Source organism: Brienomyrus brachyistius, chromosome 6 (genome assembly GCF_023856365.1).
Source record: "Brienomyrus brachyistius isolate T26 chromosome 6, BBRACH_0.4, whole genome shotgun sequence".
Taxonomy (NCBI): domain Eukaryota; kingdom Metazoa; phylum Chordata; class Actinopteri; order Osteoglossiformes; family Mormyridae; genus Brienomyrus; species Brienomyrus brachyistius.
The window spans coordinates 25,978,412-26,050,500 of record NC_064538.1 but is presented as its reverse complement, the minus strand read 5'-3'; the positions used below and the strand labels follow the sequence as shown (position 1 = coordinate 26,050,500).

The window sequence follows — 72,089 nt, the reverse complement described above, 5'->3', positions numbered from 1 at the left end:
TCATGCTGAGGTTAATTAAAGTTACCAAATTTCCCATAGATGTGCATGTGTGAGTGAGCCCTGCCATGGGTTGGTGCCCCATCCTGGATTGTTCCCTGCCTTGTGCCACTATTCTCTAGACCATTGTATCTAGGTTCCATCCAAGAACAGGAGTGGCATGAGCATAAGCTTTATATATAAATTATAGATAGAACATAAAATAAAACTTAAGTTGTCTTTCCACTATAAAGGCCCAGAATGCCCTCATTCTTTTTCAGAGAGAACATTGATTCTGAAACATGTAGTTCACTTTTGGGAATAAAGCAAAGGAAGTATTAGAAATATTAAAAGGCTTCTATTCTACGTTCCAGAGGTACCCCAGAAAATTGTCCTTCAACCTAAAAGATATGAGTATTTAATTCATTTTGCCCTGATTAGTCAAAGGTCATAAAGATGGACAGAATATATGTACAAGAGCATCAGCAAATTTAAAAAAGGATGATCTTTGTTGTCTTCTGTTTTGCGAGACTCAGAGATGTTGAACTGCCCATCTGTTTTGCTTTTTTGTGCTCTACTAGCTTCTTTCCACAATGGTCTCCCCTTCATAGTCATTGGGCTCTATTCTGTTTTGATTGACATGTCCTTGCAAAGTCAATTAAATTTTCTCAAGCTCCTACTGGTGCAAACCTGTTACAAACCCAGACTGAACCTCCTGTGAACCAGTGCTGAGCCATGCCAAGGCCGGGCCAATTATCACCATGGAATAAAGTTCAAAAGAAGGATTTTCCAGATGAAGGGCTTCAACGGTCCTGTAAAAAGTCAGCATAAAACACGGATTGTTCCTTTGTCTTTCTGAACCTTCTCTAAGCGTTTCCTTTTCAATATGAAGATTACAGTTTTATGTGGTGTGCATGCATTTCATTTAGCTCCAAATATTATGCTGGAAGCCCAAAATAATATTACATTAGAGGCATTATGATGCTTATCTGAGTTAAAGTACAAGTACAAACACTGAAGACATATATAGATACAAAGCATTCTGCTTAAGTAATAGCTTTTAATGGACTGGCATCCCATCCTGGATGTTTCTCTGTTTTCTGCCCTGTGGTGCCTGGGATAGGCTCGGTCTCCCCCAGCAACCAAGTACTAGATAAATGGGTGAAGGATGGATATATGGAAAAAAAGCAGAGAGGAGTTAAAATACACACCATGAATCTCAATCTCCTTCAGAATAAGGGCTGCACAATTTAATTATGTTTTGAGCCTTGTGAATTAAACAGAATTTAACAAACAACACTGGTGACATTGCGTACAGGAAATAGCAGCATTTTAGTTTTTTTTGTTTAGTTTTTTTTCATAGTGCCAAATCCCTTATGCTGACTAACATTCAGGTCAGACCCAGGACTGAATGTACACTTCCTGGTCTGGTTCGCATGCTCAGAAACAATCTTTGTGGTTATTTGAGGAAATGTCAATCATACAGTACAGCAAAAATGGAAGCCAAGCAACAAAAAAGAAACCAAAACACTGAAAGCGATAGCATTAGTCTGTTAATAGTGAGCGTTCAGTCCTGACCATAATGATAAAAGTGGTAGCGAATGCATGCTTTCCTTCCTGATGCCTGGCAGTTTAATTATAGAAGTGTTGTGAGTCGGGCCTACTTCCAAAGAATTGCAGGAACTGTAGATATGTAGCAAATGTGAGGAATTATGAAATACCTGGGATGACACTTTAACCCTGTATTTCCTCATCTCTTTTGCGGGTGGATTTATGCTGAAATGTATGATGGGAAGGAATAAATAATGATTCAATTTTTACTTCAGCAGACAATAGTGCAGAAACAGTTTGCCAGAGGCTTCGTTTTTATTCTTACTGTCATATTATAAACAATCTCTGTGTTTTTTCATTGGCTCACAAACGCAGTCCACAGTCAGAAAACTGAAAATTATACATTCTAACTCTGAAATGTATTCCTAATCAGCCTCAAAAGCTTAAAAATCCCCTTTCATCTTACAAATCTTTATTCATTTACTTTGTGTTATTTTTTTTGCTATTATATGCTCTTATGATGCGAGTTTCCCTGCTTCTCTTGTGTCAGCAGTTATCAACTGTTGTCCCTGACTAAACATCTGGAGACTAACAAAGGTAAAATATCTCTAATGAGCTGAAGGGGCCCTGTGATGCCTACAGCTAGCATGGATTAGTAGGCAACTCACAGACATGCAAACACAACCCTCTAAAACAATCCTTCTTTTTCAGTCTGTTTTTATGTATTTCCCTCATTGCTCCACTTACCTGGGTCACTAGCCTGGGTGCTGGAGTGTAGAAAGATCTTTTATAGAGATTTGTTGTTGGAAAAAAAACAACTAATATAATTGTGTTATTTTATAATTAGAAAACATTAATCTCTAAGTACTAGCCAGTTTATCATAATTGGTGAAAAATCAATATATCCACCTTCATCATTGCTCACCTTTTAGGTGTCCGAATACTGTAAATTCATACAGTAATGTGGCCAAAAACCCTGATGTTTTAAAACTGGCTTAGTTTTACGTATAACAGAAGGAGAACCGGCTGGCCGAATGTACAGCAAACAGAACACAAAAGAAGAAACAGATTCAAACGACACTCATAAAAGATGCATTTTTGTGGATAACTGGAACTGGATGACAGAAATAATAATAAAAAACAATAAGGTTCCATAGCACTTCGTGCTTTGGACCCTTAATAAATGAACACATAATTCTATACAGTGAATCTCAATTACATCTGATAGGTCAGAAGGTATAAATGTTTTTTTTAACGACCTGATTCTGATTTTTTGCTTGATTGTTTTTCCTGGACAAAAAACACCGAAGCAATAAAAACTACATATTACAGCTGCCTAAGAAAAGCAGAAATGGACATAAACGCAGCAGTGGCAGTGACAAGACGGTATTAGGGACGGGTCAGTGCTTGGGTCACTTATACCTCCTGCCAAGTTGCCTTTTTCTGTCTGGTCATATTTCATTAACAAAATGAAAAGTAGGACAGGTGGGTCAGTAAGGGGAAAGGAAATGACACTTAGCCAAGGTCTCCAAGAACAAGTTGATCCGTGACCTGCACGCGTATTTATTTCCTAGCTCTAGCGGTGCGTTCCTGGCTGCAGCAGAGGTTTGGCCTGTCTATTTAGTCCCATTCTGTTTCCTTTTTTTATCTTTCTGCAGGTTCAAACGACCACCATGTGCATCTCCGTTAGCCTGAGCGGCTCTGTGGTGCTCGGCTGCCTCTTCGCTCCAAAAATCCACATCATCTTGTTCCAGCCTCAGAAAAACGTGACCACACTGAGAGTCACCACCACTCGCTTTAGTGCCAGCGGCGCGGGACACGGATCCGGCTACTCGCATGGTATCTAACCATTACCACTTCGTTTCATTTATGTTGCTCTCACATCTTAATGCACGACTGGTGAACAGATACACTAATTAGACACGTTAACCTCGTTATGGTGATAACGACACAGAGTGAATATCGGAAAAGGATTTTTTACTGAAGGTTAATAGCAAAGTTAAAGTAGAAATGGAGAACTGTTAACTAAAAAGTCTATACATAACCAACATAGCCTGAATTGTTTACAGTAATATTTACCTAGTGACTTTTTTTGTCTTTCAGTTTTGCTCAATGGGATTGCACCCATTAGAATCATGTATTTTTATTTACATATAAACGTACTAACACAGCTTTTATAGGAAGAGCATTTTAAATTCCCTCTCTTTAACTACATGGAAAATGTATCATTTAAGAACTTCATCTATTCAATGCACTTTCCAATGCTGCTCTTTTTCCATGCCCCAGCTTCAGCTTCCAACTACGTGCCAACTGTGTGTAATGGTCGAGAGGTGGTAGACTCCAAGACGTCCTCCTTGTAAAGAATAACAGCTAAACATCGTTTGGATGGGTCTACATAGCATAGAGCCCGCTGAAAAGCTGATGGAAGTCTGGGCCTCTTTTCAAAGCTCTCTTATGCCAGCAAAGTACATTTTTCTAGTGAAAGCTTGAAAGCACATAACTTTAAACTGAGGAATCAGTAAAACATCTCCATTTTGGTAGGAAGAAAACAAATAAGCTAAATCAGAAATTTATATTTTAAAAAAGTAACATTATACTGCACTGCAGTGTTTTTGTCCCATACTAAACATTTTAGGAGCACAGGTTCTGTGATTTCCAAATAATTTATATATGGAGCATTGATGAATTGAATAGGGTGTAAGAAACCTTAATGAACATGGGCAGATGATGCAAATATCTGTGTATCCTATAAATACCAAATAGTCTCTCAGTTCTGTTTATTACCTTATTGCTAATATAATGAAATCATAAGATGAAAAACACCATTCAGTATACCCCTTCATTTTTACAAAAGTAACATTTTATTTGACATGCAGTAAATGATAGTAAGTTTGTTCAATGTAGACTAATATAAGAACAATGTTTTTAACGTTAGATTTTGGTGAACCAGTTTGTGTTTTCTTGTAATTTATGTAAATAAAATGTGTTTTTTATTATTAAAAATGTGATGCTATAACCTACATTTGATCTCAGTCACTGTCTAACACAATAAGCAAGAAATATGATTTCAGGTGTGATGCACGTTTTTCCGTTATGGATAATACTCTTAATAATAGTAGGTTTGGTTTGATCTCTTTGATCAAGCTTGACATCTGAGGGCTGCGTATATTACAACTGATGAAATTCCCCACAGTGTAAAACATTGCATTAGAAATTTTTTATGTGGAAGGTCAATCTGTTAAAATCTAAGCATAATTACTTGTAAAGAGAAATGATTGGCTTCCTGAATCCTGCTAAGTAGCCTATGAAGAGAATTCCTCCCACATAACAGATGCCGAAAAACTCCGTCCATCCATCTCCAAAACAGCAGAGATGATGGAAACGGTCTTTTTGCTGTAATACAGGTGGTTTTGATATTAAACCAGGATCCCCCCACAAATAAAAACACACATAACTAAAAACTAAAGAGTCTACCCTGAAAGAATTTCCCCTCCAGGATACTTATAGCTATGTACTGTATGATCATACCCACATTATTTCAAATACTGCTAGTGACTGAGGATTGGGGTGGTGATTTCAAACCCATTTCTTGTCTCATTCATTCTGCACCATGTTCTAAAATAACACAAAAATTACAGGGTGACAAAATTTTAATTTGGACTTTTAAGTCACAGTCAGCATAATGAAACCGTTTTTTTTTTTTTTTTTTTATGACAGATACCAAAAGGCTGATTACAAAGCTGATTAAAATACCGTCCATCCATCCATTTTCCAAACCGCTTATCCTACTGGGTCGCAGGGGGTCCAGAGCCTATCCCAGACAATGGGCACAAGGCAGGGAATAACCCAGGATGGGGGGCCAGCCCATCGCGGGGCACACCTACAGGCAATTTAGTAACTCCAATTAGCCTCAGCATGTTTTTGGACTGTGGGGGGAAACCGGAGTACCCGGAGGAAACCCCACGACGACATGGGGAGAACATGCAAACTCCACACACATGTGACCCAGGTGGAGACTCGAACCCGAGTCTCAGAGGTGTGAAGCAACAGTGCTAACCACCGCACCACCATGCCGCCCCTAAAATACCACTAAAACAAACAAAAAAATCTTACCCAGCATGTCAAATACTTCTGATGTGTTAATGCCATCTGCTGTATAAATGAAGTCACTGCAGTTTAACTGTCAAGCTTAAAAAAAAATCAAGCCTCACCGTTTGTTCCAGGAGCTGTGGTACCTGGTTTGGATGTATTATTTACCTATTATTGGCTATTTGGTGAGCATCTAGAACAAAATTTAAAAAGGCACTGGAATATTCAGACTTTCACATGGAAATATAGGGCTTTGCAGAACTATGATAGCTTACTTTGAATCTAATGCCCAGTTCTGGATATGTATCAAACTCTTTTCTAATATCTGAAAGTACAACACCTTTATCAACATCCAGATCAAAAAAGCCACTTAAATGTTCATAAGTTTCTCATGCTGAGAATGAATTCACTTACATGCCAAAACTACTGGATGATTCTATCTTTATGATTGTGGGCATGTGTGTGTTGCTTGTTCTGGATTCCCCCCATGGTCCAAAAACATGCTGTGATTAACTGGAGCTGCCCAATTGTATATGAAGGTAACCCATCCTGGGTTGTTCCCTGCCTTGCACCCATAGGCTCCAGACCCCCCTGTGACCCTGAACAGGACAAGATGTTACAGAACAGTAGGGAAGAACTTTAGAAAACTACCATTTCAGCTTCAGTGCACAGGAAAGTAAAGCAGATGTTGCACCTTGGGACACAAGAGAGTCAGCACTGATATTGATTTTGGACATTTATTGTGAGCTGTGAAGAAAGCAGAACTGAGACTTGTATGGATAAGGCATAAGATAAGGCACCTCCTCCATCCCACAAATGTAAATTTGGTTAATATGAAGGGATATAAAAAAATCTCCTGGTTGTCTTTATTGCACAAATATTGTTTTATTTATTTTGCGCTCTTAAAAGTAATCTAGATGCTGTGATCAAAAAGCAGGAAGTGAGAAAGAGATTTCATCAAGGTTGTTTTGCCACCTGAATATATATATATATATTATATATTTATATATTTTATATATATATAAAATGAGGTGTTGATTAACTGTCAGTCTTCCTGGAAAGCAGCCAGAATACAGAACTGCAAAAACTGAGAATGTTGCCAGTAGTTACTGGGTGGCCAATAACCTGTCTGTGAAGAACAATGCGTTTCCGTGGGGTGGTAGACAGGAAGAGCTAATTAAAACAGCATTTAAAGCTGAAGACACCTAAGATAACTGTGTCTGTTCCTCAAGGGTGTTGCCATCAAAATCTGCACCCTTGTTTCCATGGTAACCATTGCCTGGTTCACTGTACTCCGGGGCCTCTTACCCAAATCACGGAGCTTGAGACCAGGAAACAACTGATCCCTTTCCAGCCAGACAACAATCTTGCTTGGAATGAAACAGACAGACTGCTTTTTAAGAGCAGGATGCAGTTAATTAAGCCCTTAACATGATTTTAATTAGCCAATAGCCTTACATAAGGGACATTTTTGCAACAGATTAATCACATGGAAGGGACACCTCATTATGAGATATTTTTATTTTGAGGAAATCATTAACAAGAAATGTTAAATGATGCATTTCTGAACAAACTGATGTGTCATTAAAAACCCATCCGGTAATCAGTTCTATCCAATTGTAGTCTTTAACAAAAACAATTTTTGGTATTTGGAAGATAATTACATAAAAGACACTCACATGCACATTGCTTGGTTCTTAGGCTACATACTCACCTGATGAATAACAATAAACTTACCTGATTTTACAGGTGTCACGCATATAACCACCAGCCCTGTGACCAATAGTAAACCTATGCCTTCATAATTATTGGTCTAATCACGTTTTAAGGTTAATGTATGATCTTGATGAACTTGTTGATAAACCTGCATGAGTGAGGAATGAACTGAATTTCATTTGGCAGCTTTCAGTTTACTGGCCATTGTGATTTTAGGGGTATATGCATTGTTTCAATGATTTTACGATTGTCTTAGAACCTTGGTTATATATTTTTTTCCTTTGTTTATTCCTGTCATAATGTCCACTGTCTGAGGTCTCTGCCTTAACTATGTGACAGACCTTCTGCAGCTGGTCAGAAAGTTCCTTTTCAAGAACATACATATTACAGTGTATATCTGGATATCCACTGACGAAATACTAACTCAGTGCCTCTTCTATCAGAATACTGTCTCAGATTGCAAGGGATTGCTCTGTTAGGAGAACCACATGTTTTGACAATGAATTGAATTATGAGATGATATTGATAAGTATGCAAGGGAGACATGATATGTTGAAATTGGCAGTTATAAATTTTGGTGGACAGCCATTAATTGTGGAGTTCTGCAAGGATCTATCCTATGGGCACTCTCATTCAATCTCCATATGCTTCCTTTAGGTTAAATTCTGCAAAATAATAATATAGGTTATCATAGTTATACTCAGCGGATGACAGAGATATACTTGGCTCTGTCACCCAGTGGTTTTGGCCCCATCGATTCCCTATGTCAGTGCCTTGAGCAACTTCCTTTCTGAAGGCAGTACAATTTCCTCCTGTTCAACAAAAAGCAAACTGAGGTGATTGTTTTCCGGAAGAGAGAAGAGTGAGTAAAGTATAGGTGCCAACCTAGTCTAAGGTCATATTGACTTCTTTTTATTATTTGAAATTGCCGTTACTTTAATTGTATTTTACTTGTTTTTAATTTTCGTTTAATGGTTGTTTTTATTTGCTCTTATTCTATGGAAAGCACTCTGACTGACTTCTGTGTATGGAAACATGCTGTATAAATAAACTTGCTTTGCTTTGCCGTGAAAATGGTTCACTTTGGATAACTGTGGATCAGCTCACCTCGTATTATTACCCAAAGCCCTGGTATTTAATAATCGTCAGTCATTAAAAGAAGAAATACAGCAAAAATATAATATTTGAACATTTTTGCAAGGAGTCAGTGGATGTCTGAGAATGTCCACAGTGGAAAGCTCTGCTCTGCCAGATCAAAATGGTCAGAGCTTGAAATGGTCAAAATGGTCAGAGCTATATTTGTGACACTGGCAAACTTTGAAAGCCATATTTCAGGACTAGAGTGGTGCTGGAGTGATGAATCTATTCAAAATATAATAATGTATAGGAGTTATTTCCTTTGTATGATAAAGCACTAGGCTTTCCTTTTAAAATATTTTTGTGCTGAAAAACTGGAAAGTGAACATGGTCAGTATTATATTGTCTGTCAAGGGATGATGGCCATTTACAGGTGATATATATATATATATGTACATATGTGTGTATATGCACATTCACACACACACACACACACACGCACATGTAGGATATACCTATCCTTATGGGGCCCGCTCATTCACTTGTATGGGAAAAATGCTAACGGTAACTATGACAACCCTAACCCTCACCCTGCCCTAACCATAACCATAAGTAATCAAGCAAAATACAAGCGTTTTTGCATTTTTAGTCACTGTCACTGATTTTTATAAAATAGTTTTCCCTTATGGGGAAAATGGATATTTATCACGTTATGGGGACATTGTGTCCCCATAAGGATAGGTATACCCGCTCGCGCACACACACACACACACACATTTTTAACTTTTTGAAGGAAACAATCGGAAAATCAGAATTTGGGCACATAATTTACATTTCTTTTGCACAGGTGATTTTAATATTGACTCAACTTATGGATTGTAGTATACTTTCAACAGTAACTACATATTTTCTGGGACAGTTTAAAGATGATTTGTAATACAGATCATTTGATAAAAAATGTTATATCTGCTCAGCCATTGCTCAGTTACACTATGAGATACTTGTGCATGACTGTGAGTTTTCAGTCTGTCACTCTCAGTATTTCATATCTTTACACCTTATATTAGAGTGAAAAGTTCAGGTAGGTGGGGATTGGATGAGCAGCATATAACTGGTACTAATTCAGAATTTACAGTGAAAATTTACTTAAAGATTGATATATCACAGCCATTCATTTTTCATAAGATTGCCTCATGGGTGGTTCAACATAACATCTCAGTTACTTTGGGAAATCCTACTGCATTTGTTTCTTATGTGACAGCAGTCAATATTTATTCGAAATCATGGTGTTCTTGCACAGCCTAAGGAGAATTTCAATGAGCCCCGAAACTACAGGGAATACATTTTAATGAGCCATCTGTTTGTCAAGTTTATGCTTAATGAAATGCTTGCATATATTTAAATGATATTCAGCTGTACACCATAGCATGACACCATATTTAGAATGTAGTTCATTTTTCTATCAGGAGGTGTCACCCTCCAATGGCTAACTACTTCTGGGCTTTAGAACTGTAACCAGCTTCATTTGAATGCACTGCACTGTGATGGCAATTTGACATTTCTATCCGACTCCACTTAAACTTGCACAGAGAAACTCAGATACCTTCCAAAGTATACAAGATACCCCCAGAGATCATGGGTATGCTCATCTATGTCTAACAATGAAACACATCACAGTGAAGCACAGCAATTGCAACTGAACAACTAGGTACAAATTAATATCTTGCTTATTTTTTTAGCAACATTATTCCAGTGAGAATTGAAATATTCTGCCAAAAGTCTGTAAAGTGAAGAATAAGTTACTACAATAAAAGAAACTGAAAAAAATATTAAGCAGATTAAATTACACATAAAACATATTTTCTAAAACATATCTTTCATATATGTTTTCCAAAAGGTCTTATTAAATATGTCTTTGTAAACCAGTTTTAATATTCCCGTTTCTAAGCAACTGTATATTAATACAATGTACTAAAACACAGAGATTCGTTCCCCTTAAATAAGATACAGTATAATAGTTAATGAAATATGGTTACTCAAAAGCAAAAATATAATCTCATACCAAATTTTGCACATATGGTGGACTGGCTAAATGTCTGTGTTTGGTAGGATGATAGGACCCAGCAGACCCTCCTGTACATTGTCAAAGTGCATGAGTGTATTTGCAGAGAAAAGCAAAGGAAGGGCTCTCATGTGTGACACTCATTTGCTATGTAGTGAGAGAGAAAGAGAGTAAGAGAGAGAGAGAGAGAGAGAGAGAGAGGGGGAAAGGGCACAAGGTTGTCAAAGCCTCATGTGCTTCTGCTACTGGTGACTGACACCGCTGCCACTCTGACCTGACTCAGAAAGGTGATCTGTGTCCATAAACAGGGCCTGGGCACACAGAAGGCTGGTATCCCAGGGCAGCAAGGAGATTCCTTCTATCTGTTTAGGGAGAGATCTGGCTGGAGAACATGCACACAAACTTGCCTCTCCATGACGTGTGGACTGTGGAAAGGGTTTATCTGCTTGCACTGTGTCTCATGGGGAGTGTGACGATGGGAAGGGCAGGGAGGGGGGTTGAAGAGCTTGTCTGTCAAACTTACGTGTAGCTCATTGTAATGTAGTGCCTTGGGCAATTACGTCAAGGAGTTTCATTTTCATTGACGAAAAAGAAACTTTCTCACACACTTTCCTTGTCAGTTCCATTAATTTAACATTACATGTGTCCTTTAGTAGTGAAACTGGACAAATCAAAGAGCTCAGCTCTGGATTCCAAGTGCCCTGCATTTCAGGTAAGATTTTTCTTTGGTTTTTGTTTTAAACAACTGATTGTTAATTCAAGTAGATTACAATGTTTTCATATTTAAGAATATTAATGTGAACTAAATGAACCAAAAATGCATGAATGTCAAGTTTGTAAACACAAATAGATTAGATAACCTGTTTAAAAAATAAATTCAACTGACATATGCTGTCTGAGCCTTTGCTTTGAAAGGCAGAGATTTGCCAGGTCAGATGGTGTAATGATTTACAGTACAAATATTAAAGGTAAATATTTACAGTATTGACAGTTCTCACTAAGCAAAACACTCTAGTACTAGCACACATGACAATAAAATTTAATTTGCTCATGGATTGACAAATGATAAAATATGTAATATTATATAAACAATATAAATAAAAATATTATATAAATTATATATTTAATGTTCACTGCCATATGGATCATGTGATCAGATTATGACACAGACATGGCAAAACAGGCAAATAAGCTTTACTGACCTGGCAAAACATTTTATCCTTATTTTGATCTCCTTTATGGAAACAAACGGCAAAGCATTTACATATTATTGTCTTAGATAACATAACAGCATGTTAACAACATCATTAATTAAACACTACTTGTGTATATTTACTTGCATATTGCAATAAGAAAAATGCAGAATCCACAATTAAATTCTGATGTCTTGAATTACACTGTCAGAAAAAAAGTATGACTTTGTATATTTGAGGGTACAATTACTTGTAACTTGGGCTGCACCTTCAAGGGTCTGCCAATTGTACCAGAGCTGCAGATAAATGTACCTTTTCAAGTACAGAAATGGACTCTGAGGAACAATTTTGTTCCATTTGGGGAACCTTAATGGTGTTTGTACCTTGGGGAACAAAACTGTACCAGGGCTGTACAGTATATTTTTTCTGACAGTGTAGTTGAAGTCATAAGACAATAATAGATATAATCTGCAAATTGCATCCCAAGGTACTTTTCTGTGAGCACAGATGAATGTTATTGGACATGGTCAGCTACAAGCTATCTTTAATTTTTTGCCATCCTCTGTATTCAAAAGAAAATAGTTTAGAATAGCTTCTTGATGTTTTCCTTTGATTTGTTTCATACATGAATATTTTTCTCTCATCTGGAAGGCAGAAGTAATATGAGATTTGAAAAGTAGCTGTTTTAACTGAAGTTGAATTGCCAATTCTTTTGAAATACTTTTCGCTTCTTCATCTCTTCATCTTCTGTGCTTTTATCAGGTTTTATATATTTAAGAAACCAAGATGTAAGAAGGTCTATTTGAAGTTTTAATGTTAAGAATGGTTAAATGGTATTCTGTAATGATACTGAAATGCTATGCCAGGTGTAACCGGTCAGTCCCTGCCTGTACTCTGCGTTGTGTTAAGGGTTTTATCAGGTGTGTGTGGGGTGCAGGAGGAAGGGATATTACAGACGCCATCGTCGTTCCCGAATTTTTTTATTGAACCTGTTGGGAACAATAAGGAATGGGGTAAACTTCGTATGCTCTGGCCCTCTCGCTCTCTCTGCACAAAGTAAAACAATGTACATACTTATGTATAGATATGTTTTATATCCCCTACTTATGATGAATAATGAATCAAACATAATATATAATATATGGGGCATAATTATACAATTGATTTACTAACTCGGGGGACCCTGCCACTAGATCCTCACCTCTTCCCGCGTGTGCAGTACACCAAAGGGAAGAGGAAATGAGGTCAGGACCCTTATAAAGGGGAAAAGACAGAGGGAGGGGCGATGCAGGACAAGAGCATCATGGGAGGTTTAAAGGATATTGTACCCATCAGGTTAAACAGAACAAGGAAAACAGAATCTTGTATAATTATACATTAAAAGTAAAATAACAACCTGTTACACAGGCAGCATAGGGCACCCCCAGACAGGATTACAGCCCATCACTGGGCACATACATGCAGACACTCACACATTGCGAGTAATTTCAAGACACAAATCAGCCACCTGCATGTCTTTGAACTGCACATGAAAACCAATAGCATTCAAATGGAACACATGTAACACAGAGAGCACGGCATACCTCATATGAAGAGCAGAGGTGGGGTTTCAACCCAGAACCCGGGAATCAAGACGCAACAGTGCTTAACAACTGATGATATTTGATAACAAAATAATATGAATACACTGTTACATTCCATCCAGAATAGTGTTTACAATCTCAGACCATTTTTTTCCCCATGTGTGACCTTCGAATTTTTTTTTTTTCATCTGTTAAGTACATGTGTCAGTTTTAAGGATATGGCAGCTCACTGAATGTGAATAAGAATCAAAGCAAAGGAAATGAGGGCAATATTGTGCTTTTTCCTCTGGCATTCGTCCAGGGTAGTTCAGTTTTATTAACAAACAGTAAATGTCAAGAGCTATCCTCTCACAGAGTGATATTTGGGGGGGAAACACAAATATCATTCGGAACATTGACAGAGAAATTCAGAGAAACACAGTTCTGGGAAACTTCAGCGAGTCCTGTCACAGGACCAAAGCTCTTCAGTATTTATTGTTTTTTTGTCTTTCCCTTATCTTCAGTACACATAAGAAATGATTGGACAGGGGAGGGGTGTAGGGTGATATAATGGTTAGCATGTGGTTCGTCATGGTGTGTAGGTCTGTCCGCTTTCTCCGCTCAGTACACTATCCCTGCATCTTCAAAGTGATGATATTACATCTTGTCCTTCTAGTAACACTCCATACCGCAAGACATAATCCATTGTAACTACAATTTTTAACTTCAAATTGCCTGTTTAAATCCATCCATCCATCCATTTTCCAAACCGCTTATCCTACTGGGTCGCGGGGGCTCCGGAGCCTATCCCAGAAGCAATGGGCATGAGGCAGGGAACAACCCAGGATGGGGGGGCAGCCCATCCCTGTTTAAATTAAGATATTAATTCATTGATCTACACTGACATATATTTTAACGATAGAATGGTTTTAGAGGTGCATAAAGTTTAAATTATCATTAATTTGTTTTTTAAACCCTGTTATTATGCCTTTTCATTCAACTCACATGAAAATCAAGAAGTACTTTCTGATGAGTTCTAACACTAGTACTGTAAACTGTAGATTCTGTATGGCTACCATTGTATTTATCTTTGTCATTACTTAATATTCACATAACCTCATAATAATAATAATGATAATAATAATAAATGAAGTCATAAGTTTTTGTTTTAGATATAATAATACACCTGTATAATTAGTATAAAAATTTCTACTTTGCTAAACTAATTTTACATATAAATGCCCCTGCTTGGATGTCTTCAATGGTGTTTTTATTCATTGGTTCGACTCAAATCAAAGACTAAATCAATGAGTAACTCTCCGCAGCTGTGCTAAAATAAGAGAATTCAAATGGACTTGAAATAGATGGTGGGACACTCACTCTTGAATTATGGCTATTGATCCTACTCTTTTGTAGATAAACATCTCTGTAAACACACAGTGGTCTGAAAAGCTGCCAAAGCTTTATGGAAATATACTACTTTTGGAATTCCAAACACCTATTTATGTTTTCATTGCTATTAGTAACTAAAATGAATGTCTTTATATATTATGTGTTTTCTACCATACTGTCTAAGACACAGGTGTCAAACTGCAGTCCTGGAGGGCTGGAGCCCTGCACATTTTCTGGTTTCCCCTCTTTTTACAATCCTGATTCAATTCCTTGTGCTAATTACTACACTACCAATCATTTGTAGTGGAACAAGGAAAGAACTAAGCAATACAGGGCTCCGACCCCCCAGGACTGGAGTTTGACACCCCTGGGCTAAGCACTGCTAAAACAGTTAGTGAGGCACTATTGATGTATAGGATCCAGAGATATATCTACGTTTTGAGATACTGTAGGAATCTTGCTCCTAAGTTGCAAAGAACTAAAAGCAGATTTATTAGGCAGAGTACAATTTTGGTCAACAATGTGAGGTACAGTGATCTATTAGAACATTAAATATACAGTGAAAACTGCTTATAGTGATCCTGTCTGTCAGTATCAAATTGATCACTAGAAGCGGATGATCATTATAACCGACTTTTTTTTCTTCTTTAGGCAGATTTCCATCTAATTGACATTTGTAGATTTATTACATGAATACAAGGCAATAGAGCGGACAGCGCCAGTATTTTATTAATTTTATTAACTCTTTCAAAATACAGTATAGCTGTTTAAAAGCATTCCAAAATTAGTAATGTAAAAATGAAGTCAACGAACTGTATAATTCAAATACACTATAATACAGTGCTGTATATAAAATACACCTGTTAGTGCTGCATCTCTTTGGTAGCTTTGATGAGTCTGTATTTTTCATTGAGCGAAAATGACTTTCTTTTTCCTGTCCTCCTTGTGCACGCAGCAGGTAGCTAGCCAGAAGCAGACAGGTTACGACAAGGCAAAGTAGGGCTATCGAAGTAAAGAAAAATAATACTGTAGTGTTGTCATGTATAAAAACCCCAAAATGAACATTGCATGACGTCATCACTATAGGTGGTTTCCACTGCATTGGCCTTTCTCTAAATGAATTGCAGCTTTGTTAGAATGCAGCCACTTATTGAGATATGTTGGATAGTAAAATTAGACCAGTAAGACTTATCCATCCATTTTCCAAACCGCTTATCCTATTGGGTTGCGGGGGGTCCGGAGCCTATCCCGGAAACAATGGGCACAAGGCAGGGAACAACCCAGGATGGGGGGGCAGCCCATCGCAGGGCACACTCACACACCATTCACTCACGCATGCACTCCTATGGGCAATTTAGCGACTCCAATTAGCCTCAGCATGTTTTTGGACTGCGGGGGGAAACCGGAGTACCCGGAGGAAACCCCACAACGACAGTAAGACTTATGTTATTAAAAAAATATTTTGACAATTTGTTTTGTTAACAGGTGAATCCCTAAGAGAGAAAGAGAGAAAGTCATGAATTTCAACAAAAAAGAAAGCCGAAGAATGAAATAGCATATTCTGGACTTACAACATGGAAGAATCAGGTCTGATGTTGGATCCGACAACAAACTACTCATTATGGAATTACACAGGACTCTGGAAATCCATTCACACAACGCCCAGCATGCACCTTCCAAGAGGACAGATTGTCCTAAAAGACCTAATAGGAATTCTCTTAATGGTGAGCTTGAACATTGTAGCTCTCCTCGCCAACACTGCTGTGATAGTAGTCATCATCAAGGTTCCACACCTGAGGAAATTTGCTTTTGTTGGCCACCTGTGTATCGTGGACCTGCTCAGTGCCGTGCTGTTGATGCCGCTGGGAATTGTGCGCAGTTCACCCTTCTTCAGCTTTGTGGATTTCACCAGGCAGGAGTGCCAGGTGAACATTTGCATGAATGTGTTCCTCATCTGTGCCTCCATCCTCACTATCACCACCATCAGTATTGAGAGATACTATTACATTGTCCACCCAATGAGGTATGAAGTAAAAATGACACTGGGTCTAGCTGTCACTGTTATAATCTTCATATGGGTGATGTCTGTCATACTGGCTCTCACAGCCCTCTTTGGTTGGCCAGTACACGGGTTCCAGGGTTACATAAGTGCAGCCCACTGCTTCTTGTACTGGAGCCAGAGCAGTTACAGGAAGATGTATGCCATCATCTTCAGCTTGGTGTGCTTCTGCCTCCCAGCTGTGGTGATCTTCACTGTTTACTGTAATGTGTATAAGGTGGCTCGAGTGGCAGCTTGTCAACGCAGCTCCCTGCCCACCTGGGTAGTCAATCCGAAGCATCGCTCAGACTCCATCAACAGCCAGACAACTATCATCACCACACGAAACATTCCCCGCAGATTGACCCGGGAAAGGATCTTTGGGGGTAGCAAAGCAGCCATTACCCTCATCATCATCGTGGGCCAGTTTCTACTTTGTTGGTTGCCTTACTTCTCCTTGCACTTGCATCTGTCTCTCAGCGCACCGGTCTTGAGGTTCGGAGAGCTGGGGGTGATAATCACCTGGTTGGCCTACTCCTCCTTTGCTGTCAATCCCTTCTTCTATGGACTCCTTAACCGACAGATCCGAGAGGAGCTTCTCAAGCTGTGGAGGTGCTACAGCACGCAGCCCATGGAGCATGTGGCGTCTAGCCACGAAGGCTCTGTTCAGGAAAACTTTCTGCAGTTCCTACAAAGGACTAGTTGCACTGTAGAGACTCGATCCAGCTGCATCATATCCAGTCCCCGGAACACGTTGGACCAAACCATGCCGAGCTTCAGGATACCAGGGCAGATTCCAGAGGACATCAACTAAATATCATACTGTCTTTACAGTCAGTCAGTCAGTCATGACTTTACCCTAAGCTATTTAGCTTATAAGGAGAATGTTATTGCTTTCCCCCAGGTCAAGTCAAAATGTCATAGTCACAATACATCAGTCAAATTTGTAAGTTGCAGAAAAAGCAGGAAGCAATATATATAATGAATATAATTGTATATTTGCGTACTTTGTATTTCATATGAGGCTTGCTGTGCTAAATTCCTGACCTTGGGACAAAATTACTTCAATGGGTCCCTTTAACAAGCTGAAGCAGCCAAACTAGCCTATTGGGGAATCCTAACAAAGAGGTTGCCATCAACAATATGGATCACTTAAACTTGGGTTTCCCAAACCTTTGCTGTCCGCAGACCCGTTTATGAAGTACAAGAATATCATGGACTAACAAAATTGGTTAGTGGTGGGCGGGGGGCAGCTGACAACAAAACAGGGTCGGGATTGGTGATGACAGATCAGCCAGACTTAATAAATGTGACTGTTTCTAATTTTTTTTAGATGCAGTTTTTTTTAGAATGTGACAAAAAGTATGTGGCTTAAAAATGTGTACTTTTAATTAATTTTTGGAAATTAACCAACCGCTTCCCAAATCCCCCAGCGTTCTGGAGAACACAGGTTGGGAACACCGACCTAAAATCATTCTGAAATGGTACTACGACAGACTTAGCACGTTTTCTGGTTTATACACTTCTATCAGTTATGAAATAGTTGTTGTCTATTATGTGAGTGTATATATAATCACATCCATGAATATGTGATGGATCTGGTTTAAGAATTTAGGTTTATAAAATATATAAATATAGAAAAAATGTATTTGTTTTACATTTTGGAGTCTGAAATATTTTAAAATAAACTGAAATATGATATGATTCTGCCTCTCTGAGATTTAAACCAAATGACAAAGGGATTGTGGTATCTACATTGTGTAAGCAAAGAATCACATGGAAATTTTACTGACATTTTTCACAGCAAAAGCTGCAATTTTCTAAATCTAAATCAGCTGCAATGTTGCAGAAATAAAACTCACTCATGTTTCAGAAAGAAAAGGGAGAAAAATACTATTTAAGTTTGTATTTGCAGCCTTAACCTGAACTACATTATATTCCTTGGGGTTATGATTTGCTTATTATTTCCTGTGGAAGAATTTAGCACAAAATATAAAATATGTTATATAATAAAGTAAGGATTCTTTATGCTTAATTAACTATAACTGAATAGATGACTGAAGACTGTAACATGTCACCTCATCTGCACGGAACGAACTGAAGGCTCATATTCAATGTTTGGACAGTCGGATTAAACCCAGATAAGACCCAGGAAAGAAAATCCAATTTGCTGAAAATCGAATATTTTGAGCCAATTTGAAATGCTTTAACTAAGCGAGACTCCTTTTAATAACTAAAGCAGAAACACATGAAAATACTCATAAATAAAGCAAACATGGCATGTTAATTTTGTATCCTCATGATGTCTGCTTTAGTTGCCATGGAAACATGTGGACACAAGAAGCGTGTCTGCATAAAAACATGATGCTAATCACTTAGTTCTTTGGTTTTCGAAACAGAATTAGGAAATCTACCAGTATGACCAATGTGTGATATGCTTGGGGAAAAAAAATCACCAGTGGTCACCTGCTCATTTACATCTGAATCCAAACCTACTGGGCCAAAAACAAAATCCAAACAGGATAAAGACATTTATTGAAGGCACCATCAAAGGAAAGCACTGCTAACAAAAGAGTGCAACATATTTTAATTTTATGGTCCTGTCTGTCTGGAGCAAAACAGATACTGTATTGCGATGAATTATAGCACACAGCAAAACAAATCTATGTCAGTAAATGCAAAACATTAGACCAGCAGCCCAGCAGTGAAACCACAAAGAGCTGTGAGGCTGCATCTGCAAGAAGCACCACTTCCCCTAAATAAAGACTCAGAATTCTACAGATGCATAATACAGTAATTTCATCATATGCATAGAAACAATTTGCGCAGCAGAATTCACAGTACAGTCCACTATATCAAGAAGAACAGGCAGATGGAGTTGAAGCAAACAAACCAAATCATTCACCCTTCCCCAGATGGCCAAAGATAAGCCCCCTTTTCATAGCTAGTCATTGCTGCTACAGGTACAGTAAACAGCCTACAGTATAAGGTTAGAGGGATATTACTTTTTCACACATGGGCCTAGGAAGTTACATAGCTACCTTTACTAAACAAACACACAAGCATTCACTCAAACACAAAGAGCATCGGATAGAGCACATTTAGTATTTCAGTATTTAACAATATATAATTATGAACAACAAAAGTCAGGAATGTGGATTCAAATTTAAAGGATTAATAAATAAGACGTGCTCATCCTTCCTTTTGCCTAGAAATTATTATTATTCCAGCTGAACTTAAAAAGACCAAAAGAACTAAAAATATCGAATGTAAGATCACTGCTGCCACTAAAGGGCGTTGCTTCAATTTCTGGGCAAACTGTCTCAGAATGTATAGAGTTTCTGTTCAGTACCCATATACAGTAATGCATCTGTACAATTTGATAAAGATTTCTCAAAAAAATTTTGCTTTATCGTCTTAATGGGATCAAGTGTCAAAACACTGCACTGTTCTTGCTAGCGCTATACAGCACTGCTTCAATCTTGGGGCAATCTATCTAAAAAATTGATCAATTTCAATTTCTCACCCATATGATGCCTTGCAAAGTTCGAAAAAGAATCTATCAAATTATATTTGAGTTGTCATGCTAAAAAACAAAATGTTGACTCCCTGTGCAGCAAATTTTATTGTCATGTACATGGGAGGAGAGGGATGGTCTCCTATTTTTCTTGAAATCAAAAGTGTCAACTTTACGATTGATAATTTGATCAATAAAGTGCAGCTGGAATCTAGGGGACCCAACGAGAGTGAAAACTCGGACAGCAAAAGAAACTATAGATACGCTTCCATTACAATGATGTTCTAATTGTATTGTGTGAATGTGTTGAAATGCAATATACAGCAAAAACACTTATGTAAAGCTACATTGAAACACAACCTATTCATTAAAGCAAAAGGCAAATTAATAAAAATCTGCTTGATACGTGACCATGAATATGCAAATGGGGACTGAATGACCACGAGCCTTAGTTTTTGTCTGTTAAAAAAAGTACTGGAAAATGAATTCGGAACAGGAGACATATTATGCATTTGTATACATTATTCTAGATACACAGAATATATGGGCACAGAGATGTTATGTTTAGATGACCATAACGCCTAATTTCCACCAGAGAATTAATTGAAGCCTTGTTCACAAGAATAAGAGTAAGCTGCTCCCAGGATGTAGGGCTGGAGGTAGAAATTACTAGCTATTGCTTAGTATTCATAGCCATATCACAAACACCAAGTCTTCTTGTTTAATTGGGGGCTTGTAGTCTGTCTTTTCCTGGATATAATCTTTGCAATTATTAGCATTCTAAACTATATTTTGGTTTTCGTGAGATTCAGAAAATTTTATTTTGTACCTTCAATAAAATCATTTCACAAATACAATGCCACGATACTCTGAATAATTCTCATTGTACTGAACTACTAAAACTGATCAGTACAGAGATTACATGTGTGAGAATGGAAATGACAGTCTTCCAAACATGTGTGAGTGGCTTGAAAATGAATAAGCCTTTCATATGCAAATACTGCGAAGCTGTGTTACCTCCAAACCAATGCTGCTTGCCACTTCCAGCCATAATGAATATATACGCCGTATCCAAGATGAGGGCCTAATCAATGTGAAAATTAACATAATCAAGGTGCTCTGTTGCTAAGGAAATTGGCTGCATTTAATGCCAGCATGTTCTGCCTCTGGTAGTGATGATGCTAGAGACTAGTTCACAAAAGAAACTTGAATGAAAAAACCTTTGTGGGTTGTGTGTGTTCGCAGATTATTAACTATTTGTTCAGTCTGCCTGCTTTCTTGTAGATATTAGACAAAATCTTGTATCACAAAAAGTATCTGTTTTGATGGAGGCGAAATGTCTCCTTTCTCTCTTTTTGCAAATGGTTTTGCAGTACATGAAGAACCCAAATTTAGATTTGGATTGGTTTTTGGTCCACGATGAAGCTAGAAAAAACCAGCTGGGTTTCAGCACCGAGTCCAAAAGGGCGTCTCTGGGTACAGAGTTGTGTTACCCCAAGTTCATCATGATCGACATCTTTCCTGAATAAGCACGGCTGCAAGTCGTCCTTGGAATGGGAGGAAGGAGAAATAAGAAGTAACTGCAAAACAAGTGAAATGTGGGACTGGTCATTAGTTGACTAAGCTCTATGCCTTCAGCACCTGGACGAACAATGGCAAAGATGACTGGAATTGCACATGGAGGTTTTTTGATAGCTACCAGTCATTGGAGCGCAACAAAAATGTATCAGAATGTTACATTAAAATGTTGATTGCCGGAACTCTACCTTGCTGTGTCAATGTAATCTTTTTGTCTATTGTAGATTCAGTGGCTTATTATTTATAAGCATTTTATGGGATATATATGAATGAATGTAAAACAGCTGTATGCTGCATTTCCTCTCTCCTCCGCTTCTCTTCCATCCTATTACTGACAAAACATTTGGTTTGTCTATGGGGCTTGGAGGGGCAAAGCCCAAAAGAGTTACCTGAATTCACCCTCGTGGGGGTCCATCTCTTGCAGGGGGAGGGGACACTATGTGGATTGGGTAGCAGTTGAAGGCAGGAGCTTAGACAGACCGTATAGTTGCTGAAACTGGTTTTAAAAACAGGGAACAACCACTCTGCTGGGAAAGGAACCAGAACTAATGGTCAATGACACACTATTAACTTTTATTTGCTAGTTGTTCTGTGGAGCACATGTTCATTTTTGCACATTTTAAACACTTGTTTTGACAAACCAGGTAATTTGACAGTATTGGAACAATATTATGCAGAAATTACATAACTTACATAAAGAATAAATCAATGCTAACTGTCAAAATAAATGGAAGATTCAATAGAAACGTCTAAGGTTAAGTAAGTCCTGAGAAAAGGGGAATCAGATATCTATGGAAACCTTTCATGCACCTTTTCTGCACCTGTTGTTGCTCGTATTTAAGGATTGTTATCCATTTTCTCATTATCTAGCTCATGCTTGGTCATGTTTAAAATGTAGATATAATTTGCTTGGACACGGTCAACCAGTTTTTATATCAACACTGATTCTGAGAAACTGTCAAGGTCTGAGCGAAGCCTAGTGACACACATTTTAAAAATAAAAGACTGAAATTCCTTACAACACCTTTTAATTACATCAAACACATCTCCCATCACCTGATATACCACCATCACACATTGGTGGGCTGCCCATTTACTCATTAATGAGTAAATGACAATACCTTTAGACAATAGAAAGGGGGCTCCATTCTGTATTTTTGCAGAGAATAGAAATCGAAACAATAACCTCAATTTGCATATTTCAATAATGGACATAAGCTGTTCAATAAAATCAATGGTGATCCATTACCGTGCATTTTAAATACACTTGTGCTGACCTGGGGACATGCTACAATAGATGTGAAACCACCTACCAGATGTGTAACCATGGAAACATCTGGGTGGCAAGGTGTGTTAGGGGAATAGGGCATTGTAATTCTAGCGAACATCCTTTTAGGCTGACAGCGGCTGACATGGGAGCAGGTAGAAGCTGGAATTTCCTTTCAAATAAACACATGCCCATCAACCAAATAGTTCCACATTTTCGTGCTCTTACTTTTTCCGGTTCTCTTTACCTAACAATCCCCTGCTCCTTGCTTCTGGCTGCTGTATGTCTCACTCCACATACGATGCTTTGCTGTGTGGTCGTGATGAACAACAACAGCCCTCCCATCACTCTGATTTGAACATGCCCAGTGTGCACTAGTAATGAGGGAATGTAGCTGTCAGGGTTAAAAAGGTGAGCGTTACTACGAACACACTACAGTCCGGTCAGAACACAACACATCTGTCCATGCAATGTATGCGTAAGCTTATCATTGCATGTACCTCTCTATGCAATCTGCATATCAAATCGATGGTATTGCTGTGTAAGAACAGGGGGAGGGATGAAGAATTGTCCAGCATCTCAGATGCTATGTAAATTATACCTTCTGTATTTTATTATGAACTGTACTTACTCTCATCCCCACAAGACAAATGCTGCCCACCATCTGCGGCAGCAGGGAATCCATTAGCACACTTGTCAAAACTGGATACTGTTGCCAGAGGTCGACCAACCACTTACAGTTATAGGTCGTGACCATGCACTTAGGCTCACTGTTTCCTATTTTTAGATCAACAGCCGTCCCGAATGTGGTTAGCTAATGGTAATCATAAACAAAGCAGAGGATCTGGGCAATTCAAGCTACTGCATTTCCGTACGTCTATAGACAGTAATTGCCTTATTTTACTCGAAAGACAGTAGGTTATGCAGAGAATTAACACCGTTTAAATTTGTATCATTTTCATTCATTTTTATTGTTTTCACATTCATTTTTTTTTAAAACCCATTCTGGAGATTTACCGACAGTGCGGTGAAATGATGTCTCCTTAATTGAAAACAGATGTTTTTTTTACCATACCAAAAATTGTACTGAAGCTAGGTGTTAAGAGCAAAGGGGGTGGAGATTAAGCAGCCAGTTTTATCACATAAAGGCACTGAAACAGGTATATTTTGGAAAATGTGCTTCTTCCGCAGCTTTTAAAAACAGTCCATATTGCCAAGGCCGTTACCAGCTATTAACAGAAGCTGGAGGATGAATTGTTAATGGGTCCAAAGGTTGCAGAGAAACGGTTTGGCTAAAAGCATGTTGTGAAATACACTGCTGGGACACGTCAGAGGAATTACGGCAAGGGCAAACGGATATGTTTTATTTTTATTTTACGTTACAAAGTCCACATCCACATCCACATCCGCATCCTTTGGGAATCCCTCCCAAAGACATAAGAACGTTAATTAAAGTTCCTTAGACGTCAAACAGCAACGTATAAGAATAGGCAGCCGCTGAAACATTTTTTATTGTTAAAGTGGTTTGTTTGCAAGTGAGATATCATTCATTATTTTTATAACATATATTATATATTTAATTGTAATTGGTTTCATTTGGGTACATAAAACATTGAAACAAAGGAATTCAAAATTTCACCAACGGCTTTATTTGTGGAGCAGTAATTTTATGATTTACATAATTGTAGCTATAGTAAATTGAGCAGCAAAACATTAAACTTGAACATACCATTACAATGTTTAATAAAGGCCACTGGCAATCGGTGTGTCTACATAAGTAGTGACATCGATAGGATTTAATTGACTCCTAAACCTTAGGTCATCCTCAGTAAGCAAACAGTATCTCTTGCAAGTCATGGCTGCTGATCCCCAATTTAAACATTCCTGCTAACAACAAAAACATCCATGAAAAGATGATAAACAACCCGAATAACCATAAATGACCAATAAAGCAATGTAACTACAAAACCTAGGTTTCAGTTGTAATCACTCTCTCAAATGTTTGGGAATGAAATACATTCTGTTTTGCCAGAAGAGGGGGCTATAGAACCACAAATAAGTTTACCTGTCCTTGTCTTTTACCTATTACTGCATACAAACGGTCAAAATGGGCTACAATAAATCAATAATAGTTGATTTTTTTGCCTTTTTAATCTGCAGATAAAACACCAAAAGGCTACATAGCTAACACACAATATTCTGGGGCCTTAAACAAGCATTTTACTTACAATCTGATTTGACAACCACTCCATTAAAAGTAATTCCCCAATGTTAACAAAATTATTTTTAATTGGTATTGCGTTATTAGCTGGTTGTTTTGTTTAGTGCATTTCTATTCCTCATTAAGTTGGAAGACAGGGGCAAGTGCACACAACTAAAGTATACACCCAATGTATTAACAACTACTGTATTTTAAGTATAGTTCATTCAACTTGGGACTAAACCCAGACACGAAAGCGTATTTGCCAGTTCCACTGGGGACAGTCTCACTTTCCCAATATATTTCTCAGCACCACTTTGATTTCTCCTCTCACTAAACTCAGACAGACCATGATAAAAGAGGCTACTTCCAAGCAGACCACAATTAACCTATGGGATTCATAGGACCCGGTGGGCGATGACCTTGTCTTCAGAAAAAGAGACACCAAACCCCTTCTCAATGAAAGAGAAATCAGAAGTACAAATGCATGTCTGAATGTAATTAGTGTTTTCACCCAGAGTGACCTACTAATTCAGGATCCGGGGAAATCCCAAGACTTCAGGCATTCCAACAGAAAATTCTTTGGTGATTTGGAAAGTGAAAAACATTGAACACTCTTGTTCATTTCTGTGGGTTGTTCAATAAATCATTTTTAATTGAACTTTAGCAGAAAAAATCCATGCTACAGCAACATGAACAAGATTAAATTACCAATAAGGTGGTGCCTATACTCCCCCCTAGAGGAGAAATTCACATTTGACAGGACATGCTCATCTGTATTCAATGAAAAGCATTATCTCACTGGCTAATGCTACCCTTTTCAATTAGTTTGCTCTGAGCATATATCAGGCATTAGTTAGATAATTATTTTGTGTCATTATGGTCCCTTTTTGTACTTCCCCCTATTTATGCTTTGAACGGTAGAACAGCCAGTAGATTTTCTAAGGCAAAGATTACCATCTGAAATGAATTGCAGACTCTAAAGGCATAAAAGAAAGTGTTTCGGTAATAAAAGATAGATTTGCCTGCAATTCCAAAATGCTTCTCTGTGGAGTCACAGATGAAATGCCATGGTAGAAGCTACTTAAAGCAAACACCTGTTGTCTTGTTAATTGGGCCAGGTCATTCAGCTGACCAATATAGGGGTTCAGCTGGTTTCCATAATTATTGCCCATTCCAGGTTTGATATTAGTCCCTCGGCTCTCATTTCTTTCTTGGCTGATGCCTGTTGCTTACTCTTGGATAGAGTTATCTGGAATATGGATGTCAGTCCATAATTACCATTTTGACATTTTTTTTTCTGCGATAGAAAGAAAAACAAACTAGACCGCTGTTATATGGTTCTCATATGAGAACTCTGTATGACAGCATACCAGCATGGAGATCCAATATGTGCCAGTTGTCATTCTGACTTCTAGGTGAACTCTGAGAATGCAATCACAGAGCAATTATTGGACAAGGTTTGGTTCATGGACTATACCTTGTTTGAGATGTCCAGGCTGTGGGTCTACAGGATCATTGCCTGTCACTCTCATTATCGAGATTCTCTTTGGCATTCTATGCTGTTCTCACGTTTGGTAGGTTTTTAAGGGACATGTGGTCAGCAGTCTGTTCGATAGCGAAATGGACTATCTGCTCTCCTCTCATTTCTTTGCTTGTGTTCTTCTGAGTTTGATCTTGCTGTACTCAGCTATATTCTACGCATGAAAGAATTTTGTAAACGTAAGCTTCAGTCTTTTTTTCAACAGCAAAATTGAAAATAAATGTGGACGTTATCAGGGTCCATCTATATATCTAGACCATTTTCTTGATATTTGTATTTTGTGTCATTAAAACTCTTTTCCTGTTTTCCTTGCAAGCTAATTTATCAGAACACAAGGGGTTTGGCCCATTTGGGCCACCATCTTAAACACTGGCCATTCTCCTCTCATTATATCAGTGTGGTACCTTCTGATTGGAAGCATACCAACATAACGCCCATTTTCAAAAAAGGGGATAGAAGTAATTTGTCAAACTATAGGCCAATCAGTCTAACTTGTATAACTGGTAAAGTTATGGAGGCTATAATCAAAGAGAAAATGGTGGATTACCTGGACTCCAATAACATTTTGCGGGATAGCCAGTATGGATTTAGGAGAGGTAGATCCTGTTTAATGAATCTGTTGGAGTTTTTTGAGAAAGCTACTCAGGAAGTTGATGATAAGAAGGCCTATGATGTCATCTACTTAGATTTCCAAAAGGCTTTTGATGTTGTCCCCCACAAGAGGCTCCTACTTAAACTCAAAGCGACAGGTATTTTAGGTACTGTAGCGACCTGGATTGATAACTGGTTAACAGATAGGAAACAGCGAGTAGTTATAAGAGGCACAATGTCAAAGTGGGCCTGCGTCCATAGTGGGGTACCGCAGGGTTCGATTTTAGGACCACTATTGTTTCTAATTTACATAAATGATATAGATACCAATATATACAGTAAACTGGTGAAATTTGCAGATGACACCAAGGTGGGTGGTGTATCAGATACTGAATTAGCGGCTCAGCAGCTACAGCGGGATCTTGATTTAATTAGTGACTGGGCCGATACCTGGCAGATGAAATTTAACGTAGATAAATGTAAGGTACTCCATGTAGGGAGCAGAAATATAAAGTACAGGTATTTTATGGGTCCCACTGAAATAAAGGTAGCTGATCATGAAAAAGACCTTGGTGTGTATGTTGATGCTTCCATGTCCCATTCTCGCCAGTGTGGGGAAGCAATAAAAAAGGCCAATAGGATGTTGGGGTATATCTCCAGGTGTGTGGAGTATAGGTCAAGGGAGGTAATGCTAAGATTATACAATTCCTTGGTGAGACCTCACCTAGAATATTGTGTGCAGGTTTGGTCACCATATCTTAAAAAGGACATTGTGGCCTTAGAAAAGGTGCAGCGTAGGGCCACAAAAATGATTCCTGGTCTTAGAGAAATGTCATACGAGGAAAGGTTACTTGAGCTAAATCTGTTCAGCAAGCTCAAGCAAAGGACACTGAGGGGGGACATGATCCAGGTATATAAGATTCTAACAGGTTTGGATGCTGTTCAACCAAATAGTTACTTCAGCATTAGTACAAATACACAAACTCGTGGCCATAGGTGGAAATTAGCGGGAGAACATTTCAAGCTGGATTTAAGGAAGCACTTCTTTACACAGCGCGTAGTCAGAGTATGGAATAGCCTTCCTGATAATGTAGTGCAAGCTGAATCCTTGGGTTCCTTTAAATCAGAGCTAGATAAGATTTTAACAACTCTGAGCTATTAGTTAAGTTCTCCCCAAGCGAGCTTGATGGGCCGAATGGCCTCCTCTCGTTTGTATAGTTCTTATGTTCTTATAAACACCTGAAAATGCCGGGAGACCATCCATCCATCACCTGACCACCATATCTTTTGAGGTGTGTGGCCCCATGTCGCTAATCAGTGTGTAAACCACCACAATGGCTTGAAGATTCCCAATTACAAGACAAGGTGCGTAGTGTGAACAGCACGACGATCCTACGACTTGGAAAGTCTTGTAGTGTGAGCCTTACTTGTCCCATGTTTACCACCCGTATATAAAGTACTGGGTCATGAGGGGTCCTGGAGCCTATACAGGCAGTATAACCAACGCATGATCTGCTTCAGCTGCATTGCACAGGGTATTTGTCATGTACTATGTGATTAGATGCATGTTGTGTATCACACTGTGTGCAGAAACTAGTTTGCATTGTGCCTCTGTTAAATTTTTTGTATTGCACTACTTGATTTGCACAAAACTTCCACATATATGACTTGCATGTACACTAGTGGCCCAAATTGTAGGAACACTTCCATTAATTAGAGATTGCAAAACCCTAACCCTTAACTGTTGCTTCAGTTACTTATTTAATCATCGAATGTATGATATTTATAACTTTCTTTGATGGTGTATAAACATTAGAGCCAATATTCATGTGGTAATTTTTAAAGCGTAATGCCAAAAATGAGAGATGTTTCCACAATTTTGGGCACTAGTGTACTTTTCTCTGTTGTGTATCTTGTTTGTTGTATTTATTCTCTCTCTGTTGGTTGTTCCAACAGACTCCAACAGTAGCAAGCTACACCAACAACATTTTCCACCAGCCTTGGTCACCTGGCAATACGGATTCTAATTGTGAAAAGGGAAAAAGACAGGGGACACCCTATACAGGATACCAGCCCAACGGGGGGCACACACACACATACACTGCAGGAAATCTAGAGATGCCAATCAAGGGCAGAGATAGGAGGTTTAAATTTTAGTTATTATTATTAACATTTTTGAATAAGTTTATATATAAACACATTTCTTATAATCAGCACAATAGTGGCCCCTATTCCCATTGTCTCAGTCTCAGTTAAATCTTCAGATCTTCAGAGTGGTTGTAGTGTCTATTTCCCACTTTCTTATACCATCTCTATATGTTACTGAGATAAAAGCCCCCGGAGCTGGTTTACTGTATGGACTGAAACTGGAGTCACAGTCATGTCAGACATGTCTCACCATGTGCTATTTCTGTCCTTCCCCAGACTCAGAGGCCCCACCCTCTTTCACAGAATGCTGAGGATATTTCTCTAGTTACAGTGCTTTAGCCACCACCCACTGAGATGCCCCTGGCTCTCACCCTTCTCTGTCTTCAGAGAAATTAAGCAAACATTTCTTACAAGTGTATATGGTTCCTCACGGTGCTCATTTCTGGTGTTTTGTAGGAAGATTAGCATGAGAGACATTCTTTACATCGTGAGATTATGTCCGTATTGAGTTTCTAAATCCATTCTTTTGCAAAAACAGTTGGCCGCTTATTGTTGCATTATGTTTATCATACCATTTGTTTGACAGACTTTAGCAGCCATTGGAAAACTAGCACCAATCTTACATACTGCTCTTAAATTAGCTGAGTTATGGGTTGTTTGGACAAGCAATGCATCCCAGTAATGCGCTGCTAAAAATAAGGGAAACCAAAGACATTTCCGTGTGTATAATTAACAAGCACTATATAGTAGCCGCTTACAAAGGCTTTGTGGCTAATAGCACAGCTTCAATCAATGCATTACAAGGTAAATTGCTTCATATCTATAAACTGTTTGTGTCCGTTCTTGAAATCTTCTTTAGAGTGAATAAAACGTTCCTTTTCCCGTCTGTAATATTGTATTTATGGTTATGATGAGAACCTCTAGAGGGAATGAGCTGTATGGATTAAGAATTGACAGATTTTTGTTTTCTTCTGCAGTTTAAGTATTAGCTATTAGCACAACAGGAACTGGTCTTCATTACCACTAAACAAGTTTATCATGTTAATGATTACAGCAAATTATCATCACATGTGTCTTCCCAGAAGGCTTGATTTTTTTTTCCAAGACTCTTTAAATGTATACATTTTCTCAGATTTTCAATGACAATTTTTTGCACAAATTGGCACATGTTTATATTGGCATTTTTCTGTCCAGCTGCCTTTTTGACCCTAGTATTGATAAGGCGAGCAACATGAAAATCTGTTATGACCGATTTAATTTGGAAATTAAGCTGTGAGAAGAAAACATAATTTGTAATTACATACAAGTTTTTTTTTTCATCTGACATTTATTTGGCTACATCACAACTGAATGAAGCATTATAATATAATAAATTGCAATTTGATAAGTATTCAATTATCCAAATGCTTGGGCTTGGAGTTACTCTGGAAAAAGGTTTTTTTTTTTGCTATTTTTCTGTAAATGTATTTGTACCAGTATTTTTATTAATCTCTGTAAGTACCTATTATAAAAAAAAGTAATACACTACAGCTTTATAAGAAAACAAATGCACATCACATTAATGTACAGACGTGAAATGAGGGCTTCATTATCTGAAGATCTAATAGCTTGATGTTTGTCTCATATAGACATATATGAGTGTTGAAATGGCAATTGTGGGTCACTGAGATTGTTTAATGATAGGAAAAATAATGCATATTCACATGTGAAATGTCACATGGGCCTGGTTGGCCCTTTAAGAAATGCTTCTGGCCTGTGTGTGAGTTATGAGACGTGAATGTGGACTGGCCTGGAGGGAAGGTGCCAAGTGCCTTTGACAGAAGAGTCTGAGCTGCTGGTGGCAGCAGCTGTCCTCTTGCATTCTGGAGTGACATCACCCACAAAAGGGGTTCTAGCTTCCGAAGGGTGGTGCCCGCAGTCACACCTCTCATCGCCGCCTTCTCTGACACGGTCGCTCGTGCTCTGCCACCCTCACACGCACTGCCGCCCTGCAGACACCCTATAGTCTTAACGGCGGCCTTTCCATGGCAGACCAGTACAACACCAATGAGGAGAAGATCCTGCGGGACAGTAACACCAAGGAGATTGACCTCATAAACAGGGACCCCAAGCAGATTAATGAAGATGTGGTCAAGGTATGTAGACGTATACTTCATGGCCTTGCATGGACCTTCCCCAGGCTAGACTCTAGATGGGCTATACTGCAGCTTTCTCTACCACATAGCAACTGGCCATATCTTTCGGTACAGTTCCAAAAATAGCTGCATCCCCACCACCAAAGCAGGAGATTGTCCAAGTTTATTTGCAGCATTTAAGAAGGGTGTGGTAGGGGCATGGGAGAAGGATTAAACTGCTTTTCTGTGTGCTTTTTGCAAGTGTTCATGTGTTTCAAAGAAAAAGTAGTACTATTAAATTAGATGCATCAATATACATTATTTGCCTTTTCATCCCTGTATTCCAGGCAGCCATGCTGAAAGGCTGAAATATATGTAAGCTATAAACTTAAATGTAAGATCTGTAAGTGTTTTAGTTTATAAGTTTATAAAGGCAGCTAATAAGTAACACCATGATCTGATGCCTAATATAAACTAAACCTGTTATTATATTCATAATAAAAAGGTCTAAAATATTGCTAGTTTTGATAATGTTGGTTTCATAACAAAAAATCATTATTTTATTCACTTGTTTGCAAAATAATATATACATTAAAGACAACCAATGATTTTAAGTAAAACATTAATTTCAAGTAGCAATACTGTAGATTGAAACTCAAATTATAGTTCAAAATGTACGGTTCTCAGTAAAAAAGTTCATTGACCAGCAGTCTCTTTGGGGGCTTTTTAGTTAATAACCCATTTGTAAGTAACATAAAACGCCAATCATTTGTGTTTAGCATCCCTTCCGGTGCCAATGACTATGGTTGCAATAAATAGCAAAATGGCAAGAACAGAACTGAAGGAGTCTGTCAAGAAAAATGGCACATAGTAAAAATCGCATGTCTTTGAGGATATGAGCAGTTATGTTAAACACTGCTTGTCGAGAGATTTTTATGCAACCAATAAATTTGCAGCATTTTTACAGAATTAAGCAAGTGTCCCAAGAATTTCCATGAACACTGTGTATGTATGTGTGTGGGTTTGCATAGATCACATTTGGGGACAAAGATGTCCCCAAAGTGTAGTAAAACTTCCTTACTTTTGAGGACATTTTTCAGGTCTGTGAATTGTGACTGCAATCAAAAAGACTTGTATTTTGTTTAGTTAGCTTATGGTTAAGGTTAGGGTTAGGGTAGTGGTTAAGGTTGTCATTGCTGGGTTTCGGGTTTTCATACAAATGACTGAATGGAACCAACAAAGATATGAGTATAGGTCTGTGTGTTTGTGTGTGTGTATGTGTGTGTGAGTGTATTAGGCTTATATTACATTGTGGTGACAAATTGACGTTGTGAGGTTCCCACAAAGATCTGTGAATGCAATGGAGAGTCCCCACAAAGATATAATTACAAACCTCTGTGTGTGTGTATATACAGTGTATATATATGCATGTATGTATAGATAGATAGATAGATAGATAGATAGATAGATAGATAGATAGATAGATAGATAGATAGATAGATAGATAGATAGACAAATGAATACACAGTAATGAAACATTTGTGCTATTCTATTACGGCATTTCTGAGCATAGTCATATTTCTCTGTGAATATGATGGCAAAATGGCTGCTCAAAGTGCCTCTGGTTTACAGGTGGATTTTGAGGACGTGATTGCTGAGCCAGACGGGACGCACAGCCTGGACGGCGTGTGGAAGGCCAGCTACACAACATTTACCGTTTCCAAATACTGGTGCTACCGCCTGCTGTCAGCTGTATTCGGCATCCCCGTCTCCCTGCTGTGGGGCTTTCTGTTTGCCTGTATCTCTTTCTGCCATATCTGGGCTGTCATGCCCTGCATCAAGAGCTACCTGATTGAGACCCAGTGCCTCAGCCGTGTCTACTCACTCTGCATCCACACCTTCTGTGACCCATTGTTTGAGGCTATAGGCAAGGTGTTCAGTAGTGTCAGGGTGGTGCTGCGCAAGGAGGTATAAAAGTACAACAACAGGGTGCAGGATCGCCTGAGGTCAGGCTACTTAAGTTCCTGGTCCTTTAGTTGTTTTGGATTTTGCCGAGGTCCAGCTCGAGTCCTATCTTGAAATATTCCCTACATAAACTGGGAGCTTCCATTGAAACCGAACGCTCCAAAGGAGAACCCTTTTGTCTTGTGGCTCTACTATTACACAAGCAAGTAGCTGGATTCAGTATGTTAATAGAGGATGGCTCGTCCATTCTAGGCCTGTTTCCAGGTCCATGTTCACAGCTATTTTGCCTATTTTTATAGCTTCAAATGAAGGGAAAGCAGCTGGCTGTGTGTGGTTCTGCCTGGCAACATTTTAAACAAATAATTTTTGGAATGTAAAAACAATAACTCGTTTACCAGAGAGCTTTCTTATTAAAAATGCAATATATGCCTAATAAAACATATGTTAGGAGCTTTTTAACTACTGTATTACATACAACCAAATGAAAAGGGAAAATTATGCAAAACAATGGATTTTTAGGGGATTGTTCTTTTGTCTTTAATGTATAATGTAACATGTTGTGTTTATAAACAAGAATTAAGATTCTACCAATTCATTTCCTTTAATGAACCTTAACCATTTGTGTTTTTTTTTCTTCATTGTTTATGAGCGAAAGTATGCCTGGAGTAACTGCATATTTTGCAACAATGTAGTACGAGCGTTTTCCAACCACTGGAGGGAGTAAATGTCAACTGAATTTTCATACAGCTATCCTTATACCTGTTGTATCATAGCTTTAAGTTATAATTTTAAAAATTCAATACAAGAAATGAAAAGCGAAACTAAAAGTCTCACTTGAGAAATCTATAAAAAACAATACATACATTTATTTCACAAAATCATTTAAAATAAAAGATAAAGCACATTGAACAATACCAGACCAAATATAGCATGTGGAATTACACAATTGAAAAGCTTTATAAACATTCAATCACTGCACATACATTTTCAAAATGTAATTTAAGGTTCTATAATACTATGAGCTCTTCCAAAATATTATCTCTGCAGTGAAGAGAAATTACCCTGATATTTTATATTACTTAATTTTCGGAATTTGATATTCAATGGCTTTTCCACAACATTGCCAGATTTACACTATGCTTGTGCGACTGGATGTTTAAAATGTACTGTTACATAATTTGTGCAACAGATGGATGAAAGAATCCATTAAAAACATGAATGTAAATCGGGTGCAATCTGCAGTTCTTGCACTGCTGGGCTGGTGTACCTGCAGTTTGTTTTCAGATGTAATTGAACTACTAACAACAGACGTCAGAGTAAAAAGATGAAATTTGTTTTAGTTAGGGAAATTACACCTAAGAGGGGTGTGTTTGTGGAAAATACTAAATTAAGGATTTTTGTGTTTGCAAAAAGATGATGGAAGAAGTATGTTTCAATTTAAAATATGTCATGTATACAGTATTTTATATAACTGGATATTTGCTAGTATGTTGTATGAAAAAAAATAATATGGATTTTTTTCCCCATGAAAAAACAAGTGTTATTTTACTTATATATTCATTAAAACTAATGTTCACTTGATATTTATTCTTACCGTGTCCAATAAGTAACGTTTGTGTGCAGAGTAACAAAAACATACAAATACAGTTACCCCAAATAAGCTACTCTCAGTGGCTAAATTATTAGGTACACCTGCTCCTTAATACAAACTCTGTTACTTAATACAAAGTCTGTTCCTCCAAACAGTGAATCCTGTTGCTGCAGCTAAATATATATAGCATACAGATAGCAAAATGGTCCAGCTACTGTTACATTAAACATTAGAACAGCCAAGACACATGGTCTAAGTGATTTTAAATGTACTATGAGTGCCAGACATTTCTGAAAAAGTCACTTTCTAAGGGTTTTTACTGATTTGTATTCCCAATTGTATGAGTCCCTAAACCTTGAGGGATTCTGGAGATGAGGGAGGAGCATTTGGTACTAAGGAGAGGTACCTAATAAAGCGGCCACTGAGTGCACGACAGACAAGCTGGACTGTGTACTTCAACAACAGATTGCGTTCACAGAAATATAATGTTTATGGGAAATGTAATTCGGGTGAGAGATATTCAGTGAACCATATGACCTACAATAATGTAATTTTTAACATTTTCATGCTTAATATTATGCGAGATGAAAGAACTGTTATAATTACAGATACAAATAAACCACAGTTTGAGGACTAACTTAAATAACAAAAACCAGTTAGTACAGAAGCCTGGTGATTTTATTGAGCTGTACAATATAATGAAACCAATGCTTGGTACTTGGAAACGTACTGTTTCACCTGAACTCTTCATGACCTAAATGATCAAACAAAAAATAAAATATTTGTATTCCATAATAAAATTAGTAGTTCTTTTCTTTCTTTCTGTTTTAGGCACAAGGAACATTTCTGACTACAGTGTGAATAAAGCTCTTTAAGGTATGGACAGAAAAACTAAGCTCTGGTTATAGAAATGTCTTATTTGACCGTAGTTAGTTTAAAGTTATTATTGTGATCTTGCAAGGATAAGCGCTTTATGAAATGCCTAGCTGGTGGGTGCTGGACAAAACAATCAACTAGGTAAGGCTGCAAAGAACTGATGATCGAAGCAATAAAGGTTCCAGCCTGGTATGGATTTGGAGCTGAGGGAGGATATAACATTGGCAGGTAGCACATGGGTAAGTTTGGTTGGATACTTTTGAAAGTGAAGGACTGCATGGAAGGAGACTGGCAAGGGGGTTTATGTTACGGAGGTTTGTGTTATGCTTCTCTGGCTGGTGGTGCTCTTGATCATGAAGGTGGAGGTGTTGCTCCGGTGGCTGGATTCCCTCTCGCAGTGGCACTGGGAGGACTTCAGGTAATGTGTGGAACAGCAGACGAAACGCTGCACCAGGTCGTGGAACAGGTGGCCCGCAAAACACATGTAGATCCATGGGTTGCAGCAGCTATTCAGGCTGGCCAAAAGCATGGAAATGATGAATGCGATCTCTGAAAAACAGAAGAATTGACCACAATGTATACGGGTTGTTCTTAAATGGTACTTTTGCTTGCAAGAGATGTGAATATGGATATAAATAAATTATCACGGGGCGTAAAGGAAAACAAGCTTATTTAACATACCCTTCGCTTTTCAGAGTCTCAGACAAGGATAGGGTACAAAAAGAAATACCAAATAAATACAAGAACAATGCATCAGGGCACAACTGGGGAATCAGACAAATAAGAGGAAATTGCTGTTCTTGGAACAGACATCAAATTGTTGTCTGGGTAACAAGAGGTCAAAACAAAGCGGAAGAAGTCAATTCAAAATGATAGTCGAAAAAATGGGCAGGTGGAACAAATCCATATCTGTATCAACAAACCCTCTCACTTGACCCTGAAATAATATGCAATACACTCTATGATCCATAAAAGTCCTTGTCAATCATGAAAACATGACAGTATGTCATCTGTGGAAATCCTATTTACATTTACAGCATTTGGCATGACGCCCTTAGCCCGAGAGAGTTACATAAGTGCTTAGAAGTCTCACTAGTGAATACATTCTGATACTGGTTCAGTAGAACCTGGCAAAGCATTCCTATTATACATTAATTTACAAAGAGTTATTGTACAAACAAATACCCAATGCTATAATATGTGATACTGAATGGTAACAATAAAATGTTTCCTTCAATAAAAACATTTACTAAATTCTCTACCAGATTGAAAAGAACTCAAAGGAGTGAGATGAGGAGAAGTTACCACAAAAATGCCTGGAAAAGCTTTTTTTTTGCTTATTTTTAAAATCCCCATCTTCCTAATATTCCCACAGTGTATCACACCATGAATGCTTTCATCTTGTTCTCTTGAACGCGTTTGTCGACACACACATGGCATGTTAAATGCACATTACAGGAACCAAATCTCTAGTACAATTAAGCTCACGGGGATCGCAAATTTCATGCACTGGGGTGAGTGGATTTTAGAAGTTTATTGAAGAAAAAAATATATTTATGTTTAAATCAAGTAGTTGAAGTATAGTTTAAAAATGTTACCCTTTGAATACAATGAGCATTATTTTGTATACAAAAAAGAAACAAATCTATGCATGTGATTTTTTATATACCTACAGATTTAGCAATAAATCACTTTGTTTCTCGGATCTCGATTTAGACCCTTACATACAAGTATGTTTAAATTACAGTTATGATAGTTAATCCTTCACGTTTGATGTTAGTTTTTGAAAAGGTCTCCTCATTTTATTCTATATTTTTAATTTCTCATCCTGGTTTATAATCATGCATAGGAGATATGTGACGTGAAATTACGAACATAACAAGAAGGAACATTTTGTCTCACATAAAGAGGCTATTAGGACATGAAGAACATCTGACGTCTTACTTTTGTTACTTCATAAAGCTGTTGTTCCTTCTAAAAACTAAAATAAAAAAGCAGCCCAATTTTACTGTCCCCTGCATAAGAATAAATTGGATAATCATAATAAATTACTTGGATACAAAGTTTCTTCTTTTTTTTACAATAAAAAAACAAAATCATAAATTATATCTATTTTATGGAAGAAAAAATGTGCTAGCAAATTGCATGGTTATAGTACTACAGGGTGCTGTCTCTCTTTATGATATGAAAAATTCCAAGATGTTCCCATGGCTGTAACCAAAACCACTGAGAACTGGAAGCACTAATATCTGTCATATAAACTGGGATAATATAGTGTCTTTTTTCTTAAAGTAAAAGCTCCTTTTCTTTTGAATATACAACCTCCCCTGTGTGAGCCATTCTAAGTGGGAATGCAAAGGGATGTGAGTGTGCTTCTTTACAGTCCAGTCTGCGATTACATCAGTTTTCCCTTTATTGTTTAGAAAAAGCACCAATGAATATCTATTTGTTATAAAATTACTATCTGCAATGTTAAAACTGCATTTCTTACAATTCAGAGAATGACTGAAACATAATTAAAGAAAATGTTGAGTTTGCCTCACATATAGTTATTTGAACTGGCGCCGTTAGAGTGGCTGTAGTGTGTCACTGTGTGTGAGTACATGCTTCCTTCAGAGGCTTCCTCTTCCATCATCAAAAACTCAAAGCCATACAACATATTAGTAGAATCACATTTACTTATTCTTTGTTAACACATTACTAAAAATCATTATGAGGTTTTCCAATAAGAAAGACTGAATACTTTTATTAGCAAGAAAATGTCATATCTTTGATTCAATATAACTCCGCTAGCAGTTACAGTGAAGTGAAGCAGAAGACACTGGGAACGACCAGAAACCAGTCAGGTAAAGGGCAGATGCTACCTTCTAATGCCAGAGATGACCACTAACTTATCAAACAGTCTCTCATGAATCGTAGGATGACATCAAGTGACCTTCAAAAGGAATGGGAAACATTAATTCTAGGTGTGAACTGCACTGCTAGAACAGTTCATATCATGCTCCTAGAATTAGGACTGAAGTCCTATAAAGCAAGGAAGAAGCCCTTCATTAATGAGAAACAGGGAAGAACCAAACTGGGAAAAAAAGAATATTATTCACAGACGCACACCTATAAATTGAGAACACACACACACACGCACATGTCGGGTATACCTATCCTTATGGGGCTCGCTCATTCACTTGTATGGGAAAAATGCTAACGCTAACTATGACAACCTTGACCCCCACCCTGCCCTAACCATAACCATAAGTAACCAAGCAAAATACAAGAGTTTTTACATTTTTAGTTTCTTCAGGGCAGTCACCGGTCCCCAAAAGGGGAAAAAATGTATATTTATCATGTTATGGGGACATTGTGCAAGGATAGGTATACCCACTCGCGCACACACACACACACACACACACAAACACACACTCTTTAAATGTAGTCTGGGTGGCATAAGGTGGGGAGGTTCTGTGTTTCTATATTTTTTTTAAAAAAAGCATGTAACTCTGCTGATGTTTTTAAGCATTTTTCCCCAATAGAAAGAGGTTAAAAATAATGTTTTGGGGGGCAAGACCTCAAATTTAGATATAAAAAGCACAGAAATACTTTATATGTCCATCCATTATCCAAACTGCTTATCCTACTAGGTCGCGGGGGGTCCGGAGCCTATCCCGGAAGCAATACGCACGAGGCAGGGAACAACCCAGGATGGGGGGGCCAGCCCATTGCAGGGCACACTCACACACCATTCACTCACGCATGCATACCTATGGGCAATTTAGTAACTCCAATTAGCCTCAGCATGTTTTTGGACTGTGGGGGGAAACCGGAGTACCCGGAGGAAACCCCACGATGACATGGGGAGAAAATGCAAACTCTGCACATATGTAACCCAGGCGGAGACTCGAACCCGGGTCCCAGAGATGTGAGGCAACAGTGCTAACCACTGCACCACCATGCCGCCCCCCTTTATATGTCATCTTACCTAAATCTAAATTTATTTATCTCACAGAACTGATGACGTCACTTAGTATAAAATTATATTCGGCAATATGTTAATTTTTATTCTTTAACCCAAGCTTATGGACAAGGCAAGCATAAATCGGAAGCTATGTTCTCAAATATTTTATGTATATCTTAAATTAAAATATATAGGTCCAGCACCATCATCTGTAAAGTACTTTGTTTGATCATGAAACTTTTTATTCATGAGGTGAAACTGAGCAAAGCTTCTTGTATCACTGCCTTCAAATGAAATCTCACAAATAGGCATGGAATATATAAAATGAAGATGCATAACATACCAGAAAAGCTCTTTTCTCATTCATACTTGAATTACCTGCCAGTCTATGTGGTCCTCATATTGTCCACAGGGAAGAAGCACATCAAACAGACATTAGCATGGGGGGGCACAGGGGCCTCAAGACAGCAAACACATGCTTCAGCTGAGTATTGCTTTGGTTGTGTCAGGATCAGTCCCTACCGTGTCCCTCATGTTTCCATTTGGTCAGCAAGTGCTGCTGGCTATTCCGTCCTGCTCCCTCTTCCCAGGCCAAATGTGCTCATGAGGTTGCTGTGAATATAAGTACCTACCCTTTCCCTGGTTCTCTGCCAGTCATTATCAATGTTGTCTGTGTACATGCTTATGGTTTGTTAGTGTTAACTGTGTTTTAGGCCCCAGTTAGTTTTCTTTGTTATCACCTCTCCGTCGTTTCCCTGAGTGTTATTTGTAATCCTGGTCTTCTTGCCCTACCTGCCTTTGCTTTGACCACTTGTGGTCCTTTTGTTTTTGTGTGTGGTTTGTCTTTAATTTCTGAATAAAGTCCCTTTGTCTGCTAACCACCTCAAGGACCGTCACTCAGTTCCACATGTGACGGGCTGACAGCTTGCACCGATTCCAGTATTCACTGTTTTCATTGGTCTCCCACAGTACAGGGACAGTGGAACTGCATTTCAGTGAATCCTGAATAATTTCGATTTTCTATTACCTTAGATTAAGGATTCCCAAAATTTTGATGTCCATGGACTAGTTTACATTGTACAAGAATCAAATCGATCGGTGGGCCAGATTTAATTTTAGGTACTGATTAGAACATGTGAGCCTAACAGATATAAAAAATTGTGTGAGTTGAGAAAAATACTTTTTGGAAAAAAATAAAAATATTTTGGAAATTAACCAAGCCCTCCCCAAAACTTCACCACTTAACTTTTCAGTATAAAACTGTCCGCGGAACAGTGGTTGGCAATCCCCACCTCAGCTAAACCCAGAACCTATGACTAAAAACAAAATTATAAAACAAAATGTCAACAATACACTCAACTTTCCTGTAATTGAATAGTGATTTCTAATTAAATTTTCTTAACTACTGTGCATCAAAAAAAGCTTAAATGGGTGTGAATAATTCTTTATTGCTGTACTTACTAATGACACAGCTTGCCATGCTAAATGGAATTGATCTCACTAATAAAGTACTAGCAACATATAACCATTTTATTCCTCTCTTCATAAATTGGTTTATATTGATTCATAAAAGGAATAAATCACTACTGCGCATTTTTAAAATCAAGCAGAGCACAACAAAAGTCATTTGAAGGTAAGTCAGGTTTGAGTACAGGATATTACAAATATTGCCATATTGCCCTTTAGAAGGTTTGGAAAATTAACTGCCATTACTTTGTTTACCGCTATGGCCCTTAAAAATGTATAATTACATCATGCAAAAGATTCCCATGTGGCCATGGGTGGCTAGTGACAGACAAAATGACATACTGTCTAGTGTTAACTGGATAACTGTTTCAGTAACACCCTCTGCCAATAGCATTAGCCTGCTAATGAACTCCATCTTCACAATACTCCAGGTGAATATGACTCATGTCTGACACTCAGAACTCTGTATTTGTGGATACTCATTGGTCCATTGTGCTCTCCCTGCAACGACCTTGCTCAAGCTAGACTAGACAAAATCCCTCTTAAATTAATTATCCACAGGTCATTGCAAAGACTCAGAACACTCAGAACACATTTATTGGCTTTCACAGCAAGAGTCTAAGAGCACCTCAAACATGGCAGTCAATCTACTATGCTATGGTTTCTGTCTGATATTCCCCAAGTCCACAATGCAGGGAACAGGTAACCATTGGTCTTGGGGCTGCTGCTGATGTACAGTAGGTGACTCCTGGATGAGGTGTACAGTACAAGAAGCAGCAGGACCGGAAAACATATCAAAAATCAAAAAGGAGATAACCACAACAAACCAGAAAACATGCTCGTTGTCTGGTTGTCTGTAGAACTCCAGGAAGACAAAAGCTGTGTTGTGGCACGGAATGGTGTAGGCAGAGACAAAAGGTGACAATCCGATTAAAACCTACGAGACAAAGGGATTTATTGGGGAACCTGAACACGCTGGGTAGACTACAAAACAAAAGAACCATGTGGGGTCAAAAGCAAATGGGGGAAACGAGAACTAACAACAAAAATACCAAAACGTAACAACAAGGGGAAAAAAAGGATAACACAGGGAGCAGAACAGAGAAAAACAAACAGAGCCTCCACCACCACAACAACAACACAGTTACTTGAACACAATGAATCAGCAAGGAACAGAAGGTGGGGAAGCACTTAAATACAAAAGATAACAGAGGCAGATGTGACACATAAGACAATTAACCAATAACAATGGCACAAGGAAAAATGACAATAGATGCAGTATCTTATACTAATGAACACAAGGAAACTCCAACAAAGACTGAAAGTAAGAAACACTAATTACACACTGGAAATAAGGTTCAGGACAAAAGCAGGACAAACCTATAACAAGGAAGTAAAGTAACAAATACTGGGGAAACAAAAGCATTAAATACAAATAAAGCAGGAGAAACTGGCCCCTGAGACATGTTAAAAGCTTTGAGTAAAGTATACGCTTCCTTTACTTTTATCTCTACCTTTGTTTTTCTGTTAACTGAATAAATCTGAGATGGCATCAGAAGAATTGTGCTGCTGATACCATAAAAACATACTGAGACCTTCGTGGTTAGGAAAGAAGACTGAAGTTTATCAGTCCAACCTTTACTAAGATTATGTCATAAAGGCAAGGTTCAGAATAACAGTTATAGGCCAGCAAGCATCAGACCCAACTGAAACCTGAATTTAGAACTGAAGTCAATCTAGGTTATGTTAAAGTTCCAAGATACATTATACCATTTCAGCATGGCATTGAATTTTGGTTTTTTGAAATTGCTCGTGTAAATTGGAACAAAAAAACTATAAGAAAGGCCTAGCATCTCCAATAGTATCATACTGAGTCCCCCAAAGCTGTTTCCTCAGTCCATTGCTATTCACAACGAAAGATATGATTGCTAACTTCAGGAAAGACCAAGTTGGGAACTGAGATGTCAAAGACTGCAGGTCCCAGTGCATACAGTGCAGCAGAAATAATCACTGGCATCTCTCTCCACTGCATCAATGCCATTTTCCATAAAACTGCACCTACAAAGGCACTATTAGCACTTGGCCAGTACATCAACTTTTTACAATATAGCAATATATTTCCTAACAAGATAAATCATGAGACAATACTGTTCATATTGATATACTTCTATTGTGCATTAAAATCATGGCTGTTAAACTTAATACATTAGCGTTAATTTTAAATTCATAATCCATTATTATTTCTTTGATTGCATTAAAGCATGTTGTATTTTGATACTCAAATTGGGGAAGATTAAGATTTTTACAAGAAAACTTTAGTTTTCCTCCCCGGTTGCAAACAATGCAAGGCCTTTGGTTGTGACATTACACAGAATCCCATGGTTCTCAGCTATTTTCAGGGCAATAATAAACTGAAGAAAAAGTCAGTGGACATAGTGAAATGAAACACCTTTATGTCTTAGATGCTGTGTTTCACCCATGCAACAATTATATAGGCAGAATTTGTTTGTCTTTATTTCAAGACTTGAATTAAAGAAATATTTAGCTATGCTAAATAGCTGTAGTTGTACATCGAAGGGAAGCCTGAATTTGCATTTAACAGACTTTGCTTTAATTGTAGATTTCATTTTATTGTGACATTTCACATGTGACTTTGATTTGCAACTGAAAACAGCATGATGTGTATAATGTATCACTATTCTTCCGAAAAATATCGAGATATGTTTTTGGTCCATATTGTCCAGCCCTAGCTTCTACCACTCAGGGAGACCCCATGCCTCACTCCCCATGCAGTGTTTGTCCTGCTCCCATCGGGCAGAAGGTGCAAGAGCATCAGAGCCAGTTCTGCCAGGTTCAGCAACAGCTTCTTCCCAGAGACTGTGAGGACGTGTAACACACATTGCGCTATGAATATAAACCCTTCTCCACACACACCTCCCCCCTACCCCCCTCCCCGTTTCACACTGTCCTGTGTTTTGCACTTTAACTATTATGAAATCCAAAAGCTTGTAGGTTGCATTGTGGTATATATTTCGAGCCACAATATACCTGGTTATGTATGGTATGACAATTCAGCCCACTTGACGTAATTAATTTGAACTGCTGAGGAAGAAATTATGTACTGTGAAGCTCACAGATAATTATAAAGATGTGGAAACTGTCAGCATGAAAATGGATTTAAATATGAATGCATTTTAGTAGATTCTACGAATTAGTCTCTCATCAGCCAAACCTGAAAGCCATGCTACCATCTCCTACCAAACATTCACTGACAGTCTGCACTGCGGTAACAGGATGTTTATTCGTCCGTAAAGTAAAATGTCACAGCTGGGGTGAGGTACAGTAATATTTAAAATCTTTGCGAAGCACATGTTACCTCCTGTCCCTCATGTACCCCAGACCCTCCTTTCTCCTCCCTGACGTGGCCATGATGAGCCACGCCTGTCGCTTGTTGCCCCTGTTATGCCGAAAAAGGCATCCCTGCCGTAGAATGCATGCCTGTCTCGGGAGCGCGCACCGCTGAAAACAGCGAAACGAAAGCTCTTTTTTGTAATGCGTAGAAATGATCGTTCCTGTTTACTTAAACTCATAAAACGCACGTAACACATCACATGACGTTGTATTTTGTTAAAATACAGATATATAACACAAAACAAATAAAATAGATCGCTGATCTGAAAACGCTTTGTTACTTAATGGGCTGTCACTGTTAATATCGATTCAAAAGTTCAAAACAGCAGACATTAACGTGAGAATATAAAGCTTGTTACATTATAAGTGTGTATCAGATGCACAGCAACACTGTTTTTTCACGGAAAAAAAATTGTTACTCAATCTTTTTAAAATGTCTGGGTCTCGTTTTAATTAATGGCTAAAATAGTGTTGCACCATGTAGCTCCGATGACACTGACCTGTCTCTAAATTGTATTAGTTAGACGTGCATGGGGTTAGTGCAAATATAATGATGAAGTTGGTTCTTGATGAACTTTTTCTGCGGGGGGGGGGTGGCTTGATTGGCTGCAGGTTCTTCAGCAAGGCTCTTAACCCTCAGCTTTCTGTTTGTCCCACCAGATGGCTGCTTTTTGTAAACAACTTACTCTATAAATAGGGAGGTGTAAAGACAATTTCTCCATGAGTATCAATGAATTATCTATTATTATTACTATTATTATTATTGTTGTTGTTGTTGTTATGTACTTGATGATGGGAGCTTCACAAATCCAAGGGGATGCCTTTTACGGCAACCCCCTGCTGGAAAAGGCATCCCCCTGTTAAAACTGGCTGCATTGCACCTACACTGCTGAAACTTGCACAGGTAACTTAAAACTCTCTCAAATACAAAGCCTTAAAGACACTTGATATTGGGAGCTGCAGAAATGCAAAATCCAAGGGGATGCCTTTTTCGACTTGCATTTCTTGGCTTTGTTTCCATAGTCTTTCTTTGCGTTTAGTTTGGCTCTTGTTAGCTCTTGTTTCACCTGCCTGCCTTTGTTTTGACCCATCATTGTCCTTGTTAATTATAATAGAAACTCAAAAGGAAAAAGTAAGTCCCCTTGTTGTTTCTAAGGTGTGCTGTGCACTGCCCTATATCATGCCATGCTGTAACTACATCTTATACAAAGCACTTGATAATGGGAGTAACAGAAATGTAAAATTTTTTTGGACCCTGGCTTCCAGAAAAGGCATCTTCTGGTTAATCTGGCTGTACTGTAACTACATATGTGATACATGCACAGGTAAAATAAACTGATCAAAATAAAGCATACTGTAATTGTATATGTACTCGTAACTACAGTCCATTTAGTCTTACATTGTATTACATTTTTTTCACAATCACAATGAAATCTAAATGGAGTAATTTTACAGTAGGATTAAAATGTTGATAGGACACCTTTCTCTGTATTACAGTTTGCCATAACATTGTTGGCTTAGTAATCATGCTAATAACATCGTATTTTATGTTTAAAAGAAGTTATGTGGTTTTGAGGGCAGTATATGGTGAAGAAGTAGAAAAGTTTAATTTTGTTTTAAAATTACAAGACAAAAACAATACTCAAATTATTCAAATTTCGCAAACAATAAAATAAATAACATTGATAAATAGTTCTAAACAAAATATTAATACAATAATTTGAATAACAATAATAATAAATAATAATAAATAATTATTATTTGTACAAAATAAAATTACAAGAACATGAACAAATAAACTAATAAATAACAAATTGCTCCAAATTAAAAGAACAAGAATGAATAATTAATCAATAAATAACGAATTTTTCCAAATTAAATGAACAAGAACATAAAAAAATAAATGCAAACAAAAATTAACAAAAAAAAGCAAGAACTGAACATTTATTTACATGCAGGGCACAGGTAGTTCTTGTGCAGTGGCGGCCTCTGTACGCACTCATGGTGGTACCACCTCCCACAATTATCACAGCAGATCTGAAAAAATAAAGTGAAGTGATTATCATTGATGACACAGCACAGCACACAACAATGTGCCCTACATGTTCAGCCCATATGTGACATCATAACATAGCAGCTTGCAGCTATTATTTAGTGCCTGGGGAGCAGTGTGTGGGTATAGTAGCTTGCTCAGGATATTTTGGTGGTACTTTCCTGACTTGGGATTTGAACCTGAAACCTTCCAGTCACAAGCACACTTCCCTAACTAAAGGGTCACCAATGCCCTTAAATCACCACTTCTACTGCTGAGTGCCATATTTTGTTTTACAGCAGCTATCTCCTTTATAACTAATGTAATACACTAAACATTACATTGCTAGTCTGGCACAAATAAATCATCTTTATCCATCTGGGTAATTAGAATTTACGTATAGTTCACATATTAGGCCCACTATATGAAAGTAATGATGTAGGTTCTCAGTAGGCACTACAATACAGGGGGTGCATGCATCATACACCTCAACCTGCCCCTTTCCATCCTCAAAAAAAACTAAACCTTAAGTCTATGGACATTATCAAGATGTTCAGATTACATATTTCGCATTATTAATCCTTACCGAGTACCTAAAAACATAACTAAATTTTGTATTATTATTATACAAAATATAATATATTATTAAATTTTGTATTATTATATTGACGACTTGACAATGAGCAGCTGTTACAATGTCAATCAACATCTGATTGTCATTATACTGTAGAAATTACCCAATTTGGGTCTTCATTTTCATCCAACCCACAATAATGACACAGGTTGCTGAGATTGTCTGTGAAGATAATACATACATAAACATTAACAATATGCATTTCAGAAGAAAATTTGTGCATGGTAATATCAACATCACCACCGAATACACACATTTCAGAACATCACTAAGTCTAGCATACCTGATTCTTCAAGAAGTTTCATTGCAACATCCCACCTCATCTGGTTCACAGCCTCCTCTGTGGTCAGGATGTTGATTTCACTCCCTTCAAGATGCACTCAGCAAACTTAAGGGCATTGTGAGTATTTCATCAGGATAAGGGAGCATTAAAAATACACTGTAAATGTTACCCTCATGATAAACAAAATGTAAATCTTGTTTTATATATCATATGATACTTTAAAAACTACCTTCAAACTTTTAAAAGAGGTAACGGTCATTTACTATTTCTATTTAATTTCACTGATGTTAATGCTGATAACACAACAGAAGTCCCTCGTACACTTACTTTTAAAGTAAGAATGCCACATGATGAACCGTCTCGCTGACGTTCATGTGGCAGAGCACTGCAGGGCCATCTGGATACATTACACCCTTTTTTCCGCATGAATGCCCTTCAGAATTAAAAGATTGTTACAAAAAACCTTTGTTTACAAAATAACACGTATCTGGTGTTATTGTTATAGTCACGGCTGAATGTACCTTGTTACATCTGAGCATCTCTTTATATTTCCTGAAGTCTCTCCCATTGGGTCCAGGAAAACACACTTTTTCTCATGCGGAGAGATCACCTGCAATGTCAGCCATAAGATGTGCATTGTATGTTTGGAGTTGAGCAGTTTGAAATGCTAACATTCCACTCAGAATATGCAGGATCAAAATGATCTATAGAGAAACCTGGGTGATTGTTTTATTTTAAAAAAGGGTCAAAACCCTGATGTTTGTCAGAGACTCTAAATATTTTATGTGACACATGCAGTATGTATAGCAATATTTGATAGTGTTTTACTCTTCCTAAGACCTTCTTTCACATGTACTTGTCATACTTAAAGTTATCTAGGGTAAAAGGCTTATTTCAATTCCAATTACATTCACATGCTTGACATTATACTTCAAGCCTTACCATCAGCATCCAGTGGTAATGCACATTAACAATGCCCAAAACGGTTTGGAAATCCATTGGATTCATCTGAAAAGATATTGATTACATTTAAAATATTTGAAATATTTTACATTGTAACATCTGAATAGAATTGAGTATAAAACAGGGATTACAATTTAACAATATTATACTTACTTTAACTTTGGATGTCCTCCCCATCCAGATTGCTGTCATTTCATAAGAGTCAATCATGACTGCCTTACTCATGTTGACCTTATTGTTCTCAATGACCAGCAACCTTAAGAAAGCATTAATTACCTAAAATAACATAGAATATTATTATGAATGCATAAAGAATTGATCATTACCAGATTCTGTAATTTATTTTGTTTATTATTACTATCACTATCATTATTATTATTATTATTATTATTATTATTATTATTATTATTATTAACAATAATAATAATAATAATAATCATTCATTGACCGATGTAGATAAGAACAATTTATACCCGAAATGTGAATAATTTTATACATAGAAAAAATGTAAAGACATACCTCGCTCTCAAGCTGCTGGTGAGGACCAGTCTTCTTTATGTCCCAGTAGAATATCTTGTATGGTCCAATTTTGGACAACAGTACATGCACATCTTTGCCTGCCCAAGCATCGTGGAGATCTGCAAAATGTTTACATTTGAGTTTTAAATTATTAAACATATTATTATTTAATTATTATAAAATTAGGTCATGCACAAATGAAATGCAAAGTGATTGTTTAGCGAAATGTTCTATTGTAACGGTAATTTTATCAAGGAAGATCCTTCACAGTTCTACTCTAAACAAATTCAAATACAAGTGTATAAGATACTTGTAATACATACATATTTCTAATTGGGCCTTTGTGACTGGGGATGCTGCTGCTGGAGAGGCCATTGGCGCTGGGGAAGCCATTGGTGCTGGGGAGGCTGCTGGTGGAGAGGCCATTGGTGCTGGGGAGGCTGTTGGTGCTGGGGAGGCTGCTGGTGGAGAGGCCATTGGTGCTGGGGAGGCTGCAGCTGGAGAGGCCATTGGTGCTGGGGAGGCTGTTGGTGGAGAGGCCATTGGTGCTGGGGAGGCTGTTGGTGCTGGGGAGGCTGTTGGTGCTGGGGAGGCTGTTGGTGCTGGGGAGGCTGCTGGTGGAGAGGCCATTGGTGCTGGGGAGGCTGTTGGTGCTGTGGAGACTGGTGCTGAAAGTTTATGTGGAAGACGAGGGAGCTTCTCTTGTACCATTTTTAAATGGTCCACACTAACTTTATTAAAAACAGCACCATCCTCTCCCAAAAGGTCAGCACTCTTGCCCTCGATTTGGGTGATTAGAAAGGGGCCGAGGAAGTTGGGCTCTAGCTTCCCACCCTTTCTCTGCTGGCTCCTCACATTTTGTCTCCACACCTTATCGCCTACTTTAAAGTCCGGCTTTGGAATTCCTGACTTCAGCCTTCTTTTTGAACCTTCCTGCACCTTCCTAACATTCTCCTGGATTATGTCTTTAAGGTCATCCAGCCGTTTGATGTCCTCTGACACCATCTCTTCTCCAACAACCGCCTCAACACTGTTGTCTATCTGTAAGCAAAGAATTTCTATCGTCACCTATTAAGTCATTTTATTGTTTTTGGACTGTGGGAGGGAAACCGGAGTACGCGGAGGAAACCTCACGATGACATGGGGAGAACATGCAAACTCCGCTCACATGTGACACAGGCGGAGACTCGAACCTGGGTCCCAGAGGTGTGAGGCAACAGTGCTAAACACTTATCCAATTTAACTTATACAAGTAAAACTGATATGAATGTGAAACATTTTGACGTACTAGGTAGTGCTCTGGGACCTCAGAAGGGTACCGGGCCTCCCTTCCAAACATGAGGTAAAATGGGGAGTATTTGGTTGTCAGTTGTTTTTTGGTACGTAGGCCAAACATTACTGCATCCAAGTACTGGTCCCAGGTGTCCGGCTTTTGTCCCACCAGTCTGCTCAGAGCTCTGGAAACAAGAAACAGAGGACCCATAAACATGTAATGGGTCAAAAAAAAGTGCAAATTTAAACCTGTATTCAAGTGAAAACATCACGTGAAAGCTCATTTGGATTTTATGAATAAAAAACCTTTGTATAGTGGAATTCAGTCTCTCCACCAAGCCATTTGTTTGGGGGTGGTATGGGGCACACAGGCTTCTCTTTGTTTGGAGTTTTTCACAAACCCTCTTGTTAACCTGTGAATAAGATACAAACAACCAGAAGTGTGTATGTGTGTTATATATATATATATATATATACAAACACACACACACACAAACACACATAAACATTTATTTGGCAGCATAAACAAAATTACACAAAATAAAATCACACTCACAGCATTGACAAATTCCGTCCCCTGGCCTGTGAGGATCCTTTTTGGTGCCTCAGACTGGTAAAAGTTAAGAACGCACTGTGTCACCTCACCAGCAGATTTTGATTTCAGTGGATAAGCTTGTGGCCATTTAGTATAATAGTCCACCAGCACGCAGATGTATTTGTTGCCATTTTCTGTTTCCTTTAGTTTCCAATGAGGTCCATCCCTACCAGTTCAAAGGGGTGGGTCACCTACATGCAGATTTAGGAATATAAATAGGATGTTTATCGGCCATATACTTTAAGCATTCACTATCAGTCATAATTACATTCCTTCATAAATATTATACAGTTATATGTAAATAAGGAATGAGAAATTTGATACTAAAGCAGAAATATCTAAAAGAAAAAAAAAAAACTTTGCACAATCTGAAAAGATTCACCAAGTTTACGTACATTAATAGGAGTGTATTGCACTTCTTCTTTAATTAATCGTTGGCTGGCCTGGCACACTGCACATTCTGCTACCTGTGTAACAATGTGGACATCGAATAGTAGTTTAAGACACATATTCATAAGAAACTTAGTCTAACTCAGCTCCTAAGGTGCAAATGTTAAGATTTGACAATAATACAATAATATATAATTACATACATAATAATATATAAATACATAATTACAAAATAATACACACACACTGTTTATACTGTTTATATGCCTATATATCTTGCTTACGTGTCATCTGCTAATTTGGGGCAGCAAGCTCCAAAAATATTCAAATTTAACAGCGAAAGAAACGAAGCCGCAAATATAAGAATTAGCGGATGTGAAGGGATGACTGTAATTATAATGCTTACTCACCCATTTATCAATGTCTGCAGACATACCAGGCCAGTAAAATCGTCTGCTAATAGCATCCCTTGTCCGTTTTTGCCCAGTGTGGGCCCCTATTGGGCTGTCATGAAACTCAATGAAGATGGCGTTGGCTTCTTCAGCACCAACAACCACCTTCGTTTTGAATGACTTCTCTGGCCCTTTTGTATAGTAAAGCACTCCCCCTACAAAAGGAACAATTATATCAATTAGGCCTTAATCCAAAATAATAATTCAGCGCAGAAATTTCTTGTGGGTATATGCATTTCAGTTTCAAACTAAATTTATGGGAGGTCGTTGTCACTTAATGTTGTATTCTAAAAAATATATATAAAAATGTTGTTCTCGGTGACGGTAAAGATTGTATTATTCTCACCTTCTACCACATATTTGGAGGCTTTGCGACGAATTTCAGTTTTTTGTGCCTTTGACACAGCAACTGTGTACTCCTTCTTCGTTTTGTATTCCAATAGCTCTCTGTAAAGTTGAGGATCCATTTCTGATTTGAAAAGAACTTTCAAAACAAACTACTCTGAAGTTTATAACGCACTATATAACCAACTCCGAGCACTGCTTGCTGGGTTAAAGTTGCGCAGCAACGTAAAAGACAACCGCTTACGTTAGATCCTAAAGACCACACTGTATGTTTTACTCACAGCGCTGATGTCACTAATGAGCAATATATTATTCTTAAAGACAATTTATTATGCATGACTAAAATTAAGATGAACATGCTTAAGCATGCGTGAATAAAGAGCACAATATTATATACACCTATGTATACTCCTGGGGACCCAGATGGGGATATTAAAATATAGAGCATTTTTACTGAAATTGTCTGGTTCCGCTTAGACGTGACTTTGGGAGTTTTGGGGAACAGTCATGCTGTAATCTAAAAAAAATTAGGTCCATTTGGATTCAACTTAGGTTCTGGGGACCCAGTATTCACCTGACTGGGATTAGGGCAGTACCCACATTCACAACATGGTTCTTTTGCGGTCAGAGGTAGGGAAACATGGCGCAACATGTCCTCTTGTCCGCCCGGCGGGGGGGGGGGGGGGGGGGGGGGGAGATTGCCCCGTCCACTGAGCTGGGCTTCTCCAAATTGGGTGGGATGGGCACTCCTGCAGGAATATTCTGCGACTTTGCTTTTTGCTTGCCTTCCATCTGGGATTTCGCTCTTTCCACAGAACGTATGTGTTGTGTGCTGAAATATCCATAATGTTATAAAATAGGGAAGCAAAATGTTTTTCTTTTGCAGCTGTGGTTTGCAATGGGCTGGTTTATTGTATCACTTTATTTTTGTTTTTAGTTTTGTTACAATCTAGTATAATTTGTAGCTTTCTGTTTAGCAGCGAAAGCGTTTACTTTCTTGTGGAATGTGCTCATTAAAAAGGTTTTTTTTGGGATATAGAACACAGTTATTGTATTATGTGCAAATACGAACTTTGAAGAGTACAGCCGCCGCAACTCTGGACGATTTAGGCGCACAGTGCATACTATCGTAAGGCAACGTTTGTGGTGGGAAAAAAATTAATCAGCAGTAATACTTTGCCCTCTAAGCCCACCACTAGATATTTCCAGCATTATTCGTTTGGTAAAATTGTTTTCTCTTGCCTTCCCCGAAGGCTTCTCCATATATGTGACAACTTTATGGCAGTAATTACTCTGGGCACCTGACTATCAGGTTTCAAAATTTTGGCTCTTATCCTTTGTCAGTGACCAAATGGTAAGATAGCAACAGATACTAAAAATTGCATCACAACAGGTAAGGACCAGGCACAGTCATTGAGTAGAAAAACTGTGGCCGCAAGCATACAAAGATATAATACCACAAGCACAAGCCATTACATAACAGACATTTTACAAAATTTTATATTGGCTGAAAACTAACTATTTTAATCGCCATATTAGATTACACATAAGGTATGACTCTTTGCAGTAAAGAAGACATAGATTATATTTGCAAATTATAATAAAAAATATTAATAAAACTATTCCAACTATTCCAGTTTTAACAGGAGGATGCCTTTTCCGGCAGGTGCTTGCCGAAAAAGGCATCCCCTTGGATTTTGCACTTGTGCAGCTCCCATCACCAAGTGCCTTTGGGACTTTGTATTTGAGTGAGTTTTAAGTCACCTGTGCAAGTTTCAGCAGTGTAGGTGCAGTAGATCCAGTTTTAACAGGGGGATGCCTTTTCCGGCAGGTGCTTTCCGAAAAAGGCATCCCCTTGGATTTTGCATTTTTGCAGCTCCCATCACCAAGTGCCTTTGGGACTTTGTATTTTAGAGAGTGTTAAGTTACCTGTGCAAGTTTCAGCTGCATAGCTGCAGTACAGCCAGTTTTAACAGGGGGATGCCTTTTTCGGCAGGTGCTTGCCTTAAAAGGCATCCCCTTGGATTTTGCATTTTTGCAGCTCCCATCATCAAGTGCCTTTGGGACTTTTTATTTTAGAGAGTGTTAAGTTACCTGTGCAAGTTTCAGCTGCATAGCTGCAGTACAGCCAGTTTTAACAGGGGGATGCCTTTTTCGGCAGGTGCTTGCCTTAAAAGGCATCCCCTTGGATTTTGCATTTTTGCAGCTCCCATCATCAAGTGCCTATGGGACTTTTTATTTTAGAGAGTGTTAAGTTACCTGTGCAAGTTTCAGCTGCATAGCTGCAGTACAGCCAGTTTTAACAGGGGGATGCCTTTTCCGGCAGGTGCTTGCCGAAAAAGGCATCCCCTTGGATTTTGGATTTGTGTAGCTCCCAATATCAAGTGCCTTTAGGGCTTTGTATTTGAGTGAGTTTTAAGTCACCTGTGCAAGTTTCAGCAGTGTAGGTGCAGTAGATCCATTTTTAACAGGGGGGATGCCTTTTCCGGCAGGTGCTTGCCGAAAAAGGCATCCCCTTGGATTTTGCACTTGTGCAGCTCCCATCACCAAGTGCCTTTGGGACTTTGTATTTGAGAGAGTGTTAAGTTACCTGTGCAAGTTTCAGCTGCATAGCTGCAGTACAGCCAGTTTTAACAGGGGGATGCCTTTTCCGGCAGGTGCTTGCCGAAAAAGGCATCCCCTTGGATTTTGGATTTGTGTAGCTCCCAATATCAAGTGCCTTCAGGGCTTTGTATTTGAGAGAGTTTTAAGTCACCTGTGCAAGTTTCAGCAGTGTAGGTGCAGTAGATCCATTTTTAACAGGGGGGATGCCTTTTCCGGCAGGTGCTTGCCGAAAAAGGCATCCCCTTGGATTTTGCACTTGTGCAGCTCCCATCACCAAGTGCCTTTGGGACTTTGTATTTGAGAGAGTGTTAAGTTACCTGTGCAAGTTTCAGCTGCATAGCTGCAGTACAGCCAGTTTTAACAGGGGGGATGCCTTTTCCGGCAGGTGCTTGCCGAAAAAGGCATCCCCTTGGATTTTGCACTTGTGCAGCTCCCATCACCAAGTGCCTTTGGGACTTTTTATTTCAGAGAGTGTTAAGTTACCTGTGCAAGTTTCAGCTGCATAGCTGCAGTACAGCCAGTTTTAACGGGGGGGGGGGGATGCCTTTTCCGGCAGGTGCTTGCCGAAAAAGGCATCCCCTTGGATTTTGGATTTGTGTAGCTCCCATCATCAAGTATATAACAACAACAACAACAACAATAATAATAATAATAATAATAATAATAATAATAATAATAATAGATAATTCATTGATACTCATGGAGAAATTGTCTTTACACCTCCCTATTTATAGAGTAAGTTGTTTGCAAAGGGCAGCCATCTGGTGGGACACCCAGAAAGCTGAGGGCTAAGAGCCTTGCTAAAGAACCTGCAGACATGCTGAGGCTGCGTTTGAACTAGTGACCTTCTGATTACATGGATACAGGCTTAGCCAATCAAGCCACACACTGCCCCCCCCCCCCCCCCCCCCCCCACAGAAAAAAGTATAGCCCCTCACCAACTTCATCATTATATTTGCACTAACCCCATGCACGTCTAACTAATACAATTTAGAGACAGGTCAGTGTCATCTGAGCTACATGGTGCAACACTATTTTAGCCATTAATTAAAACGAGACCCAGACATTTTAAAAAGATTGAGTAACAATTTTTTTTCCGTGAAAAAACAGTGTTGCTGTGCATCTGATACACACTTATAATGTAACAAGCTTTATATTCTCACGTTAATGTCTGCTGTTTTGAACTTTTGAATCGATATTAACAGTGACAGCCCATTAAGTAACAAAGCGTTTTCAGATCAGCGATCTATTTTATTTGTTTTGTGTTATATATCTGTATTTTAACAAAATACAACGTCATGTGATGTGTTACGTGCGTTTTATGAGTTTAAGTAAACAGGAACGATCATTTCTACGCATTACAAAAAAGAGCTTTCGTTTCGCTGTTTTCAGCGGTGCGCGCTCCCGAGACAGGCATGCATTCTACGGCAGGGATGCCTTTTTCGGCATAACACCCCTCGTTAGCCTCTGCATGTAATTACATGTATTTCTCATCCTTTTTGTTCGAAAACTGATTAACTTCGAGCCCTTCGCGTCGCACACCATGACAGTAGTATTGATTGAATTGCTTAGTTAGGTATACCTGGGTTTAATTTTTTTTAAACAAAAGGGGTTGTGTACTGTAAAAACAGGTTTTATTTTTATTTATCTTTTTTTTGTACACGTTTGGTTTCGATAAATACAGAGGATCCCCCAATGGCCATTAATATAGCATTGATATAATGTATCGTTTATATAAGCACAGTTTAACTACAGTCTAGTGTTTCGACTGGGAATCATAATCCAAATAATCCGAGCTGGATTAATTAGACCCGAAGAACAATAAAAGGGGAAGATGCTGCAGGTCAATCTACGGAAGAAAGTGTGTGCATATTAAATTTATTTGCTTAATAGCCTATATATATGTGCACGAATCTGTTTTATTGCTGGTGCTGCACAAAACTAATTCAGATTAAGATTGCATTGCAAGCTAGTGGAGAATTTTAGTTGTGTCACGATTTAACATTATTTCTGAATGTTTACCTTCTCTGGGTGCTGCGGGGTCCCACGCCGACCACATCTGCACGAAGAAGAAGGGTGCCCAACAGACTATGTACGCCACGACGATCACAAAAGTCATTTTAACAGTTTTTATCTTTGCTTTTGAAATCAACTTTACGCTGCTCACCCGAGAAAGCGCAGCGCCCTTTGATGCTTTAGGCGTGAGAGTTATGCAATGCTCTTTCCTTTTAAGTTTCAAGTTCTGCCATATCCGAAAGCTAATTAGTCCATAACAGATGCTCAGTATTGTAACAGGCATGATATAGATAGTGATACTAATCCACGTTACATATGCTTTAGCGCCCCAGGGCTGAACAAATTCTCCCCAACAATCATAAACTCCGTTGTCCACTTCCTTCAGGGAAAAGATGTACATTTGAGGGGTACTGAATAATAGGCTAAGAGTCCAAGAGACAATTACATAAAAGCGGTCCTTTCTCCTGTGCAAGGAGTGCAATGGCTGACATATCGCCAAACATCTGTCTATGGACATCAGAACGAGCATATAAGTTGAAGCAAACATCCCTACAACCTGCAGATATTTAACTAGTCTGCATAAGAAATCGGGTCCATAAAATCGGAATGTGATGTCCCAAATGAGTTGTGGCAGGACTTGAAAGACTGCCACAACAAGATCAGCGATGCTAAGATGCTTCATGAAATAATACATCCGTGACTGGCCGTGCTTTGTGGTATGGATTGCCACCAAGACACACACGTTGCCAGCTAGGGCAAGAAACAGGACCAGGACCAGTACGGCCACCTCCACTTTGGCTACTTCTTCGTTTCGCTTCAGGGCGTTCGCCGTCTGGTTTCCCCCTTCCGTGTCGTTGTTAAAACTTCCATTCTTCCAGGACTCATTTACTGGCCAGAAATCCAGATCTCTGTAAGTACTCTCCATCACGCTAAGTCGACGTGTTTGATTTGTGCTCTCTCGACTCTGGAGCGATTATCTTTGATGCTTCTGTCTTTCCACCGTAGACATTAAAGGTATTTTGCAGCGACTTACAGCTACACGTGTTTCCCGGCTAGGTCTTCTTTTAATTTAATAGCTACTTGTCGAGCTGAGATGTGACACAGCAAAGGGAGTCAGCTGTTTCATCCAGTAAAATTCCTCATCATGGAGTTGAACTGAGGGAGAGTTAGAATGGGAGAGAGTGAGTGAGAGAGAGAGAGAGAGAGAGAGACTGTGTGTGTGTGTGAAGGATATATATATATATATATATATATATATATATATATATATATATATATATATATATATATATACACGCATATACATGCACATCAAACAATATATCACCATAATGATAATAATGAACAGGTATTCAGTTGTACTATAAAAAAACCCAACAATTTCTAAAACTGATTTACTGAAAACTGATTTACTGATCAACTTAAATATTTTCATCAATTTCTGCAAGGTATGACGTATAAAAATCTCCCGTTCGTCTGATTTGACACAAGTCCAGCAAGTTCGGTCAATCTCCTCAGGATCACTCTGTCTCCTCAAATAAGTGTGAGATGTTACACCTTGCTAGCACTAGGTGGACCTGTGTTCCATAGCAAGTCAGCAATGGAAGAATGTCTGCAATACGATAACATTAAACACCTTCTCTATTCAGCTTTTCATTTCAATTGAGAAGCATGGCTTGTTTCTTGAAAAATATTTAACCGACAGCATAGGGACATTCCATGCCCCTTGAAACTCTTGGCCTAGTCATTTATTAACCACTAAGTAGGTTCATGTATTACAACTCTATATGTAATGAAAAGATAATTTCAAAGCACAAAAGTGATGGAAGAGTAAGGGAAATTGTAGATATGCGGTTAAAATAATACGTTTTCAGAAGAAACCCCTTGTATTCAGATTGTGATTCATGTGTACAGTACACTCTCAGAAAAAATGGAAAAAAAATTGCACCTTTGTATCACACCTCGCATCCCATGTCTTCCCCTCGTTCTCTCTGTTGTGTTACTTGTTTAATCTTACCTCTTGTTACAGCCCTTGTGTGGATCACCCCAGGTGCCTCTCATCTGCTCCTTCATCAGTGATGTATATAGTGCCTCCCTGTCTTGAGCTCCCCAGTCCAGTCATTGATGTTGCTGCTTTCTTGCACTCCCCAGTTTCCCCTGTGTCCTCACCTGATCCTCCCTACCCTCTTTTGACCCCTCGTGGTCTGTTTCCTTTTGCTCTGCCTGCAGTCACATTTAATAAAGCCCGTTTTGCTTTTCCCCAAGCCTGCATTCAGCTCTGTTCTTGCCTGAAACATGACACTTTGCTTGTCACTGGGGTCCCAGAGGTGTGAGGTAACAGCACTAGCCACTGTGCCACCCTTATTGTATTCTTATTTATTAATAATGAACACAATTTTATTGCTTATTTTGAATTGGATACTTCAAACACAATCCAGGAAGCGTATGGAAAAAAACATTTCACTACACAGTAGTACAGTTTATGACAGAAAACTTGGTTTGAAACCTGAAATATATGAATTGAATTACGATGAGAAATTTTCTGTTGTCAAATACAAGTTACATAATAGCTTTACTAATACCACATTTTATTGTTTATGTATTGTATGACAATATAGCCCATTATTTTGATTATTAGCCGCTCATACAGTACACAGTAATTTGTTAGCAATATATTGCTACTTCTACCAAAATCTAAAATTGAAACAAAAAAATAATGATGTCAATTATATTACGGCATTATTGCTTTATTATGAAAATATTGCTTTACAGAAGTAAAGTTACAGAATTGTAGCATTTTTTTTAACCTTTTAAAATTTACTAAATACCATGCTTACTGTAGCATTAGTGTGCTCTGCTCTGTCTAGCGGCGGCTCGGCTTTACTTTGCCTTATTGCTGCTATCTAGTGACGCTGGCACCTTTTTGCGCTTTTCGGTTTGTCTTCTACTCGGTCCAGCCTATAGCAGGCTGAGTCGTCAGCAGGTCCACAGCTGGGGGGGGGGTGTGGGCGTCCACATGCGTGCGAGCGGGTGTTGGAGGGTCTGACTGGTCCCCCACTTTCTAAGGGTTTGTGTTTTTTTGTTTTAATTGTATTATGTTTGTTTTGTTTGGTATATTTGGTGTTATGTTTTGAATGGGTTTTTTACTGTGTGTTAATCTAATGGTTTTGTATTTTATTTGTTTTTCTTTTAGACTGCAGTGTTTGGTTTTTTTGTTGGGTTTTGTGTGATTTCTATTGTGGTTTGCGGTTATATCTTGTTTTTCCCTTCCCGCTTGTACCCGCCTGATTCTTGCTGTTCTAGGTCCCGGCACCCAGCCTTAGATCGGCAAGAAGTGGCTGCTAGTACGCGGGCGGTATTTCAAGCCTACGGCGCTTGGATGGACGGATTAATCTTTTTTATGGTTTTATTTTGTAATAAGTGTGTTTGGAACAACGTCTCTCCGCTGTTTATGGTGAACGGACCAGTGTGCCTTTGCCCGGGGATAGGGCGATTGAACTTTCTCTGGGAGTAATACCTGGGGTGGCGTAGTCGGGCTAACGTGTGGCTATTGGTACCATTGTTTGGTGCTATTTGGCAGTATTACTTTCCACCACTTGCTACATCTTGGCGTAGTCGGCAGGATCATCTTTTAGCGGAGACGTGTGTTCCTTTTAATTTTGTGTTTTTGTAATTTTTTTTTTAGGGTGTCGTCTGTCACGCGAAGTGCAGGACGGGCTGGACTGAAGATCGCTCAGGGAGCGCGAGCGATCCAAAATAGACAGGCAGGCAGGAATCGGGGTAAACGAGGGTTTAATCGGGCTTCGGGGAGCCGGGAACATTGGACGCAGACTAACATCAATGACAGACCAGGCAAACAGGTAAGACCAGGACTTAAATAAGACAGGACCAAGCAAAGTAAATGGACAAAGCTGGAGACGATCAGGGAAGCACACGTGGGTAATCAGGGGGCGTGGCACACACGAGGAGCGGACGCTACACCGGGCGCGCCCGGGAGGAGGCGAAGGACGGGACGAGACCGGGAAACCAGAACCTGAAAGACAAACGCAAAACCAAATCAACGGGGAACAGGGAACAAGACAGACAGGCAAAACTGACAAAGAGGCAGGAGCCAGGACAGGACACCACACAAGACAGGAAAGGCAGACAGACAGACAAGAAACGGGGACACGGAGGGAACAGGCGGAACAAAAGGGCCAGGAGTGAACAGAGGGAACCCAGGGAGAGAAGGAGGAACACGAGGAGCAGAGACGGGAGGAACAAAGGAACGAGGAACAGAGAAAGGAGGAAAGACGGGAGGAGGAGCAAACAAAGGAGGGACCAGGGCAGGAGAGCAGGGAGAGAAGGAGGGGGAAGGAAGGGGAGCCCGAGGGAGACCCAGCGGGCAACGGGTGGCAGCCGGAGGGGCCGCAGACGGCCGGGAGGCCGGAGCTGGAGGGGACCTCAGAGGGGCCGAGGAGGCAGGGCGAGGGACCGACAGAGGGGTCGAGGAGGGAGGTGAAGGGGACGCTGGCGAGGGCAAGGAGAGGGGGGGAGCCACCGCAGGCGGCAACGTCTTCCGCCGCGCAGGAGCGGGTGGACCCGCAGGCGACAGTCGATCCAGACGGCCAGGACTCGCAGGCGCCAACCGAGCCAGAGCGCAGGCGAGGGAGGGCGAGCCAGGGGGCTGGGCGGGAGGGACCCCAGCCCTGCGTCTGTGTCCCCGCCCCTTACGGGACACGGACATCACGCCCCTCGGTCGGGGCCGAGGACGCCGAGGCAAGGGCAGAGGAGTCACAGGAGCGGGGCCAGGGACAGGAGCGGGGCCAGGGACAGGAGCGGGGCCAGGGACAGGGACCGGAACAGGGTCAGCAGGCGGAGGGGGCGCCTCGGGAGCTGCTGCAGCGCGGTCAGGGGGCGCCTCGGGAGCTGCTGCAGAGCGGTCAGGGGGCGCCTCGGGAGCTGCTGCGCGGTCAGGGGGCGCCTCGGGAGCTGCTGCAGCACGGTCAGGAACTGGAGCGCGGTCAGGAACTGGAGCTGCAGGCTGCTGCAGTGGGGGCGCCTGCCCGGGCTGAGCAGGGGCTGCAGGCACACGGGGCGGCTGCTCGGGCTGAGCAGGGGCTGCAGGCGGCGGGACCGGTAGGTCCCGTGCAGGCAAGATGGCCCTGGCCCCTTTAAGTGCCCGGGGCACACGCGGGATCGCGTCCCGCACTGCGCTGGCCCCCTTGTTGGCCAACCGCTCGGGCCGGAAGTAGTACCGCTCGAGGGGTGGTAGCAGCTCAGCGGCGGCTGGGTGTTCTCCCCGGACGGGGGAAGCTGCCTGCACAGGCAGCTTAGCTGCGGTGATGACGTCGAGGTCAGCCGGGGAGTCCTCCAATTCCCCGGTGAGGAGAGAAGTGGGGATGAGCGTGCACGCTCCCAGAACGATCGCAGGGGTGATCGCGTGCTTCTTCCTCTTCTTCCTCTTTGTCGTGCGAGTCGTGGAAGGCTGCTCCTCGTCCGGTGGGACAGACAGCTGGGGAACAGTCTCCGCGACGCATGGCGCGTCCAGCTCTAACCTCCGAGCTGTCATCCGTTGGATGAGCTCATGGAGGTGGGCGCGCACCTCTCCCAAACGATGCCCGCCCTCCGATGGGGACATCGCCAGCAGGAGATCGCAGCTGTCGGTGGCCAATTTCAGCGCGACGGGGTCCTCCCGGACGTCGGGCTGGTTCAGCCAGTAGTACACCTCTTGCAGCAGACCGAGACGTTGGCTCTCGGTCTGCTGCTGTGCCTTGTTGAGTGGGTCTGTCATTCTGTCATGTGAAGTGCAGGACGGGCTGGACTGAAGATCGCTCAGGGAGCGCGAGCGATCCAAAATAGACAGGCAGGCAGGAATCGGGGTAAACGAGGGTTTAATCGGGCTTCGGGGAGCCAGGAACATTGGACGCAGACTAACATCAATGACAGACCAGGCAAACAGGTAAGACCAGGACTTAAATAAGACAGGACCAAGCAAAGTAAATGGACAAAGCTGGAGACGATCAGGGAAGCACACGTGGGTAATCAGGGGGCGTGGCACACACGAGGAGCGGACGGAGTGGGCGTCACATCGTCAGTTTGGAGAGGCAGAGCAGCAGTTGGTTCCTTGTGGATCCTTTTGGATGTCTTAGTGAGATTTGCCCAAGATACGGTTTCGCGCAACTGTAATAATTCGAGTGCTGCCATCATACAGGATAGCCCAGCCTTATATTTAAATTATAGGTATGGCGGAGGAGTTACAGGAGTTGAGAGAGCTTGTTTTACAACTGCAAGCTGAGAATGAGAGGCTGTGCCGGGAGCCAGTTTTTGTTGCCCCAGGGCCTAGTGCTAGTGTTAACCCCAGTCAATCTACTGTGCCCAGCAGGGGTACCCCTGTTGCCGAACGACTGGTTCTTGTCCCTAGGGATAGGAAATGTCCAATTTTTAGAGGGAGAACAGGTATAGGGTTAATGGAGTGGCTGGAGGAAGTGGAGGCAAGTATGAGAGCACATCATTTGTCCATTGCAGATCAGGCATTCTTCTTGTTCGACCATCTGGAGGTCGAGGCAAAGGAGGAGATAAAGTACCGTCCTCGGGATAGAACAGACCCCGTCAAGATAACAGCAGTTCTAAAGGAACTGTACGGGTGTACTGAATCCTATGTGTCCTTACAGCAAGCTTTCTTTGCTAGAAGGCAAGAGGATGGGGAGCCTCTTCAGGAGTTCTCCTTGGCTTTAATGGGCCTTATGGAGGCTGTAAAACAGCATGCACCGGCCGATATGGAGAATGCAGATTTGTTGCTGCGGGATCAATTTATTGAACACGTACTAGATGGTGCTTTGCGCCATGAATTGAAACAATTAGTGCACCGGCAGCCTATGGCTACGTTGTTGGATGTCCGAGGGGAGGCTATTAGGTGGGAGCGTGAGGGTTTGCCCCGTGCTGCACACGGACGGAGTAGTTCCGTGCCTGCAGTGTCTGGTATTCAGTATGGGGTTCATGGTGGTCCTCGGGGTGCTGGTAATTCGTCCCATTTGACTGCAATGGAGGAAGTGAGAGCACTATTGAAGTGTCAGCAAAAGCAGTTGACTCAGCTCACACAGAGTGTTGCTCTTTTGCAGAACTCCAGTCAGCGTGATTGTGCACCCCGGAAGGACCCGGTAATATGTCGCCATTGTCAGCAGCCCGGTCACTTCGCCAGGGAGTGTGATGGTTTGCGTGTTTGTTCTGGTAATTTGCCCCGGGAGAGGATATTCTCACAGCCCAATAGTCAACCCCATCCAGTACAGCCATCGGAAAACTAGTGCCCACTGAACTGGGGGGCCAAAGTTCTGTGGGGATTGTTTCTGGCTCAAGTAATTTGGGGAATGCCTCCCGGTTAATGTCATCTTGCCCCCATTTGGAGGTGGACATGAGTGGCGTAAGGGTGCCCTGTTTGGTTGACACTGGATCTATGGTGTCTACTATTACTCAGAGCTTCTTTCAGCAGTATTTTGTGCCTTTGGGTCATGAGCGACTACAGGATTGCGATTGGTTGGAGCTTCAAGCTGCCAATGGACTAGCTATTCCTTATGTCGGTTATCTGGAGCTAGATGTTAACCTGTGTGGAAAGTGGATGCAGGGCTGTGGGGTACTGGTGGTCAGGGATCCCCCTGGTAGGTTACCATCCCAATTTCCAGGTATACTGGGTATGAATGTGATTAGGAGGTGTTATCGAGAGTTGTTTTCCCAGCATGGTGCGTCCTTGTTTGAACAACCTGGCTCGTTTCAGGTCCCTGAACCAGTTGTGCAGGCATTATGTCAGTGTCATGCTCAGGAGTCGGCTCCTCCGGTTGTTTCTGGTAGGGCCAAGGTCCGTGGTCGGAGGGCCTGTCGCGTTCCAGGTGGGACAATGAAACTGGTGGACGCAACATGCTCGGAGCAGGTTTCTGGTAGCACTGTAATGTTTGAACCTCCAGAGGCTGGTCTGCCTGCTGGGCTTCTTGCCTCCCCGGCATTGGTTAGGGTGGTGCGGGGCACAGTGTACATTTCTGTCATCAATGTAGGGGCCACTGATGTGCTTCTTTACCCTCGTACATTAGGTGCTGTTAGCATGGTGAGCCTCCCTGCTGGAGTCACGGAGGTGCCTCCGGGGGTACCCACTACGGCATTTCAGTCTGCGACCATGGCCACCATGGATCCAGTGGAGGTTCTGGACCTTTCCTCACTCCCGGTTGAGACACAGACTTTAGTAAAAACCCTGCTAAGAAAATTCGCGTCGGTGTTTTCAGTTGACGAGGGGGATTTAGGTTGTGCAGATTTGATTACGCATGAGATTCCATTATTGGATGAGGTCCCAGTTAGGCAGCGCTATAGGCGCATACCACCTTCAGAGTATGAGCTTGTGAAAGGGCATATTAATCAGCTTTTGGAGGCTCAGGTGATTACGGAAAGTAGTAGTCCCTATGCTTCTCCTATTATGGTCCGGAAAAAGATGGCAGTTTGCGCTTGTGCGTAGACTATAGGCAGTTGAATAGTAAGACCAGAAAGGATGCTTTTCCCCTGCCTCGGATTGAGGAGTCTCTTGATGCCCTTACTGGGGCCCGCTGGTTTTCTACTTTAGACCTGGCTAGTGGCTATAATCAAGTAAGGGTGGCGGAGCAGGATTGTCCAAAGACGGCATTTTGTACGCTCTTCGGGCTGTTTGAATTCAATCGTATGCCGTTTGGTTTATGCAATGCTCCGAGCACGTTTCAGCGGTTGATGCAGAGGATTTTTGGTGACCAACAGGGCCAGTCCTTATTGCTATATCTGGACGACATCGTGGTGTTTTCTTCCACCATAGAGCAGCATCTGGAGAGGTTGGAGGTGGTGTTGAACCGGCTCCAGCAGGAGGGTCTTAAGGTCAAATTGAGCAAATGTGCTTTCTTTCAGTCTGAGGTACGCTACCTTGGCCATGTGATCTCTAAGGAGGGGGTCTCTACGGACCCAGTCAAGGTAGAAGCGGTGGCTAAGTGGCCACTTCCAAGCACGGTATCAGGTCTGCTCTCTTTCTTGGGTTTTGCTAGCTACTATAGGCGTTTTGTAGCGGGTTTTGCCAAGGTGGCCGCCCCCCTAAATAGGCTGGTTGCAGAGCTTAGTGGCTTAAGGACCAGGGGGAAGGGAGGGCAGGGTCTGATTGAGAGCTGGACTGCAGAATGTCGTGATAGCTTTGAAGCTCTTAAAACCAAGCTCACTACTGCGCCGGTGCTTTTCACAGCCATTTATTCTGGAGGTTGACGCCAGTTATCACGACCTGGGAGCAGTACTTTCACAGGAACAGGACAATAGGGTCAGACCTATAGCTTTTGCCAGTCGAGGTTTGAGGCAGACTGAGCGTAACATGCAAAACTACAGTTCTATGAAACTGGAGTTTTTGGCATTGAAGTGGGCTATGACCGAAAAGTTTCGGGAGTATCTGTTGGAGCAGAAGTGTATTGTCTACACAGATAACAACCCATTGAGTCATTTGTCCACCGCAAAACTTAGAGCGACTGAGCAACGGTGGGCTGCTCAGCTTGCGGTTTTTGATTTCGAGATCAAGTATCGGTCAGGGAAGAATAACAAAAATGCAGATGCTTCAGCATCCATCAAGTGTCCAGGGAATGGAAGGTATGGTCCCTGGCACTTTACTCCCTGGGCCCTTACGGCAAGCTTTGCAGTCCCATCAGGTTCAAGGGACTCAAGCAGCAATTAGTCTTGCTAGGGCATTCTCTGGCTGACATCCATGCTCTTCAGCAAGCTGACCCCACTTTGAAGGAGGTCTTGGTGTTTTGGAGGCGGAAGCAGCGCCCCAATTTTGAGGAGCGGAAACAGCTTTCCCAGCCTGTGTTGGTGGTGTTGCGACAATGGGGCCGGTTGGTGGAGAGGGACGGAATTTTGTATCGGCAGATTTTTCACCCTGATGGGGGAGAGGTTGAACGTCAGCTGCTGCTACCAGCTGCATTGAAGGAGGAGGTCTTGACACAGCTCCACCAGGAGCATGGCCACCAGGGGGTAGAGAGGACCTTGGGGCTTTTGCGTTCACGGTGTTATTGGCCCGGTATGTCTTCAGAGGTGGCTGGTTGGTGTCAGATGTGTGAGAGATGCCAAGTTGCGAAGGACAATCAGCCAGTGGCTCATAGCTATATGGGGCATCTTTTGGCCTCAAAGCCTAATGAAATCTTGGCAATAGAATATACCATGTTGGAGCCTGTTTGCAATGGCCTAGAAAATGTTTTGGTTATGACAGATATTTTTAGTAAGTACACTCCGGCCATTCCTACTCGAGATCAACGTGCCTCTACTGTGGCGCAGGTTTTGGTTTTGGAATGGTTTTATAAGTTTGGTGTCCTAGCTTGGATTCATACACTTACAAAAAATCTGGTTAGCACAATTGCAAACAGACACAGGTTGTGAAGAAAACATGATTAAATCTTTAGTGAGAGACAAAAACAAACCTTTCTGAGGGCAGACCAAGGGTCTGCATCACAAAGCAGGATTTTTTTCTTAGCCAGAAATCTTGTCAAATTTATGGTAGTCTGGGCTAAATGTAAGTGAATGAAGATGAAGTCCATTTAAACTGGGGATACCTTAAATCCAACAATTTATTAGTTAAGCAGGAAATCCGGTTTTGTGATACAGGCTCCAAAGCAGGAAACACTTCACAAAGGAAACTGTAAGATGGCCACAAAAACCTTTGCAGAAAACAAGCATCTCAAGATTGAGCTGAGTTATGTAATACTGGTCAACTTAAGTGGATTTCCTCACCAGGCACTGGTGATATTTTTCATTCAATAATGAAAATTCATTGTCAGGACTTGCAAGGTGAGTCATGTTTTAAGAAAAACAGACATGTTCTTATGTAAATGCAAGGATAGCGCACTGCCAGATACAGCTAACAGTGGCCAGACAGGGAAGCCGACAATTCACACAGCTCTCGCAGAGGAACATGACATCACAGCACTTACATTACAAAGTTACAACACTTCCTGCTTATAATGTAAATACATGAATACACATATTAAATGACACTTAATTACATTAAATTATATTACAAATAATGGTGTAATATAAAGGATCAGCCATGCCTGGTGGGGTGGGGGGAGTGGGGGTGGTTGTTTGCACGCCGGGGGCTGCTGGAACACTTGGGGCCGTTGTGGTTCTCTTGGCCACAGTCTGCTGCCGAGTCTGTTGCTTCAGCTTCCAGCCATCATCCTGCAGGAGGGTAAACATATCAGCACCGAGGTGGGTGGCGGCCATGGGAATGTCAATGTGCATCCCCAGTCGGCATAGCAGGTCTAGCCCTATGATGGTGCTGCTGCTCCAGCGCGAGAGGCCACTTCTGACACCATGGTGATGAGTGGCACACCAGGATGTCAGAGTAGAAGTAAACGACAAAAAGGCTCTTCAAAGGAACAAGAACATGCAGTTATTACATCTTGAACATTACTAACATAAGCATGCAAACAGGTTCCAAACCAAATAAAGCAGTGGAAAAGCAGGGAGATTAGACGCTGGAAAATAATATACACACACGGTGGGTAATTTGTACAATGATAAAGACACGTGATGATTGGCCAGGGTTCACATACTGTAAAACACACACATGACATTAGTACAAGAAGTATTAACAGCAGCGCAACAATACTACATGGGGCAATTTACAGTTGCATGCTGGGACATGCAAATTCCACTGGCGCTACAAACCATTTAACGGTGAGTGCGTGGTTCATTTTAATAAAAGGAAACGGTAGTTCTTTTAACATGGGAACTCAGTCTTTAATGACAACTCACCACTAGTCTAAAACTAGCAGTGGCACAGACAAGGAAGCTAACAGTTTACATGCCACTCACACAAAGTAACACACAAAGGAATCACACACAGTCCACGACAAACATTACACTGCTATGATATTTACTGTCTAGAACAAAATATACATGAATGCATTAATTTCCAACAAGCTTATTCACACATATATGCGGTGCGGCGCAAAGCATGTCAGTAACAGAGTGATTAGCCGCGATGACTGCCCGCACATCACTACAAAACATTAGTAACACAATTCAATAAGAATTATAAGGGCTGGGAAAGTTAATGCGTTAACATGCAGCATTAATTTTATAGTGATAATGTTATTATTTATCCCATTAACTCACGTGTTATTTTTATGCCCAAATGGAAGAACAAGCAAAGATTTATAATAACGACCTATAATATTGCTTCCTGTAAGCCACAAAAGAGCTTCGGCTGTAACATTCTACAGAATCTCAGAATTTGCACCTAATATTAGAACATTCAGTTATTGTTTTGGAGGGAGTTGATGGAGGGGAAAACCTTATTACTTGGTTTATTTTGTTTTAAAAACTGCCAGTAAATAGGATGGAATATAATAAAATATCATAATAGAAAGTTGGCAGATGGCTCAAGCGATAAAAAATATCGTTATTTGCAAAATCTGTTTACAATTGAAGGTTAATACTTTAAATTGAGGATCTTTCTGTATGATAATTGCACTTTCAATGATTGTCAGACTTCTCTTTTTAAAGTCATTTGCGAAATAGGATTTACATTTGTAAGACTGTACATGCCAGGGTTGCTCATATTGCATTATATAAAGCCCCACTATAGCATTTTCTAGTCGCACAGTTGGAATTAGTATTTCGATCTGCCAGTTCAGGACGTATGATTTGCAGTATGTGTACATGTGATTAATTAACAAAGTGTACAATAAAAAAAACCATCCCTACTTATACTGCAATGCAATACATTCTCATTTCTCTCTCTTTTCTCATTGTCTTCTCTTCTTATAACCTTTTTGCCAGCGTTGAAGTTCAGTTATGTACCTTTCCAAGTACTATTTGTTGGAAATGGGTAATCTGTAAGGCCTACGTCACAAGTTTAAGTAAAGGCATTAAACCAGGAGTGTTAAAATCAGTCATGAAAGGGCCATATTAAAAACAACCAATGAATTTTCAGACCGAACAATTTTCAGGCCTATTTATTTGGGTAACAGTTTGACCGAAACTTTTCAGTTATTTGGCTGAAATATTTATTGTACGAAAATAACGTTTACTCTAGAACCAAACTCCTGGAGAGGGACTGGACTCTGTTCCATTCTGAAGTTGCCCATGGTGAGAGGCACCGGGCAGGGGTGGGGCTACTTATTGCCCGTTGGTTCAGTGCCAGTGCAGTGGAGTTTACCCCGGTGGATGAGAGGGTTGCTTCCCTTCGACTTTGTTTTAGGGGATGAACTCTACACGCAGAGCACCAGTTAGGAGTATCTGGCCTTCTTGGAGGCCTTTGGAGGGAGTGCTGGAAGGTACCCATTCTGGGGACACCATTTCTCTGCCAGGGGACTTCAGTGCTCACATGGGTAATGACACTGAAACCTCGAAGGGTGTGATTGGCAGGAATAGCCAACTGTCAACGGATCACCACCTGGTGGTGAGTTGGATCCGATTGCAGGGGAAGATGCTGGATAGACCTAGTAGACTCAGATGCATGGTGATGGTGTGCTGGGAGCATCTGGGATCTTCAACACATTCGGCAAAACTTATCTTCTCTAACTGAGGGAGTCAGGGGACATGGAGTCTGAATGGCCAATGTAGATTCCATCCTGGTCACAGAACACTGGACCATCACGTCACCCTCACAAGGAACGTTCATGGGAGTTTGCCCAACCAGTCTACATGTGTTTCGTGGACTTGGAAAAGGCATATGATGGTGTCTCTGGGGGGTCCTGTGGAGGGTGCTCCAGGAGTATGGGATATGGGGTCCATTGTTGTGGGCCATCAGATCCCCGTAGAAACGGAGTGAGAGTTTGGTTGGCATTGCCAGCATTAAGTCAGACTCGTTCCTGGTGGGCGTTGGACTCCATCGGGGCTGCCCTTTGTCATTGACTCTCTTTATAACTATTATTGACAGTTTTTCTAGATATAGCCAAGATGCATGGGGGGTTGGATGCGGGGGTCTTAGGATCGCATCTGATGTGGTCCTGTTAGTGTCATCAGGATTGTGACCTGCAGCATGCAGCATTGGAGCGGTTTGCAGCTGAGTGTGACGCAGCTGGGATGAGGATCTCAGTACTTCCAAGTCCGAGGCCGAGACCTGTTTTGGTGAAGGACCTGAGCTGGAAAGCATAGCTCTCAATTTCAATCTACAGTCCTACCCTCACTTATGGTCATGAGCCCTAGATAGTGACCAAAAGAATGAGATTGCCAAAACAAGCAGCCAAAATTAGTTTCCTCTGCTGGGTGGCTGGGCTAAGCCTTATATACAGTATAAGGTGAGCAGCTCAAAGTAGAGCCGCTGCTCCTCTACATGGAAAAGAGCCAGTTGAGGTGGTTCGGGCATTTATCTAGGATGCCTCCTGGATGGGTCCCTGGGGAGATGTTTCGGGCATGTCCAACCAGCAGGAGGCCCCAGGAAAGACCCAGGACATGCTGGAGAGATTAAATCTCTCGGCTGGCCTGTGAAAGCCATCGGTACTCCCCTCGGTGGAGCTGAAGGTGGTGGCTGGTGAGAGGGAGGCCTGGGCATCCCTAGTCATACTGCTGCCGCCTTGACCCGACACCAGATAAACGGATGAAAATGGATGGATGGAACGTATTGGTAAACATTACTGCAGTACATTCTCTTTTTAAATAAAACTGAGAGGTGATATAGAAAAAGCTCTCTGAAGTCCTATAGAATTAAATCAAATGCATCTACTGGACTGATCTGCTTTTATCTGACACCATCCAATGGATCAATCTTTTAAATGAGAAATTGGCTGAGCTTAGTCCCAAGAGATCAAAATCAGATTACAACTAGAATGCTTTGTTTAATTTCATGCTAATTTGCTGCTGTTGAACATGTTAGAAGGGGTTAGTGTATAGCAACTGACCACACCTTTTTTTAACCATTTTCCCCGAATAGGTAGCAAAAATATCACTACTGAAACAGTTTTAAGATCATATGAGAAATACTAGACAATATCTGTGACCCACAATATGCAATCAATTTGTAAAATAAGATGTCGGTGTTTTGTTCAATGTTTTGTTAGTTTTGTTTTCGTCTCCATAATTCTTGCCCTGGATTTGATGAAATACCTTTGTTTGTCACACAAATAAATGATACTATAAATTACACCA

General features: G+C 40.2%; 4 protein-coding genes and 1 long non-coding RNA gene across 6 annotated transcripts in view; 3 read left to right on the top strand and 2 right to left on the bottom strand.

The window, feature by feature from the left end:
* LOC125745421 (metabotropic glutamate receptor 2-like) overlaps positions 1-4,547 on the top strand; it is a 31,817-nt gene extending 27,270 nt beyond the window's left edge. Inside the window, exons 5-6 of the mRNA XM_049018310.1 lie at positions 3,186-3,366; positions 3,814-4,547. Coding sequence (XP_048874267.1) covers positions 3,186-3,366; positions 3,814-3,887 — 255 coding nt within the window. The 3' untranslated portion in view covers positions 3,888-4,547. The remainder of the gene's footprint in view (positions 1-3,185; positions 3,367-3,813) is intronic.
* A 6,166-nt stretch (positions 4,548-10,713) lies between these two features.
* Positions 10,714-19,939, top strand: LOC125745440 (probable G-protein coupled receptor). The gene is made up of 2 exons (XM_049018342.1): positions 10,714-11,183; positions 16,104-19,939. The coding sequence occupies exon 2, from the start codon at positions 16,193-16,195 to the stop codon at positions 17,468-17,470; it is 1,278 nt and encodes a 425-aa protein (XP_048874299.1). The 5' UTR covers positions 10,714-11,183; positions 16,104-16,192; the 3' UTR covers positions 17,471-19,939.
* A 10,235-nt stretch (positions 19,940-30,174) lies between these two features.
* LOC125745454 (caveolin-3-like) lies at positions 30,175-35,160 on the top strand. The gene is made up of 3 exons (XM_049018360.1): positions 30,175-30,304; positions 31,495-31,635; positions 33,247-35,160. The coding sequence occupies exons 1-3, from the start codon at positions 30,293-30,295 to the stop codon at positions 33,586-33,588; spliced, it is 495 nt and encodes a 164-aa protein (XP_048874317.1). The 5' UTR covers positions 30,175-30,292; the 3' UTR covers positions 33,589-35,160.
* On the bottom strand, positions 34,558-58,100 carry LOC125745443 (isotocin receptor-like). The gene is made up of 2 exons (XM_049018346.1): positions 56,985-58,100; positions 34,558-36,595 (listed from the first exon to the last, which is right to left on the bottom strand). Exons 1-2 carry the CDS (start codon positions 57,901-57,903, stop codon positions 36,348-36,350), a joined length of 1,167 nt encoding a protein of 388 aa, XP_048874303.1. The 5' UTR covers positions 57,904-58,100; the 3' UTR covers positions 34,558-36,347.
* LOC125745458 (uncharacterized) lies at positions 46,804-49,702 on the bottom strand. Of its 2 annotated transcripts, XR_007398677.1 has the most exons (9): positions 49,628-49,702; positions 49,305-49,423; positions 48,939-49,061; positions 48,765-48,830; positions 48,344-48,432; positions 48,150-48,255; positions 47,823-47,927; positions 47,643-47,701; positions 46,804-46,910 (listed from the first exon to the last, which is right to left on the bottom strand). It is a non-coding gene; the product is annotated as an uncharacterized LOC125745458 (long non-coding RNA). The 2 variants fall into 2 exon arrangements; XR_007398676.1 differs by lacking the exons at positions 49,305-49,423; positions 49,628-49,702 and having other exon boundaries at positions 48,939-49,125.
* Positions 58,101-72,089: the final 13,989 nt, after the last annotated feature.

Coding starts and splice junctions, on each gene's coding strand:
- LOC125745440 (XM_049018342.1), top strand. CDS start 16,193: ATGGAAGAATCAGGTCTGATGTTGGATCCGACAACAAACTACTCATTA.
- LOC125745454 (XM_049018360.1), top strand. Junction 31,636..33,246: donor TTAATGAAGATGTGGTCAAG/GTATGTAGACGT, acceptor TCTGGTTTACAG/GTGGATTTTGAGGACGTGAT.
- LOC125745443 (XM_049018346.1), bottom strand. CDS start 57,903: ATGGAGAGTACTTACAGAGATCTGGATTTCTGGCCAGTAAATGAGTCC. Junction 36,596..56,984: donor CCCCGCAGCACCCAGAGAAG/GTAAACATTCAG, acceptor TCTGTTTTTCAG/AGATCGCATTCATCATTTCC.